The sequence below is a fragment of the Nycticebus coucang genome, chromosome 11, assembly GCF_027406575.1.
Source record: "Nycticebus coucang isolate mNycCou1 chromosome 11, mNycCou1.pri, whole genome shotgun sequence".
NCBI classification, from domain to species: Eukaryota; Metazoa; Chordata; class Mammalia; order Primates; family Lorisidae; genus Nycticebus; species Nycticebus coucang.
Window position 1 is genome coordinate 11,015,526 of NC_069790.1, and position 64,803 is coordinate 11,080,328.

General features: G+C 48.7%; 3 protein-coding genes and 1 pseudogene across 12 annotated transcripts; 1 reads left to right on the forward strand and 3 right to left on the reverse strand.

The window, feature by feature from the left end:
* Positions 1–16,876: 16,876 nt before the first annotated feature.
* On the forward strand, positions 16,877–16,973 carry LOC128560579 (uncharacterized; annotated as a pseudogene).
* Positions 16,974–18,311: 1,338 nt separating this feature from the next.
* Positions 18,312–22,407, reverse strand: PPIA (peptidylprolyl isomerase A). Of its 2 annotated transcripts, XM_053608944.1 has the most exons (6): positions 22,252–22,363; positions 20,663–20,723; positions 20,222–20,252; positions 19,971–20,059; positions 19,586–19,758; positions 18,312–18,640 (listed from the first exon to the last, which is right to left on the reverse strand). In XM_053608944.1, exons 4-6 carry the CDS (start codon positions 19,977–19,979, stop codon positions 18,508–18,510), a joined length of 315 nt encoding a protein of 104 aa, XP_053464919.1. In that variant the 5' UTR covers positions 19,980–20,059; positions 20,222–20,252; positions 20,663–20,723; positions 22,252–22,363; the 3' UTR covers positions 18,312–18,507. The 2 variants fall into 2 exon arrangements, with proteins under 2 accessions (XP_053464919.1, XP_053464918.1); XM_053608943.1 differs by lacking the exon at positions 20,663–20,723 and having other exon boundaries at positions 22,252–22,407.
* Positions 22,408–36,094: 13,687 nt separating this feature from the next.
* On the reverse strand, positions 36,095–36,455 carry LOC128598498 (cytochrome c oxidase subunit 7C, mitochondrial). The gene has a single exon (XM_053608945.1). It carries the CDS (start codon positions 36,412–36,414, stop codon positions 36,223–36,225), a length of 192 nt encoding a protein of 63 aa, XP_053464920.1. The 5' UTR covers positions 36,415–36,455; the 3' UTR covers positions 36,095–36,222.
* A 2,782-nt stretch (positions 36,456–39,237) lies between these two features.
* Positions 39,238–57,385, reverse strand: ZMIZ2 (zinc finger MIZ-type containing 2). 9 transcript variants are annotated; one of them, XM_053608950.1, is made up of 19 exons: positions 56,947–57,271; positions 49,983–50,094; positions 49,745–49,859; positions 49,164–49,366; positions 48,746–48,929; positions 48,200–48,460; positions 47,773–47,946; positions 47,180–47,257; positions 46,801–46,969; positions 46,178–46,355; positions 45,886–46,096; positions 44,677–44,782; positions 44,288–44,445; positions 43,248–43,315; positions 42,827–42,895; positions 42,319–42,563; positions 41,554–41,723; positions 41,225–41,467; positions 39,238–40,395 (listed from the first exon to the last, which is right to left on the reverse strand). In XM_053608950.1, the coding sequence occupies exons 2-19, from the start codon at positions 50,030–50,032 to the stop codon at positions 40,288–40,290; spliced, it is 2,790 nt and encodes a 929-aa protein (XP_053464925.1). In that variant the 5' UTR covers positions 50,033–50,094; positions 56,947–57,271; the 3' UTR covers positions 39,238–40,287. The 9 variants fall into 9 exon arrangements, 8 of the variants coding, with proteins under 8 accessions (XP_053464925.1, XP_053464926.1, XP_053464923.1 ...); XM_053608951.1 differs by having other exon boundaries at positions 46,178–46,322; positions 56,947–57,270; XM_053608948.1 differs by lacking the exon at positions 56,947–57,271 and adding an exon at positions 57,304–57,385 and having other exon boundaries at positions 46,801–47,257.
* Between the last annotated feature and the right edge of the window lie 7,418 nt (positions 57,386–64,803).

The window sequence follows — 64,803 nt, forward strand, 5'->3', positions numbered from 1 at the left end:
TGGATCTGGAAAAGAATTAGACAGTCCAAAAATAAAACATACAGGGCTGGGTGCAGATGAGGAAAGAGAGGCTTAACATAGATCACTGACTCAAGGTTACCCCGGTCGGAATGGCAAAAGCGAGCTCAAACCCAGTCTGACCAGACCGCATCTCAGAATGGAGACTGGCCCAAAGGCAGCACAACCAGCACTGGACTGGGCCCGTGGAGCCCCAGCTGGGCCTAAGGTGCTTGGAAACTATGAAGTCTCCTACCCTTGGATTCGTCCTCCCACTGTGGGGTATAGTTAGTTCTGGGGTTGACTGGTTTTAGTCAGAAATTTTGAGAAACCTGGCCAGATGCATTAGCTCATGCCCGTAATCCTAGCACTCTGGGAGGCCAAAGCTGGTGGATCTCCTGAACTCAGGAGTTCAAGACCAGCCTGAGCAAGAGCAAGACCCTATCTTTACTAAAAATAGAAAACTAGTCGGCTGTGGTGGCTAACACCTGTAGTCCCAGCTACTAGGGAGGCTGAACAGAAAAAGCCAGGAAGATGGCTCAAACCCAGGAGTTTGGGGTTGCTATGAGCTGTTATGTCATGGAACCTATACCGGCCAACAGAGAGAGATTCTCTCTCAAAAACAAAAAAGAAAATTTTTTTTTTCTTTAGAAACCTTAAATGCAGCTCGGTGCCTGTAGCTCAGCGGATAGGGCACCAGCCACATACACTGGAGCTGGTGGGTTCAAACCCAGCCCAGGCCTGCCAAACAACGACAACTACAACCAAAAAAAAAAAAAAAAATAGCCAGGCATTTTGGTGGGTGCCTATACTCCCAGCTACTTGAGAGGCAAGAAATCACTTAAGCCCAAGAGTTTGAGGTTGCTATGATCTGTGACGCCACAGCACTCTACCCAGGGTGACAGCTTGAGACTCTGTCTCAAAAAAAAAAAAAAAAAGAAAAAAGAAAAGGAACCTTAAATGCACACAACTTTTGGGATGAACAATATTAATGTTTGCTTCAAGTATTCCCCCCAAATGCTAAAATTCAGTGTATAGCTGAACAATAGTCATGTTTTGTATTTTATTTGTTTATTTATTTATTTTGAGACAGAGTTTCACTTTGCCGCCCTGAGTAGAGTGGTGTGGTATCATATAGCTCACAGTAACCTCAAACTCTTGGGCCTCAGTGATCCTCTTGCCTCAGCCACTCAAGTAGCGGGGACTACAGGTGCCCACCATAACACTTGGCTAGTTTTTCTATTTTTAGAGATGGGGTCTCAGTCTTGCTCAGGCTGGTCTCAGACTCCTGAGCTCCAGAAATTGGCCACGTTGGGCTTTCCAGAGTGCTAGGATTACAGGTGTAAGCCACCACAGCCAATAGTCATGTTTTTTAGGGCAAATTACAGATTGTGAGACTTCAGGCAGGTGAGAAACAACAGTTGCAGTTTCCCATTCATACTAAAAGCACACCTGCTGATGTCCCAGGCCACTGGACGCAGCAGGTGGGTCACGATGCAGGCCATGACGCAGATTGTCAATTAATTTTGGGGTTGCCAGCAACATGTTTGGGGGGATGTAGGGGTATGGGTGGGGGCTTATTTGGTTTTTCAAAAGAAATGAAATAGGAAATATCATGATGCAATTTAGAGTCAGGACACCGGTTTCAGTTCTCCGGGTGTGCACTGGACCAAGGTGTCACGCTCGGGCACTCCTGTTGCCTTCCACCCGCTCATGTCTTCATCAAGAATCAATTTTATTTCTTCCCAGATCTATTATGAGAACCGTATCTATTTTAAGTATGCAATTCAGTTAGCAATTATGTAAAACTATTATGAACTAAGTGTGAAAAAAGTTATTTCTATGAAAAGCAGGTTTGGAAAGAATAGATTAACACAAATTGCTTTCTTAAAAATGAGTTGCTGAGGCAACTGTGAAAGATTGGAGGAAGGCAATAGACATTTATACAGTTTCCACAGTATGAAGGACAACCTCGAACAGCCGGAACGTGGCTAGACAGGACAGCATGAGAAAATCAAAGAGCACTTTTTTAGGCATAAAGAATATGTCTGCTGGGCGTGGTGGAAAGTACCTGTAAACCCACTCACTCCAGAGGTTGAAACAGAAGGACTACGTGAAGCAAGGAGTTTAAAACCAACCTGAGCAACATAAAAAAATGTTAGGCCAAGCACCGTGGTGTGCACCTGTAATCCCTGCACTTTGGGAGGCCGCAGGAGGAAGTGAGTTAAGCCCAGGAGTTTGGGGTTGCAGCAAGCTATGATGACACCATGTACTACAGCCTGGGCAACAGAGCAAGACCCTGTCTCAAAGAAAAATACCAGTTTTAAACATTTTAAAGCTTCAAATAATAATACATAGTTAAGATGTATTATTCAAAACTTCAAAAATAATATATAGTTAAAGATATACCAGTGTCGGGCGGCCCCTGTGGTTCAGTGAGCAGGGCGCCGGCCCCATATACCGAGGGTGGCGGGTTCAAACCCAGCCCTGGCCAAACTGCAACAAAAAAATAGCCGGGCATTGTGGCAGGCGCCTGTAGTCCCAGCTACTCGGGAGGCTGAAGCAAGAGAATCGCCTAAGCCCAGGAGTTGGAGGTTGCTGTGAGCTGTGTGACGCCACGGCACTCTTCCGAGGGCAATAAAGTGAAACTCTGTCTCTACAAAAAAAAAAGATATACCAGTGTCAGTTTGGGTTTTTTTTAACCAATACTTTCCAACTTAACTTCCAGCTTCACTGCCAGGAAGAGGATGTCCCTTTTATTTACATATTTATATATATTTTTTGAGACAGTCTCACTCTGTTGCCCAGGCTAGAGTGCTGTGGCATTAGCTTAGCTCACAGCAACCTCGAATTCCTGGCTTCAAACAATCCTCCTGGCTCAGCCTCCTGAATAGTTGGGACTACAGGCACCCACCTTAATGCCCAGCTAAATTTTCTATTTTTTTTTTTTTTTTTTGTCTGGGGCTGGGTTTGAACCCACCACCTCCAGTATATGAGGTGAGTGCCCTACTCCTTTGAGCCACAGGCGCCACCCATAAATTTTCTATTTTTAAGTAGAAATGGGGTCTTGCTCTTGTTTAGGCTCTAAGCAAATCTTCCCACCTCAGCCTCTCAGAGTGCTAAGATTATAGGCTTGAGCCATCATATTTGGCCTATTTTTTTATTGATGCATAAAATATGTACATAGTTTTAGGGGACAAGTCTAATTTTTTTTGAGAGAGAGAGTCTAACTCTGTAACCCTGGATAGAGTGTCCATGGCATCATAGCTCACAGCAACTTCTTGCCTCAGCCTTCCAAGTAGCTGGTACTATAGGCACCCTCCACAGCACCCCCAGTTAGATTTTCTATTTTATTTTTATTTGTTTATTTATTTATTTTTATTTTATTTTATTTCATTTCATTTTATTGAGACAGAGTTTCAAGCTGTGGCCCTGGGTGGAGTGCCATGGTGTCACAGAAACCTCAAACTCTTGGACTTAAGCGATTCTCTTGCTCAGCCTCCCAAGTAGCTGGGACTACAAGTGCCTGCCACAACGCCCGGCTATTTTTTGGTTATAGTTGTCACTGTTGTTTTTAGCAGGCCCAGGCCAGGTTTGAACCCACCAGTCCCAGTGTACATGGCCAACCTCCTAGCAACTAAGCTATGGGCGCCAAGCCTGTTTATTTTTTGAGACAGAGTCTCACTTTGTCACCCTTGGTAGAGTGCTATGACATCATAACTCACAGCAACCTCAAATTCTTGTGCTTAAGTGATCCTCTTGCCTCAACCTCCCAAGTAGCTGGGACTACAGGCGCCTGCCACAATGCCCAGCTATTTTTAGAGATGGGCTCTTGCTTTGCTCAGGCTGGTCTCGAACACCTGATCTCAAGCAATCCACCCACCTCGGCCTCCCATAGTACTACTATTATAGGCATGAGCCAACGTGCCTGGCTAAAAAGTTCAATATTTCGACAGTATCTTTGTTTACATTAAGCATTTTTGTGAACCACCATGCCTGGCCTTATATTAAGCATTTTTAAGTGAACCAAATAAAATAAAATTTATTTTATTTTATTTTATTTATATATATATTTTTTGAGACAGAGTCTCAGTATGTCGCCCTTGGTAGAGTGCAGTGGCATCACAGCTCACAGCAACCTCCAACTCTTAGGCTTAAGCGATTCTCTTGCCTCAGCCTCCCAAGTAGCTGGGACTACAGGCACCCGCCACAACACCTGGCTATTTTTTTTGTTGTAGTTGTCGTTGTTTAGCAGGCCCAGGCCAGGTTCGAATCCACCAGCCCCAGTGTATGTGGCCGGCGCCCTAACCACTGAGCTATGGGCGCCAAGCCATGCTGATTTATTTTAGAATGTAAATTTTTTAAATTTTTCATATGTAATATAGGTTAAAATAAGTCCTCTCTGGCCATAGTCCTTGAGTCTGTATCAGCGGTTCTCAACCTTCCTAATGCTGCGGCCCTTTAATAGGTTGAAAACTGCTGCCTGAAGACGCCTCTGTGAAACATTCTAAACACATAAAAGCACAGTGGCTGGCGCATGTAATCCTAGCTACTCGGAAGGCTGAGGAGGGAAGATTGCTTCAGCCCAGAAGTTCAAGACCAGGCTGGGCAAAATAGTGAAATCTCGTCTCAAAAAAAAAAAAAAAAGTTAGCCAGTCACCATGGCTCATGCCTGTAATCCTAGCATTTAGGGAGGTCGAGGTAGTGGATCAACTGAGCTCAGGAGTTCAAGACCAGCCTGAGCAAGAGCAAGACCCCATCTCTAAAACTAGATGGGCGTTATAGCGAGTGCCTATAGTCCCAGCTACTTGGGAGGCTGAGGCAAGAGAATCTCCTGAGCCCAGGAGTTTAAGGTTGCTGTGAGCTATGATGCCATGGCACTCTACCAAGGGGGACAAAGTGAGACTTTGCCTCAAAATAAAAACACAAAAGATACATTTATTTTTACTTTTTACAATAACAGTGGTATCTTATTGTGTTATATTGCATTTTACTGTTCTTTGATTTTTTTTTCGCCTAACAGTCTATTTGAGGCAATTTTAGAGATTGTACTACCTTATTTCTTTGTTTTGTTTTTTGAGACAGAGTTTCACTTTGTCGCCCTTGGTAGAGTGTTTTTTTATTTTTGAAGACATTCTTGCTTTTCGTTGTTTGTTTTAAGAGATAGGGAACATTGGTTTTTTGTTTGTTTTTCGTGTTTTTGAGAACAGCATCTCAAGCTGTCACCCTGGCTATAGTGCTGTGGCAGCACAGCTCTCAGCAACCTCTAACTCTTGGGCTTCAGTGATCCTCTTGCCTGTTTTTCTATTTTTAGTATAGATAGGGGTCTCACTTTTATTTTCTTTCTGAGAGTCTCACTTTATTGCCCTCAGTAGAGTGCTGTGGTGCCACAGCTCACAGCAACCTCCAACTCCTGGGCTTACGTGATTCTCCTGCCTCAGCCTCCCAAGCAGGTGGGATGACAGGAGCCTGCCACCACACCCAGCTATTTTATTTTGTTGTTGCAGTTGTCATTGCTGTTTAGCTGGCCGGGGGCTGGGTTCGAAACCACCAGCCTCAATGTGAAACCTATGAGCTCAGTCAGTCCACCTGCCTCAACTTCCCAAGAGCTGGGATTACAGGTGTGAGCCACCACGCCCAGCCTCCCTCAGGCGGAGGGAGCGGAGGTCTTATTTTTGATCAGGCTGGTCTCAAACTCCTGAACTGAAGCAATCCACTCGCCTCAGTCTCCCAAAATGCTAGGATTACAGGCATGAGCCACCACACCCGGCCCTATTTATTTGTTTTAAGAGAGGGAGATGCTATCCTGTGACCTATGATGCCCCAGCCCTCTACCCAGTGTGACAAAGTGAGACTTACATCTCAAAAACAAAAAAATGTTTAACATCTCTAGTATTTTCTAGGCCTGAAACTGTTGTGTAACCAGAGTGAAGCATGAATTTTGTTGTTTGGAACTTTACTTTTTATTTTATTTTATTTTTTTGAGACAGCATCTCACTTTGTCATCCCTGGTAGAGTGCTACGGCATCACAGCTCACAGCAACCTCAAACTCTTGGGCTCAAGAGAGTCTCTTGCCTCAGCCTCCCAAGTAGCTGGGACTACAGGCACCCACCACAACACCCAGCTATTTTTACAGACGCGGTCTCGCTCTTGCTCAGGCTGGTCTTGAACCTGTGAGCTCAGGCAATCCACCTGCCTCGGCCTCCCAGAGTGCTAGGATTACAGGTGTGAGCCACCTTGACCTGCCCTGATGGGAAGTTTATTAAGAGGTGTTCATCATTTCTGTAAGTCGGGTGATGTTGCTTGAGATACATACTGCAGACATCCAAACTGCACCTGCAAACTGATCTGCAGTTACGGCAGGTACACCTGACACTGTCAGGTGGTTGCAGAGACTCAAGCATTTACAGAGTAGAACACATTATCAGGGATTTCCCTTTCCTTTCTCCCTTTACTGTTTATTTAGATATTACTGATCTGTAAAAATGAGTTATGTAAGAAAATCACACCTGTAGTTTGACTTCAGGATAGTAAAGAAATATTGTTACAAAAGGGAGTGTTGGAGCTACAAGGCTAATATAAATTACTAGGATACTGTAATTTATTTAGCCAGTCCCGTATGATGAATATTTCTTTCCAGTTTTTGAATGCTATTTATTTGCTTTACTTTCCCCAAAGTGCATTCATGCAGAACTAGGAATCAGTAGATTTAGGCAAAGCCAGAAAAACTTAAACATGGACTAGAAAAAATAGGTAATAATTCAGAGTTCAAGGTCATAAAGACAACCAATGTCATTTCCTCTTGCACTAAAAGCAATCCTGCCATTAAAGCAAATCTATGTTTCACCACAGACATTACTACTGAGCCAAGCCCCACCCCTCACTCCTGGATAGTGTAGGAGCATCTAGAGTCAACTCAGCTACATATTCTGTCCTCAACAGATTACAAAGTGACCTTTCAAAGATGTAGGCAAATGCTGTCACTTCTCTACTCAAACTTCTATAGATGTATGGATCATACTTGGACTTAAATTTAAATAAGCTAACTAGGAAAAAAAGCATTTATGAGGCAGTTGGGGAAATTGGAACAGTTAATCCAATAGTTAGTGTATTTTTTTTTTTTTGAGACAGAGTCTTACCATGTCACCCTCAGTAGAGTGTTGTGGCATCACAGCTCACAGCAACCTCAGACTCTTGGGATGATTCTCTTGCCTCAGCCTTCCAAGTAGCTGGGACTATAGGCGCCCACCACAGCGCCAAGCAATTTTTTTATTGCAGTTGTCACTGTTGTTTAGTCAGGCTGGGCTCGAACTCACCAAACTCACTATATGTGGCCAGCGCATTACTCACTGAGCTACAGGCACTGAGCCTAGTTAATGGTATTAAGAAATCATTATTTTAGAGCCATAGTGATATTGTAGTTATGTTAAGAAGAATTCATAGGCTGGGTGCAGTGCTCATGCCTGTAATCCCAGCACTCTGGGAGGCTGAGGCAGGTGGATTGCCTGAGCTCGGGAGTTTAAGATCAGCCTGAACAAGAGCAAGACGTCATGTCTAAAAAAATACCCAGTTAAGGGTGGCACCTGTGGCTCAAAAGAGTAGGGCGCCAGCCCCATATGCCAGAGGTGGCAGGTTCATACCCAGCCCTGCCTAAAAACTAAAAAAAAAAAAAAAAAATCCCAGTTGGCCGGGCACCTGTAGCTTAAGCGGCTAGGGTGCCAGCCACATACACCAGAGCTGGCTGGTTTGAATCCAGCCCGGGCCTGCCAAACAACAATTATAACTACAACCAAAAAACAGCCGGGCATTATGGCAGATGCCTGTAGTCCCAGCTACTTGGGAGGCTGAGGCAAGAGAATTGCTTAAGCCCGCGAGTTTGAGGTTGCTGCGAGCTGTGATACCCTGTACTCTACCTAGCTTGAGACTCTGTCTCAAAAAAAAAAAAAAAATACCCAGTTGCTGTGGCAGCTGCCTGTAGTCCCAGCTATTTGGAAGGCTGAGGCAGGAGAATCACTTGAGTCCAAGAGTGTGAGGTTGCTGTGTGCTAGGATACCACAACACTCACTGAGGGCAACAAAGTGAAACTCTGACTCAAAAATAAAGGCCAGTGCAGTGGCTCACACCTGCAATCCCAGCTCTCTGGAAGGGAGAGGCAGGTGGATTGCTTAAGCTCACTAAGTTTGAGACCAGCCTGAGCAAAAGCGAGACCCTGTTTCTACTAAAATAGAAAATCTAAAGCCAGAGGATCATTTAAGCCCAAGTTGGAGTTGCCTGTGAACTGTGATGCCATGGCACTCTACCCAGGGTGATAGCTTGAGACTCTATCTCAAAAAAAAAAGAACTCACATCTTGCAGAGTCAAACTATATACTAGAATTTTTTTTTCTTTTTTTTTTTTTTTTGTGGTTTTTGGCCGGGGCTGGATTTGAACCTGCCACCTCCGGCATATGGGACCAGCGCCCTACTCCTTGAGCCACAGGCGCCACCCGAATTTTTTTTCATTAAGAAACAATTTTTCGGTGGCTCCTGTAGCTCAGTGGGCAGGGCGCCGGCCACACACACCGAGTCTGGTGGGTTAGAACCCGGCCCAGACCAGCCAAACAACAATGACAACTGCAACAAAAAAATAGCCAGGCACTGTGGCGGGTGCCTATAGTCCCAGCTGCTTGGGAGGCTGAGGCCAGAGAATCGCTTAAGACCAAGAGTTTGAGGTTGCTGTAAGCTGTGACACCATGGCACTCTACCCAGGGTGACAGATTGAGGCTCTGTCTCAAAAGAAAGAAAGAAACAAACAATTTTTCAAGACAGGGTCTCATTCTGTTGCCCAGGTTGGAATACAGTGACACAATCATAGCACACTGTAGTCTCAAACTCCTGAGTTCAAGCAATCCTCCCCAGCCTCAGCCTCTCAAATAGCTGGGACTACAGGCATATACCAGTATTCCCAGCTAATATTTTAATTTTATTTAGTTTTGTTTTTTGAGACAGACTCTCTAGTCCCTTGGACTAGAGTGTCATTAAGAGGAGTTTGAGGTTGCCGTGAGCTATAATGACACTACAGCACTCTAGATAGTGTGACAGAGTGAGATTTGTCTCAAAAACTAATAAAAGAAGAAGAATATATACACCTCGGTCAAGATGGTAAATTGAACATATGAGGTCAGACAATTAAGTTCAAGAATTCATCTTAGAAAAGTGCTATATAGGGCGGCGCCTGTGGCTCAGTGGGTACGGCGCCGGCCCCATATACCGAGGGTGGCGGGTTCAAACCCGGCCCCGGCTGAACTGCAAACCAAAAAATAGCTGGGCGTTGTGGCGGGCACCTGTAGTCTCAGCTACTCGGGAGGCTGAGGCAAGAGAATCGCTTCAGCCCAGGAGTTGGAGGTTGCTGTGAGCTGTGTGAGGCCACGGCACTCTACCGAGGGCCATAAAGTGAGACTCTGTCTCTACAAAAAAAAAAAAAAAGAAAAGTGCTATATACCTTATTACTGAATATCACTGCAGTCACCAAATGGCCAAAGGGAAGACTTTGAAGCTGACCACCATAGTTGATATTCAGCAATGAGATACTTAGACTTTCTCTGAGTTCATTAGTTAATTGCCAGCCTCTCTTGCATATTGATTTCTATTTTTCCCTCTCCCAAATTCCAACTGAAACTGCAACAATGGAAGAAGGAGGGCTCAAACATCAATGAAATTATGTGAAAAAGATACAAGTCACTTCAAGAGCCTTGGTTTGGCCAAATTTGCAATGATTTTTTTTTTTTCTGAGACAGATTCTCACTCTGTAGCCCTGGCTAGAATGCTATGGCATTAGACTAGCCCACAGCAACCTCAGACTCCTGGGTTGGAGCCATCCTCCCGCTTTAGCCTCCAGAGTAGCTGGGACTATAGGCACCCACCACAATGCCTGGCTAATTTTTTCTGTTTTTTTTTTTTTTTTTTTGGCCGGGGCTGGGTTTGAACCTGCCACCTCCGGCATTTTTTCTGTTTTTAGTAGAGACAGGATCTCGCTCTTGCTTAGGCTGGTCTCAAACTCCTGAGCTCAAGCAATCCTCCCACAGTCCTAGGATTATAGATATGAGCCACCCCGCCCAGTCTAATTTATTTGGTTTATAGAGACAGGGTCTCGCTCTGTGACCCAAGCTGGAGTGCAGTGGCATGATCATAGATCACTGCAGCCGCAAACTCCTGGGCTTATACCTGTCTGAGCTTCTTGAGTATATGGGATTACAGCTGTGAACTACTGAGGCCAGCAAATTTGAGATGATTTGAACATAAAATCAAGTGAAATGTCTGGGAAGAGGGTTTTATACAAAGACAAAGTATCACCCCTTAGGTCACCTAATCTTCAGAAAAGGTAAAAGATACCTTTTCAGGGCAGCGCCTGTAGCTCAGTGGGTAGGGCGCCGGCCACATACACCAAGGCTGGTGGGTTCAAACCCAGCCTGGGGCAGCTAAAACAACAATGACAACTACAACGACACAAATAGCCAGGCATTATGGCGGGCACCTGTGGTTCTAGCTACTTGGGAGGCTGAGACAAGAGAATCCCTTAAGCCCAAGAGTTTGAGGTTGCTGTGAGCTATGATGCCACAGCACTCTACCCAGGGCTAAAACTTGAGATTCTGTCTCAAAAAAAAAAAAAAAAAACACCTTTCCAGTGGAGCAGTCCGGCAGGCGCCACCTTAACTGAAAGTTCAAATTTAGCATCACTGCTGAGTCAGTCTGAGATTTTGTGCCACATGATGTGAGGCAAAATTAAGTATAGATGGCATCACCTTTGAAATCTGGCTAAAGTTGGGAGGCTGAGGCAAGAGAATCGCATAAGCCCAAGACTTAGAGGTTGCTGTGAGCCGTGTGACGTCATGGCACTCTACCTGAGGGCGGTACAGTGAGACTCTGTCTCTACAAAAAAAAAAAAAAAGAAAGAAATCTGGCTAAAGATGTTGAATTTGAGTCCAGTCAAACTTCTAGACATACTAAAATTTCCAGTTTACAGAAAATACTGCAGATAGAGGAACAAGTAAATAATACAGAAAAAATCACCCCAGAATAAGGGACATTCTAAAAAAAAATAAATAAATAAGGGACATTCTACAAAGTCACTCTTTAGAAAGTCAGTTTCAAGTTCGCTACTTGGGAGGCTGAGGCAAGTGAATGGCTTGAGCCCAGGACTTTGAGGTTGCTGTGAGCTTGACGCCACGGCACTCTAAGATTTTCACGGCAGCAAAGTGAAAATCTTTCTCAAACAAGAAAAAGTCAGTTTCACTTAAAAATAAAGTGGAAAGACAAAGATCACATAGTATATGATTCAATTTAAATAAAATGTCCAGAAATGGCAAATCTGTAGAGAAAGAAAGCAGATTCAAGGCTGGGGACAGTGGCTCATGCCTATAATCCCAGCACTCTGGGAGGTCAAGGTGGGAGGATTGCTTCAGACCAGGAGTTCGAGACCAGCCTGAGCAACATAGCAAGACCTCATCTCTACAAAAAATAAAAGCAAGGCCAGGTGTAGTGGCTCACACTTGTAATCTTAGCACCCTAGCAGGCTGACCCAGGTAGATTGCCTGACCTCAGGTATTCGAGACCAGCTGGAGCTATAGCAAGACCCCCATCTCTAAAAACAGCTGGGCGTTATGGCCAGTGCCTATAGTCCTAGGTACTTGGGAGACTGAGGCAAGAGGATTGCTTGAGCTCAAGAGTTGGAGGTCCCTGTGAGCTATGACACCATGGCACTCTGAGGGCGAGGGTGACAAAATAAGACTCTGTGGGGGAGGGGGGAGGAAGGAGGGAGGGAAGAGAGAAAGGAAAGAAAACAAAAGAAAAAGAAAGAAGGAAGGAAGGAAGGAAATTAGACCAGCATTTGTGCACTTGCCTGTAGTCCCAGCTACTCGGGAGGCCGAGGCAGTAGGATTACGGGAGTCCAGGAGTTCAGGGTTACATGAGCTATGCTGACACCACTGCACTCTAGTCTGGGTAACAGAATCAGACCCTGTCTATAAATAAATAAATGGCGGTGCTCATAGCTCAGTGGGTAGGGCTTCAGCCACATACTATCAATGCAGGCGGGTTCGAACCCAGCCCAGGCCAGCTAAAATCAACAATGACAACTGAAACAAAAAATTAGCCCGGCCTTGTGGCAAAAAACTAAAAAAGAAATTAAAAAAAAGAAATAAAAATAAAAAGGCAGTTCCTAGTTGTCAGGGGCTGGAGTAGAAGCAAGATTGACCACAATACGCACAAGTCAGGGATCATATAAGAGTGATGGAAGTTTCTAAATCTGGATTATGGTGATAGTTGTACAATTTAGTAAATTTACTAAAAAATACTGAATTATATGTTTAAAGAGAAAATTTTATGATGTATAAATTATAACTGTAATAAAGATCTTTAAGCTAATGAACAGAAATTATAAAATGTAAAAAAAAAAATAGAAGGACTGCTCTAAATTAGAAGATTAAAGACACGTAACAGGCTCAGCGCCCATAGCACAGTGGTTACGGTGCCAGCCACATGCACCGAGGCTGGCGGGTTCAAGTCCAGGCCTGGCCAGCTAAACAACAATGACAACTGCAACAAAAAAATAGCCGGATGTTGGGCGGCGCCTGTGGCTCAGTGAGCAGGGCGCCGGCCCCATATACCGAGGGTGGCGGGTTCAAACCCAGCCCCGGCCAAACTGCAACAAAAAAAGAGCCAGGCGTTGTGGTGGGCGCCTGTAGTCCCAACTACTCAGGAGGCTGAGGCAGGAGAATCGCCTAAGCCCAGGAGTTGGAGGTTGCTGTGAGCTGTGTGACGCCACGGCACTCTACCGAGGGCAATAAAGTGAAACTCTGTCTCTACAAAAAAAAAAATAGCCCGATGTTGTGACAAGCACCTGTAGTCCCAGCTACTCAGAAGGCTGAGGCAAGAGAATCACTTAAGCCCACGAGTCTGAGGTTGCTGTGAGCTGTGACACCACCGCACTCTACTGAGGGCGATATAGTGAGACTCTATCTCAAAAAAATAAAATACAATAAAAAATAAAGACACATAAAAAATAAAGACACATCCAATCCTAAATTGGATCCTGAGCATGGTAGGGAAAGAAGCAACTGTTACAAAAAGATCTAATTATATGTAAATTTTTGCCTTAATACAGCTGATTTCTTTTTTTTCTTTTCTTTTCTTTGCAGTTTTTGGCCAGGGCTGGGATTGAACCCACCATCTCTGGCATATGGGGCCAATGCCCCACCCCTTTGAGCCGTAGGCGCCACCAATAAAGCTGATTTTAAAAACACATTCTAGGGCGGCACCTGTGGCTCAGTCGGTAAGGCGCCGGCCCCATATACCGAGGGTGGCGGGTTCAAACCCGGCCCCGGCCAAACTGCAACCAAAAATAGCCAGGCATTGTGGCGGGCGCCTGTAGTCCCAGCTACTTGGGAGGCTGAGGCAAGAGAATCGCTTAAGCCCAGAAATTGGAGGTTGCTGTGAGCTGTGTGAGGCCACGGCACTCTACCAAGGGCCATAAGTGAGACTCTGTCTCTACAAAAAAACACATTCTAAGGGCTGGGCATGGTGACTCATGCCTGTTATCTTAGCCCTCTGGGAGGCCAAGGTAGGTGAGTTTCTTGAACTTATGAGTTCGAGACCAGCCTGAGCAAAATCAAGACCCCCCCCAATCTCTACTAAAATAGAAAAAACTGAGACAAAAGAATCGCTTGAGCCCAAGAGTTGGAGATTGCTGTGAGTTGTGACACCATGGCACTCTCCCCAGGGCGACAGTTTGAGACTGTTCTCAAAAGAAAAAAGAAAACATTCTAGAAACAACAGGGGAAATATGGTATGAGCCAGATACTATAGATTTTTCAGATTTTGTAGATTTTCTGAGGTGGTTTAGGGCATTGGGTGAGCCCTGAGTTCTAAAACTCACCACTGGCCGACTTCCTCAGAAATGGCTCTCGTGCTCTTGGAGACCCTGAGGCCACACTGCTCGTCTTGCCTTCTCCCTGGGGCCTGCACCACACATAGCAGCACTTTACCCTTTCTTGGCACAATCACGCTTGTGCTTCTTTCTTTTTCAAAAGTTGGTAGGTTTTTAAGTAGGTGCTAGAGATTGATGTACACTAATATCAGAATCGTGGTTTCCTCAGGTGAGAGAAGAGAGTGAACGCACCCGGGAGGACTCGCCAAGGGCACTTCTAGTAGTGACGTGAAATACACTGGGGTTTCGTTTCTGGTCTTTGAGCTGTACGCTTTATAGACTGGTGAAGTGTACTACACACCCCCTATGTGATCTCCTTTCCCCTCTCCCCCAAGTATGAGGTGACCTAGTGACTTACTTCTACCAGAATACAGCAAAAGCAGTGGGTTGTCATTCATGATTCCTTACCAGACTCTGATGTATTTTGGTCTGCACACTTCCAGGAAGCAAGCTGCCATGTTGGCAAGGCCTTTGTGACAGCATCTGAGGATGACCTCCCATTGGACTCAGTTGGTAGGCACTGAGTCCTGCCATCACCCATGAGAGTAAGCTAGGATGCAGCTTTTTCACTTGGATTGTGAGACTGTGGAAACTCTGAGCAGAGCCTGTGAGAGATCTTGAAGCAGAGGACTCAGTTGAGACATGCCTCAGTTTCTGACCTACAGACACTGAGACGTTGCTTAAAGTCATCTATGTTTTGGGGTAATCTGTTATACAGCAATACAAAGCCAAAACGATATACTCTGTATGTTTGATTCACAGTAAAATTGAGTTCATAGCTCTAGAAAATACAAAAACAGGGCGGCGCCTCTGGCTCAAAGGGGTAGGGCGCCGGCCCTATATGCCGGAGGTGGTGGGTTCAAACCCAACCCTGGCAAAAAACTGCAAAAAAAAAAAAAAGAAAATATAAAAATAGGCTCAGTAGGAGGTCTGTATTCAAGTTTCACACACAGTTCACTATGACATTTCTTGTGAGGCTTCTCTGGACCAAGCACTGACCTAGGTACTAGAGTCTACTGGTAACCCGCCTGCTACACAACATCCGTTAGGAGTTTACAAGCTACTATAGATCTTATCTAATCCTTACAACTGTAGAAGCAAAGTATCTTCCTATTTACTGTAGAAGGCATGGTTATATTTGCATATATCAAACTCCCTCTCTCAGCTAGTAATTGTTTGCTATCCATATCCATGAGTCTCCAACTAGCAGAGAAGTGATGGGTTCACCTGGTTAACTTACCTTTTGTTTGAGAACTTCTTCCTCAGGGAAGCCATTTGGCATTTTTCTGAGCACATCAAATCTTACTACACATGATGTAGTAAGAGCTGATCTGCCTTACCCTCAAAAATTGTTAAGGACTTTGTCATCACAAGGGGGCCTGTTTCTTGTCTGTAGAAAACATGTCTTGCTCTGTAAACTTTTTATAATAAATTCTATTTCACGCTTTCAAAAAAATAGAAATGTCTGTTAAGGGAGGAACCTACTTTGGCTCCTTTTCACCTTCCCAGTGCCCTGAATGGTTCCTGACATGCAGTATAAAGAATAGTTGGGCCAGGTTCAGCACCCGTAGCACAGTGGTTACAGTGCCAGCCAGGTACACAGAGGCTGGTGGGTTCGAACCCGGCCCAGGCCTGCTAAACAACAATGACAACTCATTGACAACTACAACAAAAAATAGCTGGGCGTTCTGGAGGGTGCCTGTTGTCCTAGCTACCGGGAGGTTGAGGCAAGAGAATCGCTTAAGCCCAGGAGTTTGAGGTTACTGTGAACACTGACACTATGGCACTTTATCAAGGGCGACATAGTGAGGCTGTGTCTCAAAAGAACAACAACAAAAAGAATAGTTGGCCAGGCACAAACCTGTAATCCAAACACTGGAAGTCTGGGATGAGAGGATCATGAGGTCAGGAGTTCAACACCAGACTGGGCAAGAACAAGACCTTGACTCTACATAAAAACAGAAAAATTAGCCAAGACTGGGGGGTACACTCTTGTAATCTCAGCTAGTCAGGGGGCTAAAAATGCTAAAAAGTAGGAGGATCCCTTGAGTCCGGGAGTTTTGAGATTGCAGTGAACTACAATGATACCACCACAACACAGCAAGACTGCCTCAAATAAAATACTTGGATGGGATCACTTGTGGCCAGCCTGACCAACTTTAAGAACTCATGTCTACAAAAGTACAAAACTGACTGGGTGTGCTGACACACACCCATAGTCTGGCGTTTGCATCGAGCTATAACCCACAGCACTCTAGCCTGGGCGAAAGTTCTGGTCTTTTTTTTTTTTTTTAAGAGACAGAGTCTCACTTTGTCACCCTCAGTAGAGTGCGGTAGCGTCATAGCTCACAGCAATCTCCAACCCCTGGGCTTAGGCGATTCTCTTGCCTCAGCCTTCTGAATAGCTGGGACTACAGGTGCCCACCACAACGCCCGGCTATTTTTTGTTGTAGTTTGGCCGGGGTCGAGTTTGAACCCACCACCCTAGGTATATGGGGCCGGCATCCTACCCACTGAGCCCCAGGCACTGCCCTGAGAGTTCTGGTCTTAAAAAAATAAAATAAACCTTATTTTTATTTCAAATTAAAAATATTGCGATCAGAGAGGACTAGCTTTCCAGCTTGAACTCAGACCTAAACATCAACAGTACTCACTTCAGCAGCACATATACTAAAATCCGAATGATGCAGCGGTTCACACATGTAATCTAGCACTCTGGGAGGCTGAGGCAGGTGAACTGCCTGAGCTCAAGAGACCAGCTTGAGCCGAGAGCCAGATCCCATCTCTAAAAATAACTAGGGATTGTGTGGGGCACCCATAGTCTCAGCTACTAAGGAGGCTGAGGCAAGAGCATCGCTTGAGCCCAGGAGTTTCAGGTTGCTGTGAGACGTCATGTCACTCTACCAAGGGCAACAAAGAGATGCGGTCTCCAAAAAAAAATAATTGTAATGAGACAGTGATTACCATGGCCCCTGCCCAAGGATAACAGATTCATAAAGCATTCAATTTTTTTTTTTGTGACAGCCTCACTTTTGTTGCCCCTGGTCTTGATCTGCCAATCTGGGTCATAGCTCTCAGCAACCTCTGATTCTTGGAGCTCAAGCAATTCACCCATCTCAGCCTCCCATGCACTCTAGGATTACACACAAGCCACCGGTGGCGCAATCATTTACTTAAAAAAAAAAAAAAAACACTGCCAGCCCTTGTATGTCATCTATGTGTGCCATCAGAAAATGAGATTGAGGTTCAGTGCCTGTAAACTCAGCGGCTATGGTGCCAGCCACATTCAGGGGTTGGCGGGTTCAAACCCAGTCTGGGCCCGCCAAACAACTACAACAAAAAAATAGCCAGGCCTTGTGGAAGGCCCCTGTAGTCCCAGCTACTCAGGAGGCTAAGGCAAGAGAATTGCTTAAGCCCTGGAGTTTGAAGTTGCTGTGAGCTTTGACAGCACACCACTCTACCAAGGGCAACATAGACTATCTCAAAAAAAAAAAAAAAAATTGAAATCCACAAGTAGCTGGGGGCGTGCATCAGTGGAAGGCACCAGCCAGGTAGCAAGATGCAGAGCACCAAGTGCTCAGATTGTTTCCCACCTTTCAAACAAGATTGTTGGGTCAATGAGGAGCTCCCGTCAGGTAAGGTAAACTGCAAATGAGGAATGTATTCTTCACTTTTATTTCTAGGTTGTCTGAACAGGTTCCCTCAATCTATGTATCAAATTCTCAATATATATATATATATATATATTTTTTTTTAAAGAGTCTCACTTTATCGCCCGAAGTACTGTATCATCACAGCAACCAACTCCCGGACTTAGGTGATTCTCTTGCCTCAGCATTCCAAGTAGCTAGGACTACAGGCGCCCATCACAACGGCCCAGCTATTTTTTTTGTTGTTGCAGTTAGGTTTGAATCCAATACCCTGGGAATACGGCACCGCCCCACCTTTAAGTTTTCTAAAAAACCAAGTTCTTAAGGGCCCTGTCTTGACCTGATGTTGCAGCTTGGATTAGGCAGGTTTGCAGTATGGAGGGAACTGAGACCCTTAAATGATCACAACGGCTCCAAAGCCAGATCTAAACGTAGCTGGTCCTAGTAACCTAGCCTTTTTCATCCCAGGCCTTTTCTGACATTGTTACAAGTTATACAAATAACCTGCCTGTTTTCACTGTTCTGCTCAAAGCCTACCTTGGGAAATTCAGTGACACTTAGGACAGGGAAATCAAACTAGTATGTGGAATTAAGCAGATGTAACAAGCGTTATCTTTGAATTGAAGTAACCTGTTGCTGCTTAAAAGTGAGACCTCTGTTAGTACTGTAGCATCCCTAACCAAAATGAGGACAGACAATTATTATTTAGTTTTTATTTCATAATCATAAACTTAACTCTGCAATCCAGCTAGACACGGAGAGGATTAAGGAAAATATGCAACCCAAAGAACTGCAGTGAGAGCAGAGTACAGGATATTGCGAGCAAATGGGGTAGAAGGGTGCTCTCCTGAGCTACAGAAGGAATGGTTTGGTGGTTGAAACATTAAGTCAAATTTATTACAGCTGTCCACAGTCAGTAATGGTGATCTTCTTGCTGGTCTTGCCATTCTTGGACCCAAAGCGCTCCATTGCTTCCACAACATTCATGCCTTCTTTCACCTTGCCAAAGACCACATGCTTGCCATCCAACCTGAAAGCAGAACAACAATCACTACCTACTATCAGTAACTAAGACAAGCAACCAGTCTGCATTGTGTACGAAAATAAAAACAGCATTCCACAAAATACACTATAGCCAAGAGGATAAAATAAAGAGGCTTGGGCGGCACCTGTGGCTCAGTCGGTAAGGCGCCGGCCCCATATACCGAGGGTGGCGGGTTCAAACCCGGCCCCGGCCAAACTACAACCAAAAAATAGCTAGGTGTTGTGGCGGGCGCCTGTAGTCCCAGCTACTCGGGAGGCTGAGGCAAGATAATCGCTTAAGCCCAGGAGTTGGAGGTTGCTGTGAGCTGTGTGAGGCCATGGCACTCTACCGAGGGCCATAAAGTGAGACTCTGTCTCTACAAAAAAAAAAAAAAAAAGAGGCTTATTGAGCTTTTTGTACTAACTATTGGTCATTAACACCTTTCTAAGAAAAACTGCAATACCAGACCAGGTGTGGTGGCTCACACCTGTAATCCCAGCACTCTGTGAGGCTGAGGTGGGTAGAAGCCATATACACCAGAGCTGATGGATTTGAACCCAGTCCAGGCCTGCCAAACCATGACAACTACAACAAAAAAAATAGCTGCACATTATGGAGGGCACCTGTAGACCCACCGCTTAGGAGGCTGAGGCAAGAGAATAGCTTAAGCCCAAGAGTTTGAGGTTGCTGTGAGCTGTGAGACCATGGCAGGCGCTCTGAGGGCAAAAGAAATGGCAACACCCCAGTTTAATATAAGCCAATCTTAAAAAGGAAGCAGAAGTTCAATTACTGCTAAGAGTTTTGTACTTTTAAAATGGACGCAAAAAAACCACCCATCACATGCTCAATGCTCATTACACAAAAACAGCCCAGTATCTTACATTCTGTATCTTGTTAAATTTATATTGATCATTTAGTCTTTTGGTTGCATTTGCTGTGTTCTGCCCTTACCACTCAGTCTTGGTAGTGCAGATGAAAAACTGGGAACCATTTGTGTTTGGTCCAGCATTTGCCATGGACAAGATGCCAGGACCTGTATGCTTCAGGACAAAGTTTTCATCTTCAAATTTCTCCCCGTAGATAGACTTGCCACCAGTGCCATTATGGCGTGTGAAGTCACCACCCTGTGAACATATTACAAACCTATCATTTTTGGCAACATAACCAGAAAGTATGCCAAATCAGCAAGGTTCAAACTTTAAACCCAAGTTCAAAATGAGCAAAAGGCTTACGTGGAACCAAAATGGTAGAACAACTCGGATGTGAGCATCCTGAAATATTCTGCTCAACCCCAAATTACAGGAGCAACCCAAATAAAAATCACTAAATTTCATACCTGGCACATAAACCCTGGAATAATCCTGTGAAAGCAGGAACCCTTATAACCAAATCCTTTTTCTCCAGTGCTCAGAGCACGAAAGTTTTCTGTTAAAAAAAAAAAAAAGAAAAAAAAAGAGGGTGACACAGTACTCTAGCCTGGGCAACACTGTCTCAAAAAAATAAAAACATACACACATGCACTGTTACTACACATTCACACACACATACTAATTACTACACTGTTAGAAAAAAAAAAATGGAACCAACCTGCTGTCTTTGGAACTTTGTCTGCAAACAGCTGTAAGAGAAAATGACAGTTAATTAAGAACATCTGCTTATATATTTTGTTGCTTAGTACCCTTGCCTGTATTGACTTCTGAATCATAATTCATTTTCTCACTAGCAGAGAATGCTTCAATAATTACTTTGAATCCCAAATAAAAACTGCTCCTGACAGCCTTAAGGTCCAGGCTGGTTACAATGAAAACCAAAGATATGCCCAAAATACAGAAACCAGTAATGACTTAGTGAGAGACTTCTAAAAAGTGACTTAGAACTTTTTTCTATTATATATGCTGAACAGATATAAGCTATTCAATGTATATCACCACCCCCAATTGCAGTTGGAACCTAAGGACAAATTCTAAGGAATAGCAAGTACTGCTGCATAACTGTTGTTTTAGTCACTGGTAATGAAAATGCTACTACCTCCAATCTGTTAACATAGCTTTATGGATTAGATGAGCAGTCACTTCTTGGTTTCCAGGTCCTAGTAGTGGGGTAAAAAATAATAAAGATTGGTTTCTAGTGCAGCTGCTTGGAACCTTTCCTGGATGCATAATACATATGGTGTTTTTCAAGCATTCACTCTTCTCAGTGAATAGTCCATACTTCTACAATTCCAAGTGACTACGCTTCCCTAAGTAAACTGTCAAAGTAAGAGTTAAAAGTTCTCATTGGCAGTTCCACATACATTCTCACCAAAGAACCTCCAGGGAAGTCCTGCCTCATTTTCATTAAGCTCTCTACCTGAGACTAACCTGCCCAGCATCAGGCTCAGGCCAAGTTTCCACGAGAGTCCTTGTCAATTATCTGACTACAGATAAGTGCACTGTAGATAGATTAGGATGTAACTCTCCAAGTGACTAGATGCTTACCACGAACCAAGCAGTGTGGACAAAGTAGGCAACAAGGAAGCCCCCTTATGAGGACTGCAGCAGAGGGAAACCTATTTTTGGATTGAGATCGCTAACATTGGTGGCTTTTTGCTAAGTGGCTTAAGACATTACACTGTATTTCCCTACACCCTAAGACCTATAATACTGAGTTCACTGGAATGCAATTGCATATAACATTAAACCTCTTGGAAAAAATGGCAATTTTAGATAATTCTGCTGTAACTTTTTGTAACTACTCCTTCAACACCCTCAAAACTTATTAGGTAATCATTAGCAATCCACCTTGGTCAGAAGAGCCCTGCCCTGTGTGACCGGTCTCAACTTGCCTGCTACGTTCATAGGAACGGCGGGAGGGTCTCGAGAGCGCCCCCCGCCGGCGCCGCTTACTGCAGCAACGGTCCTGGGGCGGCCGCAAAGCAAGGCCCGTGTTCACATTTCCGCCTGTGGGTGGGGGACCTGGAAGGATGTTTGGGGCCTATTTCTAAATAAGATTTCCCATTCCAACAAACTGGAGGTACCCTCACGTCACAATCACATCCTCTTAACGACAAACCCTACATTTTTAGCGCGGCCTCCGGGATTCACAGGACTAACCAAGGGTGGGCTCTCACCGCGCCTTGGTCATGGTTAAAAAACCCGGGGAGGCAGCTCCCCAGGGAGCAAAGCGCCTCCGCGCCCCCTGACGCTTCCCGAGAGGGCGGTCGAAACGTTCACGGGCGCGTTTCTGGCCCCGGTCCGCAGTGCCCAGGACGAGCCAGGGCGCGGCCCAACGGCTCTCAGGGCGCGGGCGGGAGCGCGGCCGCCGAGCACGTGCGCCGGGCAGGGCGCGGCCACGTGGACCCGGCGGGCCGGCAGGCAGAGGGTACGGGCCCCCGGCCCCTGCGCCCGCGCCGTCACCCCACCCGCCTTTGTCCGCCGCCGCCCCAGCCTCGCGCCAGCCTCCCCCCAGCGACTCGCCACCTCCCAAAATGGCCCCTCGTCAGGAAATGGCGCCGCCACCCGCCCGCCCTTGCTTCTCAGGAAGGGTCGGTCCGGGCCCCAGCCCTCTGGGCGCCACCGCCCGCCTCTCCCTCCGCCCGCTCCCTGGGCCCAACCCCGGAATGCCGCCGTCCGCCCAACCTCGAAGGAGACGCGGCCCAAGGGCTCGCCGTCGGCGGCAACATCGAAGAACACGGTGGGATTGACCATGGCTGATACCAGACGACTATAAGAGGCGACAGCGTCTGCAAAGCGGCACGAGCCGGGTCGCCCGCACCTTTTATAGCAGGTTCGGCCCCACCTCCAACCGGTCTCGCGCCTCAACCCTGGCCAATTGTGACTGCACTTCGGCTGGAGTGACGATGACTCCGTCCTATGGGCAAAGGCCAGCGCCTGGAAGGCGGGACCGAAGGCGCGCGTGCGCGCTGACGTGCGGAGGCAGGTTCCCGCCCGTGGGCTCCGTCGTGGTGGCCGCAGCGCGGAGTTCTGGGCGGGACCGTGGCGCGGAGCGCGGAGAGAGGGGGATGGGATGGCACTGAACCTGGGAATGCGGGAGAACGCACGCGCGCGCGCAGACAAGTAACTGGAAGGCAGCGGCGCCTAGTTCCCTGCCCCGGGACGAGGCGTGTCTTCCCATTGCACAGAGAGGGCAACTGAGGCGATCGCAGGCCTCAGGGTCGCGCCGCCGGTCAAGGTCGAGCAGTGCCCTGCGCCTTAGTGGGCGGACATGGAGATGGTGCGTCCCTGGGACTCAAGAACAGTGCTGGGATCCGATCCTGCCGGGGCGACCTATCGTTTTCTAGCATCATCTGTTGGACTGGACTTCCTAACTGTAAAATAGCTGGCCAGGCCGTGTCAGGGAGGCGAGCTTGCCTTTGAGTATCATCATTTTCTCTAACGCAGGGATGGGACATGGGCAGTCTCTCCATCTGAGAGAGGTTATGAAATGCTTTCAAAATGCCCTACTTTCCGAAAATATCTTGCATACTCTGCTTGCGTTTTCTCCGGGAGGAAGCCATTAAATCAGGAGCCTGACCAGGCTCTTAACCTCTGGAGACATTGTGCACATTTTGCCCTTTTTTCTCCTTAAATTTTATGCACCCACCTACGCGAGCGCGCTCGCGCGCGCGCGCACACACGCCTTCAGGGCAGGATTGTACTCTGATTTGCGGGTGAAAGATAAGCCACGCTTTAAAAGTGAATTCCTACAGGCAAAAAATACTTTCATTAAAATGCACTTATATGACTTGTCTTTTGTTCAGAAAACCTTGAAAAGGGAATTTATATATCCTGGGCTGCCAGTTAGTTGCAATATTCAGAATGTTTTTAATGTCTCTAAAGCTCAATTTCTTCATCTGCAAAACCAGAATAGAGTGGAGAGACATGAGAATTCATCTGGTAGACAAGTCCAGTGTCCAACCTCTTTGCCATTGTTAATACCATCACGAAGCTAGGAAGTGCTGGAGCTTAAAGAATTTAAAGTGTGTTGGTTTGTCCTCACAACCACCCCATTTTACGGATTTGGAAATTAAGGCTTCAGCTTTTAAGTCGAGTCTTTTTGGACACTGCACATCACCCAGTGCTTTGCAATCTTGAGGAAGCTACTTGTCTTCATCTGACCCTGAAAAGATTACCTAAGGCTATCCGGCATAAATTCTCTCAATTTCTTCATTTCTCCATCCTGACACTCAGAGCAGTTATGAACTCCTCTTAAGAAATGAATGTATAGGCTCAGAGCCTGTGGCTCAAGCGGCTAAGGCGCCAGCCACATACACCAGAGCTGGCAGGTTGGAATCCAGCCCTGACCTACCAAACAATGACAATTGCAAACAAAAAATAGCAGGGCGTTGTGGCAGGGCCTGTGGTCCCAGCTACTTGGGAGGCTGAGGCAAGAGAATTGCTTAAGCCCAGGAGTTTGAGGTTGCTGTGAGTTGTGCTGCCACAGCACTCTACCCAGGGTGACAGTTTGAGGCTCTGTCTCAAAAAAAAGAAAAAAAAGAGGGTGGCGCCTGTGGCTCAAGGAGTAGGGCACTGGCCCCATAGGCCCCAGGCGGCAGATTCAAACCTGGCCCTGGCCAAAAACTGCAAATAAATAAATAAGAAAGAAAGAAAAAAGAAATTAATGTATAAATGAGTAATAAACACCTTACAACTTATTTTCACTCTTGAAACTGCTTGAAGCCCTGCTTTCTTGTCACATCAACATTGTCAAGGCAAGGTCCTAGGTCTCATTTCATCTACACAGGCATGGGGGGTATACACTCAAGAGTACAAATGTCCACATGTTTTGGTTGTTAAGTGGGAAGCTAATGTATTGTTTTCTAGAATTATCTGTTGAATTGGACCTCCTAGCACAAAATATCAGCAGACACATAACCTCAGGAATGTGGGGCTGTCCATGCCTTATTTGGATGAATCTGACCAAAAATGAATTCAACAGTGCTCCAATCTGGCTACATGGAGGTATTCTATCCCAGCAAGTGGAACTCCATAACTCACCTGTAGTTTTTATCCAGATAGCATCTTAAAAATGTGTCTGAGCAAAAGAAACTATAACAGTATTCAAAAATGATAAAAAGAGACTACTTTGGAAGAGGGTAACTTGTCTCCTGTGTACCTCTTGCCCAGAGGTAAGAGGGCCTAGCTCAGTATCTCTGCCCTCAAGATTGAAGGGAAACTGCTTCTGCTGAGACCATTAGAGACCTTGCAACCCACAAATCCAGGTGCTGTTTGCAGGCTGGACATGTTTCGTCACCTCATACTTGAAAAGCTTTGACTTTCCAAAGTGTTGATGGCTTTGACTTTTCTGTCCTGTTTTTTTTTTTGCATCTGACCATTTCCCCTTTAACTCTTTCACAAATTTCTCCTCTGTCAGAGTTGTACATTTGCTCTTGTTTTGTTCCCTTACACATCCAGCGAGATCAACCTCATCTGTTCTCATGGCTCAGATTCTCAGATAATTCTAAACCAAGCTGTCTACCCAAGCTCACTCTAGGTGGAGTCTCCCTGCCTCTCTTCTCATAGATCAGTGGTTCTCAACCTTCCTAATGCTTCCCTGTATTTTCATTGTTACAAAGGGGTCGTGACCCAGAGGTTAAGAACCATGGTCATAGATGAAACCCTTAAGACAGCATTTCTCATTTTCCCTTTCCCCAGGCCTCCTCCTTCTCTCTTTCTTTCGGGCCTCATCCACTCTCCTTTCCTTTTTCCCTCCTCTCCTGCCCTTTCCTTCCCAGGCTGCCTCTCCATCCCAGGCCTCCACTCCCCTTGCCACTACTACAACTCTTGCTTAGTCTTTCATAGCAGACTCCTAATCTATTACTGAGCCCAGTTTTTTCTGGTACTCCCTATTAGTCACTTACAAAACGATCTGATTTGTAATTCCCACACTCTGGAGAGGGCTCCTGAACACCCACAGTATAGAATCTAAGCCGCTCCTTCACAATCTGGTCCCAACTTGCTTTTCAGTCTCATGGGCTGAACTTTCACCCATGAGAATTCATCTGGCACATTGAATTTCTCACCCTCTCCTCCATATCACCACCAGTAGCAGCTTTTCTATGGTTCATGCCTTCCCTGAAATGTCTTCTTCCCCCTTCCACCAGGCAAAGTCCACCTATGTGGCCCCTCTGGGAAGCCTTCCTCCATTCTCCCAGAGTCATCCAGTCTGGTCAGCCAACAACACTTAGTTCATTTGTGTGTATCTGACTCCTGTGCCCTGCTGACATCAGAATTCAGTAAAAAATTGTTAAATGAATAAACGAGTGAACATTTGAATGGGATTAATAGCCCCCTGGCGGTGCCCGTAGCTCAGTTGCAAGGGCCAGCCACATACACCTAGGGTAGCGAGTTCGAACCCAACCTGGGTCTACTAAGCAACAATGACAACTGCAACCAAAAAATAGCCGGGGGTTGTGGCGGGCACCTGTAGTCCCAGCTACTTGGGAGGCTGAGGCAAGAGAATCGCTTAAGCCCAAGAGTTTGAGGTTGCTGTGAGCTTTGATGCCATACCCAGGGCAACAGCTTGAGACTCAGTCTCAAAAAAAAAAAAAAGCCCCTCATGTGTGAGTGGGGGGCAAACAAAAGCCTGGGCCCTGGAGTGTGTCTCCTCAGTGGGGTATGGGAATTAATTCACACACACTGCCTGCCTTTGAAGCCCTCCACAATTACCCACTTTTCATGGCATGCATGAAAACATTCCACCCCAACATCACACTTCTCCTGCTGGAATCCTCATCTCCCTCTTCCTGGGTCAGGACACCCATGTGCCCTACTGGAGCCAGTCCTTGCCCGGTCATACTCTTTCTGTCTCCCTTTTCTCTTCTTCCCTTTCTCTCCTTACCAGGAACATGTCCCCTAGCCTGCCAGGATCCTCACTCCATCTGCCATTCCTTCGAGCCATACACTATAGCCACCCTTCTCTTCACGATGGACTCATTAGAGAGAATAGTCCCCACTCCTCAATATGTTCAGTCAGATGGCTGCCCCAGCCAGGCCCCCAGGGACTTCTGATTTACAATCTAAAGGACTCATTCACTTGCTTTGTGGCCTGTTGGCATTTGACTCTACTGAGGATACCAGGTCTCAGCTCTAAGTGCAATCACCTGCTGTATCAGTTAAGCCTGTGTAGTGGGCTTGGCACCTGTAGCTCAGCGGCTAGAGCGCCAGCCACACACACCAGACCTGGCAGGTTTGAACCCAGCCCACACCTGCCAAACAACAACTACAACCAAAAAATAGCTGGGCATTGTGGCAGGCGCCTGTAGTTCCAGCTACTTGGGAGGCTGAGGCAAGAGAATCGCTTAAGCCCAAGAGTTTGAAGGTTGCTGTGAGCTGCGATGCCATAGCACTCTACCCAGGGTGACAGCTTGAGACTGTCTCCAAAATAAATAAATAAATAAATAAAAAAGAATGTGTTGTGGCAAGCAGCAGGAAATTCCATCAATAGTGACTTAGGCAGGAATTTATTTATCTCATACGATTAAAAAATCCAGAGGCAGAGAGCAACTCAAAAGTGCTCTTAGTAGAATGGATCTACTGAGTGGTGATCTGAAATCAGTAAAGCCGGGCAGCACCTGTGGCTCCGTGGGTCTGGTGCCGGCCCCATATACCAAGGGTGGTGGGTTTGAATGCAGCCCCGGCCAAACTGCAACAGAAAATAGTCAGGTATTGTGGTGAGCGGCTGTAGTCCCAGCTACTTGGGAGGCTGAGGCAAGAGAATCACCTAAGTCCAGGAGTTGGAGGTTGCTGTGAGCTGTGATGCCACAGCACTCTACCGAGGGCAATACAATAAGACTCTGTCTCAAAAAAAGAAAGAAATCAGTAAAGCCATGTGGAAGAACTAAATCCCCTGGAAGTATGTGCAAGAATTCAGAATGCCTGTTAGATGCAGAGATGGTCAGAGAAGGGCAGAAAATACATTTATGTAAATGAGGATTCCATCAAGTATGAAAGAGTTTAGAGGAAGAAGCAAAAGAGATCTACACACTCTATCCAGGGAGGACACGGGACAGAGCATAGGTGACTGGAAGAAAAGCAGGTCTGTGAAGCCCCCCAAAGTAGGGGTCTTTCCATGACAGGAACCCAAGAGTGGCCAAAAGGACCCTGTTGCAGCCACGTCAGTCTGGCTATCACACATCTCAGGTAGGTGTTCATGAGTTGCAATGCTTAAGAGAATTTGGCTTTTTAGAGCAATAGCTTATAATACCATTTTTGAATCTATATATAGTTATTATTTAATTGCAATTAAGGGCTGTGCCTGTAGCTCAGTGGGAAGGGTACCAGCCACATACGCCGGGACTGGTGGGTTTGAACCTGGCCCAGGTCTGCTAAAACAATGACAACTGCAGAAAAAAAAAAGATCGGGCGTTGTGGTGGGCGCTACTTGGGAGGCTGAGGCAAGCAAATCTCTTTTTTTTTCTTTCTTTCTTTTTTTTTTTTTTTGTAGAGACAGAGTCTTACTTTATGGCCCTGGGTAGAGTGCTGTGGCCTCACACAGCTCACAGCAACCTCCAACTCCTGGGCTTAAGCGATTCTCTTGCCTCAGCCTCCCAAGTAGCTGGGACTACAGGCGCCCGCCACAACGCCCGGCTATTGGCAAGCGAATCTCTTAAGCCCAAGAGTCTGAGGTTGCTGTGAGCTGTGACCCCACAGCACTCTACCTGGGGCGACAGTTTGCCTAGAAGTTTTTTTCTCATGTTGGAATATGTATGTATTTTCTTTTTTAACAGCTTTGTGAGATGGAATTTATATAATACAAAATTCACTTGTCTGAAAACATTCATTTCAGTAATTTTTAGAAAATTCAGAATTGTACAAACATCATTACAATCTAATATTAAAACATTTCTGTCCCTCTAAAGAGAAAGCTGTGCCCATTTTTAGGAACTTCCTAAAAAAAAAAAAAAAAAAAAGGAAATTCCTGTTCCCACTCAGTAACCTTATTTTAAAACAGGTAGGTAAACACTGATTCAGACTTGTTATTTCCAGTAAGTTCAACATATTTAAAAGTTTATCAGAGTTATTTGATACTTAGGGAGGTTTTCTTTGTTAATTTAAACATTAAGTACTTTAGGCTGGCTCACACCTGTAATCCTAGCACTCTGAGAGGCTAAGGTGGGCGGATCATCTCCTGAGCTCAGGAGTTCGAGACCAGTCTGAGCAAAAGCAAGATTCCCATCTCTACTAAAAAATAGAAAAACTGAGGCAAGAGGATGTCCTGAGCCCAAGAGTTGGAGGTTGCTGTGAGCTATGACGTCACTGCACCCTACCCAGGGTGACAGCTTGAGACTGTGTCTCAAAAAAAAAAAGGCCGGGTGCCGTGGCTCACACGTATAATCCTAGCACTTGGGAGGCTAAGGCAAGTGGATTGCCTGAGCTCACAGGTTCAAGACCAGCCTGAGCGAGAGCAAGATCTCATCTCTAAAAATAGCCAAGTGTTGTAGTGGGTGCCTGTAGTCCCAGCTACTTGGGAGGGAGAGGCAAGAGAATCTCTTGAGCCCAAAAGTTTGAGGTTGCTGTGAGCTATTATGTCACAACACTCTACCAAGGGTGACAAAGTGAGACTCTGCCTCAAAAAAAGAAAAAAAAAAAGGGCGGCACCTGTGGCTCAAAGGAGTAGGGTGCTGGCTCCATATGCTGGAGGTGGTGGGTTCAAACTCAGACCCGGCCAAAAACCGCAAAAAAAAAGAAAAAAAGAAAAAAAAATAAGTACTTTATCTAGCTCCCACCTAGAACTTTGGGAGGCTGAGGCAGGTGAATCGCTTGAGCTCCGCAGTTTTGAGACCAGCCTGAGGAAGAGTGAGACCCTTTCTCCATTAAAAATAGAAAAAAAGCCTATTTTTGGGAGGCTGAGGCAAGAGAATCACCTAAGCCCGGGAATTGGAGGTTGCTATGAGTTGTGTGACGCTATGGCACTCTACTGAGGCTGATGGAGTGAGACTGTCTCAAAAAAAAAAAAACTTTTTTTTTTTTGGGCTGGGTTTGAACCCGCCACCTCTGCTATATGGGGCCAGCATCCTACTCCTTGAGCCACAGGCACTGCTCTAAAAATAGAAAAATTAACTAGGTGTTGTAGCAGGACCTGTAGTCTCAGCTACACGCTAGGCTTAGGCAGGAGAATCACTTGAGCCCCAGAGTTTGAGGTTGCTGTGAGCTGTGTCACCACAGCACTCTACTGGGGATGACAAAGTGAGACTCTGTCTCCAAAAAAAAAAAAAGTACTTATTGGTTTTTTTTTGTTGTTGTTTTTTTAAAGGCCTTTATTTTATTTATTTATTTTTTGTGGTTTTTGGCCGGGGCTGGGTTTGAACCTGCCACCTCTGACATATGGGACCAGTGCCCTACTCCTTGAGCCACAGGCGCCACCCAACTTATTGGTTTTTTTTGAGACAGAGTTTAACTCTGTTGCCTTAGGCAGAGTGACATGGTGGGGGTCACTGCTCACAGCAACCTCAAACTCCTGGGCTCAAGGGATTCTCTTGCCTCAGCCTGCCAAGTAGCTGGGACTACAGGCACCCAACACAATGTGTGGCAAGTTCTAGTTTAGGCTGGCCTCAAACTCGTCAGCTCAGGCCATCCACCCACCTCAGCCTCCTGAAATGCTGGGATTACAGGACTGACCCACTGTGCCTGGCCTTATAATAAGTATTCTAAAGGTAGTCAAATGTATTGTATTGACAGATATTATTTATTTTTAATTTTTTTATTATTATTACTATTATTATATTTGAGACAGAGTCTCACTCTATGGCCTAGCCTAGAGTGCCTTGGGGTCACCCTAGCTCATTTTAACCTCAAACTTCTGGGCTGAAGTCAGCCTCCCAGAGTGCTACGATTATAGGCATGAGCACCATCTAAAAATATTTTTAAAGATGGATTCTCACTCTGTTCCCCAGGCTGTAGTGCAGTGGCATCACCATAGCTCACTGCAGCCTCAAACTGCTGGCCTCAAGAGATCATCCTGCCTTAGCTTCCTGAAGAGCTGGGACTACAGGTGTGCCCCGCCATGCCCAGATCTTCATTTCTCTTCAATGCCAAATAATATTCTATTGCTCGGGTAATCCGCAGTGCATATATCCACGCACAGCTCCTCATTCCTTTTTAGTGTGGACTAATATTCTGTTGCCCAGATAATCCACAGTGCATTTATACATTCACCTATCTCAGTTGTTCCAGGTTTGGGCAATTATGAATAAAGCTGCTATTAAACATCATGTGAAGGGTTTTGTGTGGACGTATGTTTTCAACTCATTTGGGTAAATACCAAGGAGTACAACTCCTGGATCATATGGTAAGAGTAGGCCAAGTTTTTTAAGAAACCACCAAATTGTCTTCCAAAGTTGCTATACAATTTTCCATTCCCTCCAGCAACAAAGGAGAGTTTCTTTCTTTTTTTTTTTTTTTTGAAACAGAGTCTTATGTCACCCTGGGTAGAGTACCATGACATCACAGCTCACAGCAAACTCAAACTCTTGAGCATAAGTGATTCTCTTACCTCAGCCTCCCAGGTAGGTGGAACTACAGGTGCCCGCCACAATGCCCAGGTATTTTATTTTGTTGCTGTTGTTGCTGATGTCATAGTTGGTCAGCTGGCCTGGCTGGGCTGGAACCCACCACCCTAGGTGTATGTGGCTGGCACCCTACCCACTGAGCTAGGGGCACTGCCTTAACTTTTCATTTATAATTTGCTTGGCTTATACCACAAGTGTGTATTTACTACACAGAAACAGCATTTCCACAGCTCAAGGTTGAATGTGACACTTCATTGCAAGGTCATGGCCTGGGCCCCCCAGTTAACTACAGGGCTAATGAGGATGGTCTGTTTTGGGCACAGGGCACAGCTGGGAAATGGAAAGGGAGAACACAAAAGAACAGGACGTGGTCCAGATCTCTCTGCAAAAAGAAACTGGAAGAGGGCGGCGCCTGTGGCTCAACGGGTAGGGCGCCGGTCCCATATGCCGGAGGTGGCGGGTTCAAGCCCAGCCCCGGCCAAAAAAAAAAAAAAAAAAAAAAAAAAAAAAAAAAAAAAAAAAAAAAAAAAAAAAAGAAACTGGAAGAGCAGGTCTGCTCGGGTGCTGTAAGCCAGGAGCACTCAGGAGCCTCCTGCTTCACCTCTAATCTCTGGCCCTGTGCAGCTTCGGTCAGACTGTTTTAGATTAAAAGAAATTAAAGAGACACAATCCGATGAAAAATGCGAACCTTGACTGGACTCTGGATTGAAAAAAGAAGTTACGATTGGGCCTTATGAATATAATAGATGATGTTGTAGAATTACGGTCAGCTCTTCATATCCACAGATGCTCTATCTACAGATTCAGGTGGAATTCACTTGATCCAACCTCATCTCAAAAATATTTCATAAAAGGGTGGAACCTGTGGCTCAAAGGAGTAGGGCACTGGCCCCATATACTGGAGGTGGCGGGTTCAAACCCGGCTCTGGCCAAAAACTGCAAAATATATATATATATATATATATATATATATATATATATACATTCCATTAAAACCTCAACATTAATACGACAATAAAAAATAACACAGGCCGGGCACAGTGGCTCATGCCTGTAATCCTAGCATTCTGGGAGGCTGAGGTGGATGGACAGCTTGAGCTCACGGGTTCAAGACCCCCCCGTCTCTACTATCAATAGAAAAAACTGAGTCAAGAGGATCGCTTGAGCCCAAGAGTTGGAGGTTGCTGTGAGCTATGATGCCACAGCACTCTACCCAGGGTGACAGCTTGAAACTCTGTCTCAAAAAAAAAAGTAAAAATACATAAAATTGAGGCGGCACCTGTGGCTCAAAGGTGTAGGGTGCTGGCCCCATATATCAGAGGTGGCAGGTTCAAACCCAGCCCCAGCCAAAAAACTGCAAAAAATAAATAAATAAATAAATATATATATATATTATAACAACTATTTACATTACATTAGGTATTATAAGTAATCTAGAGATGATTTAAAGTGCACAGGAGGGCTGGTGGGGAGAGATTTGTTAAAGGATACACAATTACTGCTAGACAGGAGGAATAAATTGTAGGGTTCTGTAGGATGACTGTAGTTAATAACCTGTTATATAGTGTCAAATAATGAAAAGGATGATAATGTTCACACAAATGGTAAATGTTCAAGATGATGGATATACCAATTATCATGATCTGATCAGTATACATGATAAGTATTATGACACCACTGTGTACCTCATGAATATGTACAATTACTATTATTATTTTTTTTTTTTGGAGTTTTTGGCCGGGGCTGAGTTTGAACCCCCACCTCTGGCATATGGGGCTGGCGCCCTACTCCTTTGAACCACAAGCGCCGCCCAATATGTACAATTATTATATATCAATTAAAAGGATAAAATAAATTTTTAAAATAAGGTATACAACTGGGCAAAGTGGCTCACACCTGTAATCCTAGCACTCTGGGAGGCCAAAGTGAGTGGGTTGCTGGAGCTCAGGAGTTTGAGACCAGCCAGAGGAAGAGGGAGATCCCGTCACTACTAAAAAAAGTAGCTGCATTGTGGCAGGCTTCTGTAGTGCCAGCTACTTGGGAGGTTGAGGCAGGACCATCTCTTGAGCCCAAGAGGTTGCTGTGAGCTAAGATGATGCTACAGCACTCAAACCCAGGGCAACAGAGTAAAGACTGTTCCAAAAAAAAAAGGCAAACAGACAAGAAAAAAGGTGTCAGTGGCCTGTGGGCTGATTAAACACTTCCTTCACGATGTCCAGAGATTTCTCTGATTGCATTAATACCCCTAGATTCTCTCTTTGAGCCAACCGGGTCAAGGCCATCTTGAACCAGTCCACAGGGCAGGAAGGATAGGCTGTCTTGGTGGCCAGAAGACTACAATGGGTGGAGTCTTCCACTAAGGTGGAAGCAAGCGCTCCCTGTGGGAAGGAATTAATTTATTTCTTAAGACAGAGTATTACTTTGTTACCCTTAGTAGAGTGCCATGGCCTCATAGCTCACACTCTTGGGCTCAAGAGATCCTCTTGCCTCAGCCTCCCAAGTAGCTGGCACTGCATGTACCTGCCACTATGTCCAGATAGTTGGATTTTTTTTCTTTTTTTTTTTAATCTAGAGTGAATATCTTTTTTTTTTTTTGTAGAGACAGAGTCTCACTTTATGGCCCTCGGTAGAGTGCCGTGGCATCACACAGCTCACAGCAACCTCCAACTCCTGGGCTTAAGCGATTCTCTTGCCTCAGCCTCCCGAGTAGCTGGGATTACAGGCGCCCGCCACAACGCCCGGCTATTTTTTGGTTGCAGTTTGGCCGGGGCTGGGCTTGAACCCGCCACCACTCGGTATATGGGGCCGGATTTGAACCCGCCACCCTCGGTATATGGGGCCAGCGCCTTACCAACTGAGCCACAGGTGCCGCCCTTTTTTTCTTTTTTAAGAGACGGGCTCTTGCTCTTTCTCAGGCTGGTCTTGAATTCCTGAGTTCAGACAATCTACCCACCTTGGCCTCCCAGAATGCTAGAATTATAGGCATGAGCCACTGTGTCTGGCCTTCAAGTGATTCTCTTGCCTCAGCCTCCTGAATAGCTGGGACTACAGGTGCCACAATGCCTAGCTATTTTTTTTTGAGACAGAGTCTTATTTTGTAGCCTTCGGTAGAGTACTGTGGTGTCACAGCTCACAGCAACCTCAAATTCCCGAGCTCAAGCGATTCTCTTGCCTCAGCCTCCCAAGTAGCTGGGACTACAGGCGTCCCCCACAACACCCAGCTATTTTTAGAGACAGGGTCTTGCTCTGTCTCAGGTGATCCACCCATCTTGGCCTCCCAAAGTGCAAGGATCACAGGCTGAGCCTTCACGCCTGGCCTATTTTTTTTTGTAGAGACAGAGTCTTACTTTATGGCCCTCGGTAGAGTGCCGTGGCCTCACATAGCTCACAGCAACCTCCAACTCCTGGGCCCAAGCGATTCTCTTGCCTCAGCCTCCCGAGTAGCTGGGATTACAGGCGCCCGCCACAACGCCCGGCTATTTTTTGGTTGCAGTTTGGCCGGGGCTGGGCTTGAACCCGCCACCACTCGGTATATGGGGCCGGATTTGAACCCGCCACCCTCGGTATATGGGGCCAGCGCCTTACCAACTGAGCCACAGGTGCCGCCCTTTTTTTCTTTTTTAAGAGACGGGCTCTTGCTCTTTCTCAGGCTGGTCTTGAATTCCTGAGTTCAGACAATCTACCCACCTTGGCCTCCCAGAATGCTAGAATTATAGGCATGAGCCACTGTGTCTGGCCTTCAAGTGATTCTCTTGCCTCAGCCTCCTGAATAGCTGGGACTACAGGTGCCACAATGCCTAGCTATTTTTTTTTGAGACAGTCTTATTTTGTAGCCCTCGGTAGAGTACTGTGGTGTCACAGCTCACAGCAACCTCAAATTCCCGAGCTCAAGCGATTCTCTTGCCTCAGCCTCCCAAGTAGCTGGGACTACAGGCGTCCCCCACAACACTCAGCTATTTTTAGAGACAGGGTCTTGCTCTGTCTCAGGTGATCCACCCATCTTGGCCTCCCAAAGTGCAAGGATCACAGGCTGAGCCTTCACGCCTGGCCTATTTTTTTTTGTAGAGACAGAGTCTTACTTTATGGCCCTCGGTAGAGTGCCGTGGCCTCACATAGCTCACAGCAACCTCCAACTCCTGGGCCCAAGCGATTCTCTTGCCTCAGCCTCCCGAGTAGCTGGGACTACAGGCGCCCGCCCCACGCCCGGCTATTTTTTGGTTGCAGTTTGGCTGGGGCCGGGTTTGAACCCGCCACCCTCGGTATATGGGGCCGGTGCCCCACCGACTGAGCCACAGGCGCTGCCCACGCCTGGCCTATTTTTTTTTTTTTTTTTTTATAGAGCTGGGGTCTCACTCTGGCTCAAGGCTGGTCTTGAACTCCTGAGCTCCAGCAATCCACTCTCCTCGTCCTCCCAGAGTGTTGGGATTACAGGCATAAGCTGCCACATCCAGCTTATTATTGTATGTTTATTTATTTGAGGCAGAGTAGCACTCTGTTGCTCTGGGTGGAATGAATGCCATGGCATGATAGTTCACAGCAACCTCAAGCTTTTCAGCTCAAGCAATTCTCTTACCTTGGCGTCCCAAGTAGCTGGCACTACAGGCATCTACTGCAACATCCAGTGAATTTTTCTATTTTTAGTAGAGATGGGTCTCATTCTTGCTCAGGCTGGTCTCGAACTCCTGAGCTCAGGTGACCCACCCCTCTCAGGCTCCCAGAGTGCTAGGATTATAGGTATGAACCACTACGTCAGGCCTTACTTTATTTTTAGAGACAGGCTCTCACTCTGTCATCCAGGCTGAAGTGCAGCGGCACAATCATAGCTCACTGTAACCTTGAACTCCTGGGCTCAAGTGATCCTCCTAATGCAGCCTCCCGAGTAGCTGGGACTTCAGGTATACCAGGTGTACACCACTGTGCCTAGCTAATTTTTATATTTTTGTACAGACAGGTCTTTTTTTTTTTTTTTTCAGTCACATCTTAAGTTTATTTACAAACTCAAATAGTATGCTATTGAGTTCAAGAGTTTGATCCATTTTTCAAATAGAATACACCTTTTAAATGCTCTTCATATCTGTTAAATGGATGAATGAAAACATCTTTACTTCTTAAGCAGTTGGTGTCTTACTATAAAGAAAGGTGCAGCAAATCCAGATCCAAAGTACAAAGTCATCATAACTAGTAACCGCCACTTATTTTCTACCGAAAATGGCAAATTCTTCCCAGGGCCCTCCTCGTAGTGGCTCCTACGGACCACAGAGGTTGTGAACCTCCGCACGCTCTGTGCCAACATGGCGCCTTTGGAGAGCTCTGCGAAAGGCCAGAGACCCAAGGTGGAAGCTACAGACAGGTCTTACTTCTTGTCCACACTGGTCTTGAACTCCTGGCCAATAGTGATCCTCCTGCCTTAGCCTCCCAAAGTGTGGAAATTTGGAGGCGTGAGCCACCATGCCCTAGCCTCTCCTTTTTAGGAAGGCATTTATAGCTACACATTTGCCTCTTAGCACTGCTTTTACTCAGATTTTGACTTGTGTTTTCATTCACTTCAAAGTATTTTCTAACTTTGTGATTTTGGTAGAGTATGTTAAGTTCCAGTTTGGTGGATTTTTTTGGTTTGTTTGTTTTTCTTCTACTATAGATATCTATTTTTATTCTATTGTGATCTCTGACTTATCGAGACTTGCTTTGTGGCCTAACATGTGGTCCATCCTGGAGACTGTTTCTGTGCACTTGGAAGAATGTGTGCTCCAAGGCTGTTGGGTAGAGTGTTCTGTTACATCCAGTCAACTTTTAATTTCTTTTCTTTACTTTTTTTTTTCCTGAGACTCCCTAGATAGAGTGCCCATCATATCATAACTCACAACAACATCAAACTTGGGGACTCAAATGATACTCTTGCCTCAGCCTACTAAGTAGCTGGGACTACAGGCGCCTGCCACAACATCCAGTTACTTCATCTAGAGATGGAGTCTTGCTCTAGCTCAGGGTTGTCTCCAACTCCTGAGCTCAGGGTATTTACCTGCCTTGGCCTCCCAGAGTGCTAGGATATGTAAGCCCCCGTGCCTGGCCTCAACTTTTAATTTCTTAAATCATATAATAATTGGCGAGTATACAGTAAGTGTGTAACATAAACAGCCTAACAGGCAGCACGAGGTGGCTCCTGCCTGTAATCCTAGAACTCTAGGCATGAGGATCACTTGAGCTCAGGAGTTTGAGACCAGCCTGAGCAATAGTGAACCCCCATCTCTACTAAAAACAGTAAAATTAGCCAACCATTGTGTTGGGTGCCTATAGTGCCAGCACTTGGGAGGCTGAAGCAGGATCACTTGACTCCAGGAGTTTGAGGTTGCTGAGCTAGGCTGACTGACACCATGGCACTCTAGCCTGGTAACAGGGTGCAACTGTCTCCAAAAAAAAAACCCCAGCAGCAACATAATAAAGTGAAACACTATTGACTTTGAGGACCGGAATCTCACCCTCATCTTAGCCCTTCCGTAAACACAGCCCTGTACTAGACGTACAGGTAAGCACGGTGCTGTGTGGATTCCCTTATCAATTTTAGCATACACATATGACCTCATACATGTTTGATTTTGAGTTTTATAAAAAATAGCATCAGCTAGGTATGGTGGCTCATGACTGTAATCTAAGCACTTTGGGAGACTAAGGTAGGAAGATCACAAGAGCCCAGGAGCTGGAGGCCGCAGTGAGCTATGACAATGCCACTGTACTCCAGCCTGGGTGACAAAGTACCTGTCTTTAAACAAAAACAGCATAATATTGTATTTTTTTTTTGTGGAGTGCCATGGTGTCATAGCTCACGGCAACCTCAAAGTCTTGGGCTTAAGCGATTCTCTTGCCTCAGCCTTCTAAGTAGCTGGAACTACAGGTGCCTGCCACAACACCCACATTTAGAGGCTGGTCTTGAGCTCAGGCAATCCACCCACCTCAGCCTCCCAGAGTGCTAGGATTATAGGTGTGAGCTACCGTGCTCAGCCTGAAATGAACTTTCATATCAAGTTTTTTCAGTTCCTGTTATTTCTGAGATGTACTCATGATGGGCCACAGGGCTGCAGTCCCCGTTCACTGCTTTATAATGTTCTGGAGTCTTCCCTCAATCACATATCCACCTGAGGATGGGCTTCTTGGTCGTTCACAGCATTTTGGTTGTCCCAGTCTCCTGGGTTCTCCATTCCTGGGACAGAGAAACATGATGCCCAGCACACCCATGACATATCAGAAACGGCCCCAGACAGACTGGCTGAGTGGGGCTGTACCCAGCCATCTCTGGCCCAGAGAGTGCCTGTGGCTGCTCCTTTCACTTTTCTCCACTTCTGTTCCTTCGGCAAAGAACAGAAAAGCTGGAAACAGAAGCTTTGTAAAAGGACAAGGGCACCCATCTGTGTGGTCTCAAATGTTTATGGCATTCAAGGCTCCTGCCCACACTGGACACCTCCCTCCCTCCCAGCCCTGTAGCGCTGAGCTGCCTTAGACCAACACCTGCCTCCAGCTCAGCATGGGGTGGGCCAAGGCCTTCACCATGGGCCTAAGGGTGTCAGGCACTCCCCACGGTCCCTATTTTCCCCAGTAGCTCTTGCCTCTCCCACCAGATGGGAAGGCCTTTAGGGCCCAGGACAGGAAGAGTAGAGGACCAAGCTGACAGGCAGATGGTGGCCAGGATACACCTCTTAACTCTGGAAGGGAAGCAAGCAGATAGCAGTTCCCCATGTTCAAAGCCCAGAGCTGGTGAGACCTTCAGCTGGGCTGGGGCCACCGGATAGTTGGTACTCTGTCCCAGGGTACCCTCAGGGAAGGTGACATGGTGGCAAATGTCTCTTCTAGGCAAGCCTGAGGCAGTTCACAAAACAGCACTCCAATTGAAGCCAATTTGGAAAATTCCAGGGAAAAGGAAATTTACCAAGGGGCGGGAATGGCTGAGCCTCGGCTTTCAACACTCAGATCTTGACCTGGGGCCTGAGAGCCATCCAAAGGTCACCTAAACCCCTAGAGCCAGCACAGGCCTTGTGGGCATAGAGGTTCGATCTCCAGACAAGCTGCTGGCTCCTGGGCACACCACAGCCCCTGGGGGTACAAAGGAGGGACTCGTCAGACCCACCAAGAGGGAGTCCTTTAATAGAGATCAGCACAGACAGGAGACACGACGGGGCCCAGGGCCCTGCTCACACGGGCTCGGGCCCTGAGCCAACAGATGCAGTGGCTTCTTCCTGCCCCACCCAGGTATGCCTGCAGGGTAGAGGCGAGAAGTGGCTTTAAAAAACACAGCTGTACTAATTCTTCACTTTCACAGAAAAGGGGGACTTGGGAGAGCAGCCCGTTGGAGAATTTTTACACAGAGCTGAGTCTGGAAGCCCACCCACCCCGAGTTGGGCCGAAGCTTGCTGTTCCTCCTCATGAGAGGTCCCTCCTGAGGGTCTGCGCACAGGAAGGAGCAGAACACACAGGGCAGGGCTGTACGACAGGAACATGCTGACTTAATAGCTTTTCCCTCCTTTTCCAGCTGTTCGTGTTTCTACACTATGTACATTGTTGTGCTTTATAGCTCCCTGCCTGCAGTCTCTGCCAGGCTGCTGGAGCTCAGGGGCGGTGGGAAACCTGATACCACACACGGCTGGGCTGCCAGAGCCCCAAGCCCCCAGGTGGCTGGCATCCAGGGGGTTCCAAGAGCTGGGCTGCTGGGCACAGGGGCTTTCAGTCCCTCGGACCTAGGGGACAGAGTCACCTCACCCCACCACATGGCCAGCTCTGTCTGGTTGAGGAATTGAAACAGAAGGGTCAATGCTGGACAATATGCAGGCTGGGTGGGAGCAGGCAGGGGTGAAGGAACGAGGTGCAAGGCCGTGAGATTGGGGCTGTGACGTGTGTATGGACGCGGCTGGGCAGGGGCATCCCAGCAAGAATGGTTCTGCAGCAGTGAGCCCGGTGGAAGAGGGTGGCAAGGGCTCTGCCCTGGGAGCCCCTCCCTCTAGGCAGAGGCTGCTTCTGGTTCATGGGCAGGGCTGGCAGTGGCGGGAGGCCCAGGCTCCAGGTGTGTGTTGGGGAGAGGTTCAGGGAGGACCACCAGGTGTCTCATGGGGCTGGGCATGAGGGGCAGGGCTGTGGTGATATCTGTGAGTATGGCCCCGCCAGGCCAGAGTTTAACACAGGATCAGTTATTCTCAAAGAGAGAGAGCAGGTCATCATTGCTGTTTGTAGGGAGGTCAGGTGGGCCCAAGTAGGACAGGAGCTCGTCCGGGTTGGTCAGTTCTGGGAGCAGCTGAGGACAAAGCAGACTATATTAAAAGCCATCCTGCCGTCGCCCTGCATTCTGGACCTGTCCCCAGGCCCAGTGGGGATGCTGAGCAGCTCCTCCCACCCCCAGGCTGAGAGCATGTGGCAGCCTGGGATCTCCCTGAAGAGGGCTGCTTTGGGACTAGGAATAACTCATGATATGCTGTTCGACACTACCAGGAATCAAGGTGCTCTCCTGGGGTGGCCCAGCTGCTCTGTATCCCCTACACACTGGGGGGTACACAGGCCTGCAAGGGGATCCCCAATGTGATTCCCCAAGGTGGCAGAATTCCAAGCCCCTAGAATTTTCTGCTTTGAGCTGCTCTAATTTTTTCCATGTTGAACTTCAGTGAATTTCTTTTATGGTCCAGGGACAGCCACCTGTCTTTCAGGCTATGAGTCTGGACTCCTACAGCACCTGTGAGTCAGGTGCTGAACAATCAGACAGGCCAGACTCTAGAGCAGCGGTTCTCAACCTTCCTAACACTACACCCCTTTAATACAGCTCCTGTGTGTCGTCACCCACAGGCTGAGAACTGCTGCCAACTGTGTTGGCAGCTTCCAGCCTGGTCTTTCCTGAGGACTCAGGCCCACTCCGGCATCTGGCTCCAGAGCCAGGCCACTCTCTCAACACACATGGCACATCCCCTTGTGCCCCCACCCCCACATTACTCCAGTGCCCAATTTGTGAACAAAGGAGCGGCTCTCCCAAAGGGATCATTGTCCTCTACAAGACTGTGGCCCCTGGGGACAATGGACACACCACCCCCAGCCCTATCTCCCACATGCTCCCCAGCTCAGGGCTCAATACTCACATCCAGAGCTGGTTCTGGGGCCTCCCCTGCCCCAGACATGCTGGGGGGCCCCATCACACCTGTGGCAGGACTGAAGGCCAGCTCGCCAGCTGGCCCTAAGCTTGCTTGGCCCAGGGGCTGCCGGGACGCTGGGGGAGGGTTTGGATGGTGCAGTTGGGGACCTGGAGGAGCCCCAAGGTTGGAGGTGTGCAGTCCTGGTGTCCCAGGATTATGGGTAGGGTCTAAGTGACCAGCTGGTGTCATCTGAAGACAGAGAGGGAACTTATTCAAATAGCCCCAGGGCTTCCTCGGGGGACACTGTCCCCTTTGCCCCTCAGGATGACACTGACCTGGCCTGGGAGGCAGGGAGCAGACTTCTCTGGAGTCAAGAGGCTGCTGGGAATGTCAGACTGGTAGGAGATGGAGGTTGGCCCCGGGGTGAATTCAGCAAGGGTTGGGGTGTTGGGCGTGGTGGGTGGGAAAGACTCAGGGAAGGTACCAGATCCCAGGAAGCTGGACCCTGCAAGAGAAGAGGCAGGGCCTGGGTGAGGGGTGGAGAAGGTCCTTGCTAGCAGAGGTGCCAGGAAGGAGGCTGGCTATGGTGGTGGGTGGTAGCAGTGCTCACCCACAAACAGCACCGGGAGTTTTGGAAGTTGCTACTTGAAAAGGGACTTTCCTCTCACTGCTGCCAGGGGGAACTGGCCTTGGAATATTCCTAGGAGTGAAGGCCTTGGAAGTTGCAGGAATGGGACCTGCCACAACCAAATATACCACACATGTGGGTAAGGCTCGGATGGAGTCCCCTCAAGGGGCCAGTGTGTGGCAATTTGCAGCCAAGAAAGTAAGGGTTTCCTTACTCCAAACTGGGGAAGGAAGTGAGGAAGGCCCTCTGCCTGTTTCCCAGAGTCATGGCCGAGAATGTGCCTGCACCACCACGTCCCTGAGGATTGCACGTGCAGGAATATGGGTACCCCGCAGCACACTCTGATTGGAACATTTAGACACTGGGTGCCTGGCCTGTGTGGCCATACTCTCAGGTGAGAAGACTGATCTGCAGAGGATGTATCATTCACCCAGAGTCATCTGAGGTTCAAGGCTGGGCCCTCTGTACTCACCCTGGCCGGGATAGTCGCTGGGGACAGGGGCTGAGGGGGACTGTAGGGGGGCAAAGGGGGCTGCACCAGGGCCCAGGGCTGCGATCATCTCCATCACGCTGGGCATGAGCACGTGGGCCGGGCTCACGGTGCGGCAGCGCTTCAGAGCCGGCCCGTCCGGCTCTTCTTTGATGTGCACGTCGGGCTTCACGGGCACCGGCTTCCAGCTGCACATGGGGTCAATGGTGATCTCCTCGTAGTCGGAGCTGGGCAGGGACACGGGGGCTGGTCACCTCCTGCCCTGCTGCCTGCCCCGAGCAAGCTTCCAGCCCCTCCACTCAAACACTCGCTGCCACCCAGGACCTTCTGTGCTCAGGTCGGACACGACATTGTCTCTGGCCTGGAATCGAGCACACTGAGTGGTGGAAAGAGACTGGACATTGGCACTCGGCAGGGGCATCCCCCACCCGGTCCTGGGGTTGCCCTCTGGTAGCCACAGATGCTGGGGGTACAGGAAGAGGACGCTTACTTCTGAATGTAAATCAGGATACCCAGCATGTACTGGTCCACCTCCAGGCCCTCCAGCAATGCTGTCTTGCTATAGAAAACACAGGGACACAGCTCAGAGGCCTTAGCCAACCTCACCTGGGCACCAGACCTGTCATTTCTCAGCCTCATCGACTGCTTGAGGTGACCCTGCACAAGGCAACCCTGCATGAGGCAATGGTACAAGATGACCCTGTGTGGATTGTATGAAGTGACCTTGCACAAGTGACAGGGTAAGATGGCCCTGGGTAAAGCCACCCTGTATGAGGTCTCTGCACTTCGCCGTCTGGCCTGTGCTATGACCTCTTCCACCAGCTTTGTGTGTTTGGTGACATGTTTAGAGGTTCACCCATGAAGCCTCTAAGGGCCCTTCCCTAATCACATGCCACGTCTCTGAGACTTACTTGCACACAGGGCACCTCCAGGTACCCCGCTCACAGTTGAGCTGTAGGTATGACTCCAGGTCAAAGCACTGCAAGACAAGGTAGAGAGAACATTTGTAACTATGGGATGGGGCGGGGAAGATCTGGCCACTCTGTGGTCTGTTTTCAGGGACAAGTGTCTTGTTCATATGCACAAGAGGCCTCTCAGCAGCTCAGCGCCGGTAGCTCAGTGGTTAGGGCGCTGGCCACATGCACTGGAGCTGGTGAGCTCAAACCTGGCCTAGGCCTGCTAAACAACAACAACAACAAAATAGCTGGGCATTGTGGCCGGCACCTGTAGTCCCAGCTACTTGGGAGGCTGAGGCAAGAGAATCGCTTAAGCCCAAAAGTTTTCAGTCATTGTGAGCTGTGACACCACCGCGATCCAATAAATAAAAAAGAAAAATACCAGCACAGAGCAGTTTGTGCAGAAGCTGCCAGTGTGTAACCAGAAATGGAGGGGTGGGTGGCCACCTGTAGAGGGAGGGCAGAAAGAAGACTGCACCCTGCACCCTATAACTTTAAAAACTGGAACCCCATGAATACAGCAGCTAGGAAAAAAAAGATCATATTTAGAAGAATAAACCACCCAGCCTCAGGGAAGTCAGGTTCACTTGCCCCCAGCCAGCCTTTCTGTCAGCCTGATGGTCGAGGCACACAGAATCTAAGCCTGCCCCAGAGAATGAGGCTCATGTATCAGCTCAAAATACTTTTTTTTTTTTTTTTTTGGTAGAGACAGAGTCTCACTTTATCACCCTCGGTAGAATGCCATGGAGTCACAGCTCACAACAACCTCCAACTCCTGGGCTTAAGCGATTCTCTTGCCTCAGCCTCCTGAGTAGCTGGGACCACAGGTGCCCGCCACAATGCCTGGCTATTTTTTTGTTGCAGTTTGGCCGGAGCTGGGATTGAACTTGCCACCCTCAGTATATGGGGCTGGCGCACTACTGAGCCACAGGCATCGCCGCTCAAAATACTTTAATGGTAACAAACTTTGGCAATGCTCTGCAATAGCCACACACCTGTATGTGGCGACAGTCGTGACCGCGGGCGGGAAGCTGGATCCTGCGGAAAGTGATGGGGCACTTCAGGGACACCTTGATAGCAGTCTGCTCTACCCCGTCCTCTCCGTTGGGCCCAGGGGTGCCAGGGATGGTGCCGCTGCTGAAGTTCCGCTTTACTGACATCAACAAGGGAAAGGACTTGAGTAAAAGTCCCCAGGATGGGGAGGCTGTCAACGGGAAGGCCAATCAGGGACCCAGTCACTGCTTGAGGTACAGCTCTGAAGGGCCACCTGAAGCTAACCGCTGCCCCCACTGCAGAGCCACCTGCCCGAAGAGATGTATGTGTGTGACATGGCGAGGTGCCTGGACAGGCTGTCCAGTGGCCAAGGGGTGGGAGGGACACTCACTCTTGGTGATGCAGTGCTCAGCCGGCAGGAGGCGCTTCTTAAGGAGGCCCTGCAGCACAGAGCGCACAGACGGGCGATGCACCAGCTGCAGCACGAAGAGGTGGGACTACAACAGAACAAAAGGATGTCATGAGGGTTGCAGGCAGGGGGACGCTGGCCAGGGAAGGTGTGTGTGGTCAAGGGGTGCTGGGGCAAGGGAGGGCCAAGGGGCTGAGGGCGGAGTAAGATGGGGCAATGGATGTAGGCCAGACCAGCCACATTCCTCAGTAGCTGGGTCCTGTCCTCCTCTGAGTGCTGACACTCAGGCTGGGCACCTGCTGCCTCTCCCCTGGGAGCCCAGTGAACCTGGCCTCAGTTAGGTAGCACAATGCTCCCACCCACTTCCACAGCCACCTCTACAGCTGTGCTGTGCTTCCTGCACTTGCTGTTCAACCACCACCTAGTCCTTACCTCACTGTCAGAACACTATCACCTGAAGTCTCCCTGTCTCCTGCTCACACAGCCACTGTAACTGACACTGGGTCTGTGTTCAACCCTCCCAAGTCCCACAGACCCACAGAACGCGGGATCTGAGCTGTCCCTCCAGGGCCCTCACAACTGGCTGGCTAAAACCAGGTGATGCCTGCCTGATGCACTGGGGACCCTGAGCTCCCTGAGCTTTTTGCACAGCTTGGTTTCTCTTACATCATTAATGTGAATATCAAATCTAGTAAATTTGTTCTAACTGGAAAACAGCTAGGTGTATTTAACTGGATCCCTTTTCTTTTTTTTGCAGTTTTTGGCCAGGGGTGGGTTTGAATCCACCACCTCCGGCATATGGGGCTGGTGCCCTACTCCTTTGAGCCACAGGCACCGCTTTGGATTCCTTTTCTTTTTCTTTTTTTTTTTTTGCAGTTTTTGGCTGGGGCTGGGTTTGAGCCCGCCACATATGCTGGAGGTGGCCGGTGCTCTACTCCTTTGAGTCACAGGCATCACAATGGATCCCTTTTCTTAAAGGGCAAGAACAGATTAAAATGGAAGCTACAAAGAACAAGGAGCATCCGTTTACTTAAAAAATAAAGCCCAGTCCTGCCCTGCCCCACACCCCCAACAGGGTATAGCAGGCAGCCATAAAGTAGGCAGTGGCAGGATCTGAGAGTGGGGGCCTGCTCTCCCCATTACACAGCCCTGCCCTCCATGCCACCCCCCAGCCCTGCTGGGAGCACGCACACAGCAGCAGGCAGTGACAGTGATCTGGATGGTATTGCGGCCCGGCTGGCACACATGCTTCAGATAGAGAGGCTTGTGTGAGGTCTTGTTGTCTCCGCGCTCGATGGTAAGTGGTGTGGCATTGACGCTGACCTGCACTGAGGCTGGCCAGTTGGTGTTCATCTGCCGGTCCTCATGATGGTAGCACTTGAACTGCAGCTCCAGGTCAGGTCTGCTCAGGAACATGGGACTGAGATTGTGCCAGGAGGCATGGAGGACATACGGGGGCCAGGCAGGTGCCAGAGGGGCTCACCTCAGCATCAGGGTCTTATAGACGGAGTCTCGGAGTTGGAAGACATGGTTGCTCACAGCCAGGTTATGTTGCAGGCGGAAGGGCTCCAGGACCACTCCATCCCGCACAGGGAAGGTTAGCCGCAGTTCGTCACAAGGCCCACTTCCTGGGAGCAGAGCCCAAGCTGGTCTCCCAGGCACTAGAGTAGGGTAGTTGACCCCCAGGTACCCTTGATGCAGGGATCCTGGTGCCAGGAACCCCTCCTGCTGGGCATTGCTTGGCAGGCCTGAGTTGCCCTGGTGTTGGGGCTGTGGTCTCTCTCCTAAGACCCTGGACTAATGGTCCAATATTCCATCCTGCCCCAGTCTCCAAGCCCAGTGGCCCCTAAACTACGACAGGGGAACATGACCCAACCCAGACAGAAGGTATTTCCATGCTTTCAGAGAGATGGGGAGGCCAAAATGTACACATGGGTACTTTTCTAGAGAGAAGATTCAAGAAGTGATTTGTCTTTAAGATGGAATCTTTGTCTTTTCTTAAGAATCTGGCAGCTATTCCTTCCTGCAGGACTTGCTGGAGTCCCAGGATTCCCCATGCCCCCTTGGCCTTGTCACCACTGTCATCCCAAGAATAGACAGACTCACCAGAGGGCGATGGGTGCAAGGAGCTGAGGCTGGGCTTGAGGTCGGGCAGGAAGGGAGACTTGACCTCCTGGCTTGGGGACATGTATGGGACGCTGCTGCTGGGGGTCATAGGTGGTGTGGGATTTCCCGGCAGAGGGGAACTGGGGTAGCCCGGGATGGAACGGGCAGGCTGTAGGTTTAAGCACAAATAGTCAAGGTAGAATGGCAGGGTGGGTGGGGGTGGAGTCTGCTCATGAGCAGCCTCTGAGAACCACAAGAACAAAGGTAGGTAGGAGGCAGCCCCACAGGTGCCTGGTTGGGCACCCACCCTTCCTCCTGCCTGGGTACCCTCTCTCCGTGTGCCCACCCCATGAGCCTCCCGGCCCATCTGGGCCCCTACCCCACTCAGGCTGGGCTGGCTGTAGCTGATGCTGCCCCCGTTGAAGCTGGTGCCCTGCCCGTTGAACTGCTCTGTGGGCTACGGGAGAGAAAACCGCATGCGCCTGGAGCTCCAGCCTGCTCCCCAATGGGCCCCCTGTCTTTATGTTCTTGTATATTCCAAATAATCAACAGGGAACATCAATGACTTCATAATGTAAAAACATCACCACTGAGGAGAAAGAAGTGACCCCACACACCTGGGAAGACCCAGGTGCACTCCACCCCCACTCCCACACCCAGACAGGGTTAATAGCTGGCAGTGAGAACCTGTCCCCTCACTGGGCTTCTCTACAGCGAGCAGAGGGAATGGGGACACTTTTCCATAAAGGTTTTTCAGATATATCGGGTGCCTGCCTGTTGCTCCCTGCATCAAATCTCCACCACAGGTTCTGGAACTGGACCTCCCATCTCAGGAGCAGCTCCTGCACTGGTTGGAAGCCCATCCCCCTCAGCCAGCCTGTTGCTCTTGAGGGCAAGACTGTCTCAAGGTCCCCTGTGTCCTAAAGCACTTGGCATGGGGCCCAGAACAGGGCCTGGTGGAGCCAGCCCTACCTTGTAGTGCAGTCCCACGGGGCCAGGCATGGACAGGGACTGGCCCATGCCCTGCTGCAGTGGCAGCCTATGCCCAGGGTAGGAGGGGGCAGGGGGCTGCCCAGGGCCAGGCGCAAACTGGGCAGTGCTGGGCGTATACTGGCCTCCTTGCAGGTACTGCTGCCCTGGATACACCTGAGGAAGAGGCAAAATGCCCAAGGGGAGAGAAGTATCAGAGGACCCAGTTCCAGAAGCAAAGCAGCATCTCCTGTGCCATGGGGTTTGGGGTGTGGGGGCTTCCTGGTCCTCTTAGGAACTCTGTTGTGGCACTGTCAGGAACAGGCCATTCTCTCTCACGTGCAGACGCCTCCTCTTACCACAGCTCTGAAGGTGCTTGGGTGAGAGAGTCAGCACCCAGGGCCCCAGGCATGGTGACCTTAACACTCACCTCGGAGTAGGCTCTCTTGACCCCCTGTCGGGGAAGTGGCTGAGCCTGGGGAGGCCCAGAGTACCCATGCTGGGGCAGGCGTTGCCCTGCATACAAGGGTGTCATTCCTGCTGCCCGGGTGGGGTTCATGGCCATGGGGGAGAGGCCAGAGGGACCCATCACCCCTCCCATGCCTGTAGGGTTTATGCCAGCGGGGACACTGGGCCCCCGGGGACCTCCATGCTGCAAAAACTGGTTGTTAAAAGACTGTCCAGCCCCCATCTGGGAAGAGAAAAAAGAAGATTGGTCCAGGCCCCACCCACAAAGATGGCACCCAAAAGATGGGCATACCACCCACTCACCACTGTGAGCACTACACTCTCTCACAGACCACCCCAGGGCCCTATCTACACATCTCCTTTCCTATCATCTCTCTTTCCCTGTCCTCATAAGTCCCTGGCACATTCTGTGCTTATCCCTGGACTCCCACTGCCATGCTGAGTCCCAACCCCCAGTCTCAAGCTGGCTGCTATGAGAGGGGAGCTGCTAGGAAGGATGTAGACTCACCGCTCCATACTGGCTCAGCTCCTGGCTCTGCTTTTCCTGGAGGGCAGCCACCGTGGCTGTGGCTGTGGCCGTGGCCGTGGCTGCAGCAGCAGCCACAGCAGCAGCAGCAGCTGCTTGTGTAAAGTCGGTGGAGGGTCGTGCAGCATGTGAGGGAAGGCCCAGGCCTCCTGGTCCACCTGCATACCTGTAAGAGACATTGGACTGCCACACTCTCTGCAGGGGCTCTTGAGGGCCAGGCCCAGCTTACCCTGGGGCATGCAGCACCCACAGAGAGCCCATCCTTCCTAGACTCTCACTGTAGCTGCTGGAGCCCGTGGAAAGCAGAAAGGCAACATCCAACTGGTCAGCATCATGGTTCTGAGGTATCTACCAGGTCAACTGCTCCTAGCACACCTGCCAGGTGGAGGGACCTGCTTACCCAGTGGTGAAGCTGGGGCCCGCAGGGTAGCCCCCACGGCCGTACACGCCTTGCTGCACGTATCCCTTGCTGGTGCTGCCTTCAGCAAATGCCTGCTGTCCTAGGCACTGCGGGGAAGTCAAGGCAGAGCTGCCACCTGCCACGCCAGGCATCATGGAGCCACCAGAGGGGCTCCCTGCAGGGCCCATGGGGTTCCCTAAAACCTACGAAGAATCAGGAATCACTAAAGGGAAGCAGCCAGACAACTCACTTTAAGTAGTGGCTCTAAAGTGATAAAAACTAAGAGGCCTGGCAAGTATGGAGCAGCGCAGGGGGCGGGAAGCTGCAGAAGGGGGAAGCAGCTGCCCACAGGTCAGGTCAGGGTGGTCTGTGGAGGCTGGGAGAACACAGAAGGATGCTCCACAGCAGGTATGAAAGGAGAACCAGTGTCCAAAGACTTGGGAGTCTCAGGAGGCCCTGTCCTCGTGCCTCGGCCTCCCCATCCTTACCTCTTAGCCTCCTTATGTCTTGGAGCTCTAAGAAAGTACTAGGCTCTGCCAAGGCTCTCGCTCCTGGAGGGTAGGACCTAGATGGCTGCCTACCTGGCTCTGTGTTGCGTTGCCGACTCCCCACACAGTAGTGACCACAGACAGCGATCCAGCTGGCTGAGTGGCGCTTTGTTGCCAAGGCACAGACTCATATGCGAATGAACCATCACTAAAGAGAGAGAGGCTGATGAGGCCTGGGTGAGGAGGCCATAGGTGCCAAAGAGCCCAGGACCTTCCAGAAACACTGCCCCACCCAGGGCCTGCGAAGGCGGGTAGAGCAGCCCACACTCACCCATGTGGTGTGGGGGGCAAGGCAGGTTTCATGGGGTTCATGGAGTTCATTGGCGACAGGGCAGCCTATAGGCCGGGTCTGTCAGTGCTTATCTGGGACTCAGCTGCTCTGGCTGCCAGACAGAAGGGAAGGGATATTAGTTGAGATGCAGCCAAGATACCTTTTCAGCAGCGAGGAGGAAGCCCAGAGCCCCAGGCCTCATCCATTCCTCTGGCAGGGACCTCTGGGCCCTGGAGGGCTGGGCAGTGGGCAGCTGACCTTGCAGACCAAGCCTGAAAGCCAGTATGAAACCTTTTTGACCTGGGCCCTGCCAGGCAGAGCTGCTGGGTCAACCCTGGAAACAGATTTCCTAATCCCAAATACTTCCCACACCCTCCATCCTACACCAAGGCCTAGATGTCCACACAAAGCCAGGGAGAATCCTGGCAGCCCCACAGCACCTGGGGGCTAGAGAGCACCTGGTTACCAGGAGCCCCTTAAAACATCCTAAGGTAGAGGACAGAGGGCCAGTGGAGGGGATGCCCTAGTCAAGGCCTTGCCTACTCTTAAACAGTCCAGGTAACCAGGGAGGAAGAGGCCTGTCTCTGGGGCCAGGAAAGCCAAGAGGGGGAATGCAGGGGCATGGTGACTGGCCTGTGGGGAGGGATGGAGGGGGCAGCAACTCAAGTCCAGATGCCAGCCCTTCCCATTGGGAGGGGCTCTCCCCAGAGCAGATGGGCTCCAGACCAGGGAGAAAGAAGAACTAGCCCAGATTTCACCATGGGGGTGGTGGTGGTGAGGGGCGGTGCTGCCTGGAGCTGATATGGGTACACCCAGGCCAGGCAAACAGACCCGGCCCCCATAGGCCCATTGGTGACACCCTCAGCGAGTTTCCAAAAGGCAGGCACATGAGCACACACACACACAAAGCACAATAGGTGGACGGGTGGGGACCCACAGACACAGCAAGGGGCCATGACATGGCCAGTATTTAAATGAGAGAGGGTCACTTGAACTACCTCTGAGAGCTGGGGCTAGGTGTACACTGGGGACTCAGAGACCAGGACAGGGCAGCAGAGGGCGGCAGATGAGCAGAGAATGCAGCCAGCTGATCCTGGTGGGACCAGCTGCTGACAACATGGGACTGCCCCCCACTGTGCTAGGTTTGTTCCCTCCATTTAGTAAACAGCTGCAGAAGTGACCACACCTCCAGGCTGGTTCTGGGCCGCGCCCTCCCACACTGCCACAGCAAGCTCATTATGGAAGTGGACCCAGACATTCCCTGGGGCTCTCATGGGCACTGCCTTGGTCCTGACACCCCAGGGCCACCTTCGGCGCCCACCTCGGCCTGCTGTAATCGGAGAGGTGCAGCACTGGGTGAGGCCATTTAAGCTGATTCTCAAGGAGGCCTTGGGGGAGGCCAGGGACTGTTCTGTCCTGGATATCCCTGCCTCTTAGGGGCCACCACGCTGACATACACGCAGACACACCACTTGGGCACGCTGACCTCTGGCATTTCCATTCTGCCACCCCAGCACTCACAAGGCCTCTGCACCTGGCACAGAAGAGAGAAGGTAGTCCCAGCACCCACCTAACCCTAAGGCTGACGCTCCTGTGTGCCAACCAGGAGCCTCACTCACAGCACAGCACCTACTGAGAAAGGAACAGCGTCACCTGCTCTTACAAATACAGACCCAGGGGCTCCACGGCGTGAGCCATGCCCAGAGCCAGTGAGAGGTAGAGGTCTTCCACTGCACCTGCCCACTGCACTTGTCCCATGAGCACTGGGACTGGGAGAGGAGGGATGATGGAAAGGAAGGAGGTCTGAGCTTCCTCACACCTCAGATGATGCTAGTCTAGTCTCCTCCCCCAGACCAAGTCCTGCCCAAGAAGCAGAGGCCAGAAAAAGCAGGAGCTCACGGCTCAGAGCTCCTGGATTCTGGGCAGTGACAGGACTGGGAGCCAGGATGGTCCAGCTGGGCAAGGGAGAGCTGACAACCCCAGTTCCACTGTCCTACTCTGCGATGGTGCTGCTGTGGGTAAGGGGTACCTGGCAACAGCCAGAAACTCTTCCCCAGACCTGCTGGGTGGGGTGTGAGGCAGCCAAGCATGGATGTATAAGGCAGATACAACAATCAAAAATGTGTGGTATTGACAAAGGAACAGGCCAAGGGAAGAGACTAGAGAACATGAAACAGACCCACACAAATACCCTCAACTGATGTTTGACAAAGGCACAAGAGCAATTCAGTGGAGGAAGGACTGCCTTTCCAACAAACGAACAAACAGGACTGGAACAACTGGACATCTGTAAGCTAACAACAACAACCAAAAAAACACTAAAACTTAATACTTTATACAGAAAGTAACTCAAAATGGCTTTACAAAATTAATGTAAAACATAAAACTATAAAATGTTTAGAAAGCTGGGCACAATGGCCCAGACCTGGAATCCCAGAACTTTGGGAGGCCAAGGTAGGAGGACTGCTTGAGGCCAGGAGTTGGAGACCAGCTTGAGCAACATAGCAAAACTGTCACTACAAAAAAGTTTTTTGTTTTTTTTTTGAGACAGAGTCTCACTATGTCATCCTCATTAGAGAGCTGTGGTGTCACAGCTCACAGCAACCTCAAACTCTTGGGCTTAAGCAATTCTTTTTCCTCAGCCTCCCAAGTAGCTGGGACTACAGGCACCTGCCACATGCCGGCTATTTTGGGTTTTTTTTTCATTGTTGTTATTGTTGATTGGCAGGCCAGGGCCAGGTTCAAACCCCCAAGTCGCTGGCTGGGGTCCTAGCCGCTGAGCTATAGGTGCAGAACCACTACAAAAAAGTTTTTAAAAATTGCCTAAGCATGGTGGCATGTGCCTGTAGTCCCAGCTATTCAGGATGCTGAAGTGGGAGGATCACTTGGGCCCAGGAATTTGAGGTTACAGTGAGCTATGATCATGCCATTGCAGTGCAACCTGGACAACACAGTAAGATGCCATCTCTTAAAAAACAAAAACAAAAATCTCTTGACCTAGCTGAGATACCAAAAATTTTTCTCTTATGCATTATCATAAACTTTTTTCAAAAAAGGGTCTCACTTTGTTGTCCAGGCTGGAGTGCAGTGAGGCAATCATAGCTCACAGCAGCCTCCAACTTCTAGGCTCAAGTGATGCTCTCACTTTTGCCCTCACAAAGTACTAGAATTACAAGCGTGAGCCACCTTGCTTGGCTTGCTCTGCAGGCAAAGAGTTTTACACTGGACACCAAAAACATGATCCATAAAAGAAAAAAGTTGATAAACGGGGCTTCCTCAAAATTAAAAAATTTTCCTGTATGAAAGACCCTGTTGAGATGAAAAGACAAACTACAGGCCAGGAGAAATATTTGCAAAGTGCATACCCAGCAAAGGACTAGTATTCAGAACAAATAAAAAATGCCCCAAATAAAAGAAAACAAAACAAAAAAACTAATGAGAAAATAAGCAAAGAAACACGAGACACTTCACCAAAGAGGATATACAGATGGCAAATAAGCATATGAAAAGATGTTCAGCATCACTCGGCAGTAGGGAAATGCAAATTAAAACCACAACGAGATATCACTACACATCTATCAGAATGGCTAAAATTAAAATAGTGACATCACTAAATGCTGGCAAGGAGAAACTGGATCTCTCACACATTGCTGGTGGGAATGCAAAATGCACAGCCACTCTGGAAAACAGGATGGCCATGTCTTACAGGATTAAGCATGCCACTACCACAGTCGCCCGCCAACTGCACTCTTGGGCACTTATCTGGAGAAATAAAAACATAGGTTCACATAAAAACCTGTACATGAATGTTTATGGCTGCTTTACTCGTAATAGCCAAAGAATGGAAAAAGCCCAGAGATCCTCCAGTGGATGAACAGTTAAACCAACTGTGGTACATCCACAGCCTGGATGCAATAAGCAGGAATAGACTACCAATACACACAACAAATTGAATGAATCTCCAGGGAATTATACTGAGTGGAAAAAGCCAATCCTAAAAGGCTGCGTGATTCTTTTTATTTGGTATTCTTAACACACATACACCCCCCAATTAGGGAAATGGAGAACAGATTAGTGATTGCAGAGGTTAAATGTGTGGAGAGGGGAGAAAGGTACTCATCTTTCCTCCCTTTCCATAACTTTGGTAGGGGAGAGGTGGGTGTGAATATGAGGAGGCAACAGGAGGAGCTCTTGACTGTATCAATGTAGTGTCCTGGTGTGACACTGTATTATAGTTTTGCAAGATGTTACCACTGGAGGAAACCGGGTAAAAGATACACGGGACCTGTGTTATTTCCTACAGCTGCATATAATCCCCAATTAGCCCAAAATAAAAAGTTTCAATACAAAACAGTTACTACCACCAGCCCTCTTTCTCCTCAGAAGTCTCCTGACAGTCTTTTCCCACCACAGAGCTGGTTGGGTTGGCCTGCTTGGCTTTGCTGCACCCAGAAACACAGGGAGGGAGAGGGAGAGGGAGGGAGGCAGGCAGGCAGGCAGACAAGCAGATGACCTCCCAGCCCCATGCACAACTGCCTTTCAGGTCACCTAGGGCAGCAGCTCCTCAACTTCAGTGCATCAGAATCAGCTAGTGGGCTAGTGACAACAGGCTGCCCAGACCCACCCCAAGTCAGCTGGTAGGGGCTGGGACTAAGCCTTGCATTTCTAACAAGTTTGCAGATGCTGTTGCTGCTAGTCCAGAGACCACAGTTTGAGAGCCTCAGATCTAGGAAATACAGAGAGCTGGGGAGAAGGGAGACAGGGCAGGCAGAGGGCGGAGAGCTCACAGCAGCCTCCTTTGTCACATGGGCCTGGGGAATTCCACCCTTGATGTTTCTCTGCTGTGGACAGAGACCACAAGCATTTCCAGTTCCCCCCAGCTTACTCCTCATCATACAGGGGAATTTCCTGCTGAGCTCCTGAACTCACACCTCTGGTCACCTCTCTGGGAAGCCTCCGCTCCCCAGATCTGATATCCTTGACCCTCTGCTCCTGGCCATAGGAAGGCACTCTGTGGGTACACACACTCCTCCCACCTTCTGCTCTGAGGCAGGGCTGGGAACAGACCTGGAGCCCAGATCCCAGATTGTGCACGGTCTATGCTCACCTTGAGGGCTTACTGCCTGAGGCTCTCCCTGAACCCCAACTCCAGTTGTAGCCAGGACGCCTTAACAAAGTAGCTCTAGATAGAAGTCAGTCTAGAAGGCCATACACCTTTATGGGGGTCAGGTCACATTCTCCCTCTAGAAACAGCTACAAAAAACTCACTACCCAGACCTCTCTCCCCTAGGTGCACCCCCAAAACTCGCTGGGTTGGCCTGGTTCACTGTGCTGTATCTGGTCAATCTGAGTTTCCCACCATTGCCACCTCTCTGCCTGCATGGTCACTAGGAGCAGGACTAGCAAGCGGGGCAGACTCCAGGAGGGCAACCTTGTGGCAGGCAACTCTTCCCAAAGGTCACCAATCAGAACTCACTATCTTCGAGAATGCAAGGTCAGGTTCCAGTTCAAGGGAAGCTGGGGTCAAAGAGTCTCAGAGAACTGATGGCTCTGGAGTGGGGAAGAAGCTGGGTCCTTGGCACCAAAAGGTGGGGTGCTCATATGCACACGTAGATAGAAGTCCTTGTCTCCTCTACCTGTGAGGCCACAACCACTGACCAGCCTAAGTGTGGGGCTAATTCAGGATGCCAGAGTTCATCAAGAAGTCCAGGAATAAGCAATGGCCAGAAGTGGGATATTACAGCTAAGAGATATTTCAGCTGGCCTCAGTTTACAATGTATAAAATGGGTATCTGGTGACACACAGGACTGAGAAACATGACCACCTTCATGTCGTTAGCCCTTGGAGATCAATCCCAATTATCGGGATGCTCCCTAAATATTGGGCTTGTCCTTCACAATTCTACACCTACAATTCTCTCACCTGCTGCTTCTCATTTATACTTCCAGACTGCAACCATTCCCTGGGTGTGACAAGGGCCTTGAGGTCAGTCAGTACAGCTGGGTGAAGTCAAAATTCCCTCACTTGTCCTGTTTCCACTCTCAAGGTTTAGAACTTGGTGTGAGTCTGTGTCTATTTTATTCATAACCATCATGGTCTTTGACCAAATCATATGTTCTGCGTGTATCTCTGTGAACTATTCTGTGATAACACAAATGACTTATCACTGACTATTACCTGGCAAGAGGGCAACCAGGGAGAAAGAGGAGGCAGAGCACTGCTGAACTGGGAAGGTCCAGGACAGTAAGGGAACAGGGATGGTGGTGGTAGTGTCAGGGCAGGTGGAGAGGTAAACAAGGCACCCGGTGTGTGTATGTGTGTGTGTGGAGGGGGTGGGGGGGTTGTCAGGACACCAGGGAAGACAAGGCACCCCAGCATCTGAGCTTCAGTATGTGCTGTTGGTAAAGGGGTGTCCCCATCAAACCCACAGCTGAAGACTGTCATGTCAGCGTTGTCCAGCCCAGGAGCGGCGCGGCTCCCAGGTCAGTGATGGCCTCCGCGGGCCCCCACATCGTCATGCTGGTGTGTAAGTGGGAGCAGAGGGGCATACTGTGAAGGTGAGACCACCTGGCTCCAGAGCGAGGAATGGCCAGGTTGGGGCGAAGGCCCGGTCAGACTCTACAGCTCAGAAGAACCTCGGGGGCCGCTTACACCCCTTGGTCGGCCCGCAACAAAGACTCAGGGAAGGGTGGGACGACCCTGACACCCACGGGGCCGTGTCTGCCAGAGATCACGACGCACGCGTGGCAGGTCCTGGCAGGTGGGTGACAGAGCCCCTCGTCCCAGCTCAGCCGTGAAGACCCCGTGGGCACCGCAGCGGGACGAGGGCACCCTGGGGGACCAGCCGCACCTGCCCGTCAGCCCACACCTGCTGGCTCGCACCTGCCGCACCTGCCCGCCCCCGCCGCCCCGCACCTGCCCGCAGGCGGCGTAGCCAGGCACCACCCCCAGGGCCCCGCTCACCTCCGCCCGGCCCAGCCCGGCCCCTTGCCGCGGCGGCCCTCGGCCCGCGCCGCTCCATGCGCTCAGCCCGCCCTCCGCGCCGCCCGCCGCCCCGGGGCCACCGCCGCCCGCGCCATCGCGCCGCCGCCCGTTCCGAGGGCACAATGGAGCCGCCGCCGCGCCGCTCATGCATATGCATGACGCCGCGCCGCCGGTCCCGCCTCCCAGGCCAGAGTAGCAGAGCCCCGAGCTCCAGCTCGGGGCAGGGGAAGCCGCGGGCCGGCACGACCAATGGTGGCGGGGTGGACCCAGGGCTGCAAGCCGGGCAGTCGGGAGGCGCGACCTGACCGTGACCTGCTCCCCCGAATCCCTCCACACCTTTCCGAACGCGAGGTTGGCGGAGCTACCGCGAGCTTCCTGCTAGCTGCCCGCCAGGGTGGGGCGGAGCCGGGCGGAGGGGGCGTGGCCGGGGAGGAGGTGGGGTCAATGTGTCGGGGAAGGGGAGGGAGAGAGGCGGGGCCAAGGGGCCGGGGCGGGGCCGAGCGGGGGCGGGGGTTAGGGCCAGGATAATGGTGCGAGGCCTGGCAGAGGTGGCCAGGGTCAGGACACTCGTGCTGGGCCGGGCAGAGGAGTCACCCTCCCTCACAATCGCCCCGCCCGGCCCTGCTTCACTCCCAGAGCCCTCTGGTGTAGTCTTCTCTGCCTCCTGAGGATCCTTTGCTACAGTCTGGCAGGCAGGGACACGGCAGGGAGGCGGAGACTGGGGGTTGCCACTTAGGTAATGGGGGTCTTGATAAGAGATTCAAGGGGTTCCTCGTTAAACAGAAAGCCAAACTTAAACTAATAAGCTCGCTTTCTTCACCTCTGAGTTCTCTTTTCCCATAGGTCCGCCTCCCTGAGGACTCTTAAAGCCTGTATTGAGCTCTTCCACCCAAATGAAGTAGCCTAGCCTCTCTGATCAGATCCTTCAAGTGCTATTATCACCCTTTAAATTATTCTCAACTTTTTCTTACCCTAAGTTTGGGAAGATCACATTCTCCCAATTACCCATATTTTTTTATCCTTAAGAGATGGATCTCCAGGGCTGCGCCTGTGGCTCAAAGGGGTAGGGCGCCGTCCCCATATGCCGGAGGTGGTGGGTTCAAACCCAGCCCAGCCCAAAAACTGCAAAAAAAAAAAAAAAAAAGGAGGTGAATCTCCTAGGCCTAGCGCGGTGGCTCACGCCTGTAATCCCAGCACTCCGGGAGACGGGTGGATTGCCTGAGTTCACAGGTTAGAGACCAGCCTGGGCAAGTGCTAGACCCCGTCTCTAAAAATAGCTGGGCATTGTGGTGGGCGCCTGTAGTCCCAGCTACTTGGGAGGCTGAGGCAAGGGGATCCCTTGAGCCCAAGAGTTTGAGGTTGCTGTGAGCTAGGACGCCATGACGCTGTACCGGGGCAACAAAGTGAGACTCCGTCTCAAAAATAAAAAAAAAGAGATGGGTCTTCTGTTGTCCAGGCTGGAGTGCAATGGCATGATCATAGGTCACTGCAGCTTCAACCTCCTAGGCCCAGGCAATCCTCCTGCCTCAGCCTTCCCAGTAGCAGAGACTAATTTTTTTATTGTGGTAAAATACACATAAAATTTACCATCTTTACCATTTTCTTTCTCTCTCTCTCTCTCTCTCTCTTTTTTTTTTTTTTTGAGATAGAGTTTCATTTTGGTTCCCAGACTAGAGTGCTGTGGCCTTGGCCTAGCTCATAGCAACCTCAAGCTCCTGGGTTTAAGAGATCCTCTTACCTTAGTCTCCCAAGTAGCTGGAATCACAAGTGTCCACCACAACACCTGGCTAATTTTTCTATTATTAATAGAGATGGGGGGGGGAAGTAGGGGGTGTCTAGATTTTGCTGGTCTTGAACTCCTGAGTTCAAGGGATCCTCCCACCTTAGCTTCCCAGAGTGCTAGGGTTACAGGTACGAGCCACCACACCCAGCCACCTTCACCATTTTCTTTTTCTTTCTTTTTTTTTTTTTTAGAAACAGAGTTTCACTTTGTCACCCTCCATAGAGTGCCATGGCATCATACCTCACAGCAACCTGAAGCTCCTTGGCTTAAGCAATTCTCTTGCCTCAGCCTCCTGAATAGCTGAGACTACAGGCACCGGCCACAATACCTGGCTGTTTTTTTTTTTTTTTGAGAAACAGGATCTCACTCTTGCTTAGGCTGGTCTCGAACTCAGATAATCCACCTGCCTCGGCCTCCCAGACATCTTTGTTTGCCATTTTCAAGAGTACAGTTCTGTGGTATTAAGTACATTCCCATTGTCCTGCAACCATCACTACCATCCAGCTCCAGAACTTTTTGTCTTCCCCATACACCCATTAAACACTAACACCTCAAGCTCCCTTCCCTCAGCCCCTGGCAAACACGATTCTACTTCCTGTCTCTATGAATTTGACTACTCTAGCAACCTCATATAAATGCAATCATATAGAATTTAAAAAACATTTTTTTTGTTTTTTTTTTTTAGTTTTGCTTTCAACTGGCTTTCAATCGTCTTAGTTTGAAGTTTTGTATTTTTTTTAAATTTATTTATTTTTTCTTTTCTTCCTTTAGTGATTCTCTTGCCCTTACCCTCCCAAGTAGCTGGGACTACAGATGCCTGCCACAACACCTGTCTTTTTTTGGTAGAGACAGGGTCTCACTCTGGCTCCCTGTGGCTCAGGATGGTCTCGAACCTCTGAGCTCAGGCCATCCACCCACCTTGGCCTCCCAGAGTGCTAGGATTACAGGCATGAGCCACCACGTCTGGCCTAGAATTTGGTTTTTGTATTGGGTTTATTTCAGTTAGCATAATGTCCTTAAGGTCATAGCTGTGTAAGGATTTTTCTCCTTGCTAAGGCTGGGTAATAGTCCATTGTATGCCTATACCACATTTACTTTATCCACCTCTAGCTGATGAACACTCCACAGTTTTTTACATTGCTGAAATTTCTTTCCTGAACGCTGCGTCTGACTTCTGTGCTCTGTTTCTTTGGGGGAAACATTAGTTCATTGAATGAATATGGCAGGCCTACTGCATGATAGTCACCAGTCTGGGCTCAGTGAACACTGGTCTGTGCCCAGGGACCACAATTGTGAGACCCCTCCACCCTTAGGACAAGCATGCTAGAGGGAACAAACAAAAGGAAATGACTCAACAGGTAACAATGTGTCCATCAGGGAGCATATTAGGGAGAAAATAATGCAAGACCAGAGGACCAGAGTGATGTGAACAAGGGAAAAATTCTCTGGGAACTGGTTCTAAAGAAGATACCTAAATGAGGGGGGAAGGAGGTCCCCAGGGGACCCTGACTTCTTTCTTTGTCTTAGAAGAGGCTGTGTGTTTGCAGGAAGGTTCACAGGGGAGGGCAGAAGTGGCCACACCAGGGTCCTGGGTACCCTTAGTGCCGGTAGCTCTGTCACCCCTACTTGCTTCAGCAACTTCTGCTCAACACCCCTGGGAGATGCTACCTGCTGTCCACTTTTCTAGAGAATGTTTTCATTTTTTACTATAGGAATTGTTAGGAAAGTCTTCCTTCTTTACTAGGGAAAAAATCTGTCCTTCAGAAACCTTCCTTCTAAAATTGCATAAAATAAGAATCATTACTTAGCTATCTGATAGCTCTTCAAATATTAAAAGAAACTTCTCATTCCCCACTAGTCATCTGTTGGAGAACAAATGTGCCCAGTTCCTTAAGTGTTAACAGTAACATGATTTCCAGACCCCATACCAACTGGCCGCTGTCCTTTAGACAAGCACCAGTTAGACAAGATCCCTTTTAAAATGTGACACCAGGAAGGGAACCTGATATCTTAAGTGTAGTCAACCTAGCACAGCCTACTGGGGTTCCTGCAAGTTCACACTCTCTAAAAGTCAATGTGGCCTAAATCTGAATTTGGTTTTTAAGCAGTACCCCTATGTATTACGATCGGCTGTGAAGCATGTAGAGTTGTACCTATTGTCCATTTGCAAAGTAACTTTAAAAGGAAACAGTGGGTCTGGTGCTGCAGTGGCTCACACTGTAATCCTAGTGTTCTGGGAGACTGAGGCAGGTGGATCGCCTGAGCTCAGGAGTTTGAGACCAGCCTGAGCAAGAGGAAGACCTCGTCTCTACTAAAAATAGAAAACTAGCCAGGTGTTATGACTGGTGTCTATAGTCCCAACTACTTGGGAGGCTGAAGGCAAGAGGATCCCTTGAACCCAAGAGTTTGAGGTTGCTGTGAGTTATGATGCTACAGAACTCCATTCAGGGTGACAGAGTGAGACGCTGTCTCAAAGAAATAAAATAAGGGCGGTTCCTGTGGCTCAGCGGGTAGGGCGCTGGCCCCATATGCCGAGGGTGGCGGGTTCAAACCCAGCCCCAGCCAAACTGCAACAAAAAAATAGCCGGGCATTGTGGCTGGCGCCTGTAGTCCTAGTCCCAGCTACTTGGGAGGCTGAGTCAAGAGAATCGCCTAAGCCCAAATCCTGTGAGCTGTGTGACGCCACAGCACTCTACCGAGGGCCATAAAGTGAGACTCTGTCTCTACAAAAAAATAAAATAATAAAATAAAATAAAAAAGAAACAGTTGCTGCTGCTGCTCTGCATATAAGTAACGTATTCTAATTGTAGAAAACACAAAGAAATATTCAAAATAAATTAAAACATTTGCTGGCCACGCTGGCTCACGCCTATAATCCTAGCACTCTGGGAGGCTGAGGCGGGCAGAAGGCTTGAGCTCACAAGTTTGAGACCAGCCTGAGCAACAGTGAGACCCTGTCTCTAAAACTAGTTGGGCATTGTGGCGGGTGCCTACTCGGGAATCTGAGACAAGAGGATCGCTTGAGCCCAGGTGTTTGAGTTTGCTGTGAGCAATAATGCCATGGTACTTAACCCCAGGGTGACTGAGTAAAACTCTGTCTCAAAACAAAACAAAATTTCACAGATAGTTCCTGTTAATTGTTTGCTCTATTTTCTTCCAGATGGTTCTCTCTACATGACTTTATACTGTAGAGATTATGGCATATAAATGATTTTTGCATTCTTATTTTTTTACATTACCAACATAAACATTTTCTTTCTTTCTTTCTTTTTTTTTTTTGTAGAGACAGAGTCTCACTTTATGGCCCTCGGTAGAGTGCCGTGGCCTCACACAGCTCACAGCAACCTCCAACTCCTGGGCTTAAGCAATTCTCTTGCCTCAGCCTCCCGAGTAGCTGGGACTACAGGTGCCCGCCACAACGCCTGGCTATTTTTTGGTTGCAGTTCAGCCGGGGCTGGGTTTGAACCCGCCACCCTCGGTATATGGGGCTGGCACCTTACCAACTGAGCCACAGGTGCCGCCCTCTTTTCTTTCTTGTTTTCTTTCTTTCTTTTTTTTTTTTTGAGACAGAGTCTCACTATGTCCTCTTTGGTAGAGTGCTGTGGCGTCACAGCTCACAGCAACTTGAGCCAACTCTTGGGCTTAAGCAATTCTCTTGCCTCAAACTCCTGAGTAGCTGGGACTATAGGTGTCTGCCACAACGCCTGCCTATTCTTTTGTTGCAGTTGTTGTCATTGTTGTTTAGCTGGTCCGGGCCGGGTTCGAACCCGCCAGCTTCCGTTTATGTGGCTGGCACCCTACCCACTTAGCTACGGGCGCCGCCCAACATTTCCTTTCTTATAAATGTCATCTGTAACCCTCATAAAATAAATACTTCAATGATTTATTTACAAGGATGTTTGTTGTGACATTATCTATGATTCCAAAATACTAGACACAAGCTATATTCATTCATTCAATGAATTTTTGTTGAACTTATATGCCAGACACTCTGTTCTCAGTGCTGGCTCACTATTATGGAGCTTATGTTAGTAAGTTATTAGTTAAATCTAACTAGGTAATAGTTAAGTAGAACACACCCAAAGAATGGAGTCTATGCAGCACCAAAAATCATGTTTTTATAGAATATTTAATGGTATTAGAAGACATTGATGATTTGCTAAATGAAAACAGGATGCAAAGTTGTATCATACCAACATGTTAATTTCTTTCTTTCTTTCTTTTTTTTTTTTTTAATTTTTTTTTGCCTTTTTTTTTTAATTGTTGAATTTTTTTTTTTGCAGTTTTTGGCCAGGGCTGGGTTTGAACCCACCACCTTTTGTATATGGGGCTGGCACTCTACTCCTTTGAGCCACAGGCACCGCCCAACATGTTAATTTCTAAAGAAGCATGTATGGGCGGCGCCTGTGGCTCAGTGAGTGGGGCGCCAGCCCCATATACCGAGGGTAGCCGGTTCAAACCCAGCCCCGGTTGAACTGCAACCAAAAAATAGCCGGGCGTTGTGGTGGGTGCCTGTAGTCACAGCTGCTCAGGAGGCTGAGGCGGGAGAATCGCTGAAGCCCAAGAGCTAGAGGTTGCTGTGAGTCCTGTGACATCATGGCACTCTACTGAAGGCGGTAAAGTGAGACTCCGTCTCTACAAAAAAAAAAAAAAAAGAAGCATGTATGGAGTACACAGTCTTCCCATAGGCCTCTAATTCATTACGAGGGGAGAAAGGAACCTTTATAATAATGGCATTGGTCAGACACACCTTAACCAAGTGACCAAAGAATGTGATGCTCAGAGAGGACAGAGAATCCCCCATGTGGACACTCCAGCTGGAAATGTTCAATCTGAATCTGATCATGAGAAAACAACCACACAAATCCGACAGAAGTTCAATCTCCAGAACTGGCCCAGAGAACGTCAAGCCAAGGGAAATAGTCTAGAATAGGGAGACTAGAAACCCAGGAGATAGAAGTGTCACGGCTAGACTGGATGGCAGGGTGTGGAGGACATTGCTGAGACAATCAGGACAATTGGAGAAATTTCATTATGGGGTAGAGATTGGATAATAACATTGAATAGATGTTAGATAACCACACTGGGGAAGTGAGAGAATGCCCTTGTTTTTAGATTACCAAAGGGAAGTATTTCCAGGTGGTGGCTCATGGGTTCACAATTAAGGCTCACAAAATTAAACCAAAACTACTAAAATCTAAAAACGTGGCTGGGCACGGTGGCTCATACCTGTAATCCTAGCACTTGGGGAGGCCAATATGGGCAGATTGCTTGAGCTCAGGAGTTTGAGACCAGCCTGAGCAAGAGCGAGACCCTGTCTATAAAAATAACTGGGCATTGTGCCAGGCACCCAGCTACTTGGGAAACTGAGACAAGAGGGTCTCTTGAGCTCAGGAGTTTGAGGTTACTGTGAGCTATGACACAACGGCACTCTACTGAGGGAAACAAAGTGAGACTCTGTGTCAAAAAAAAAAAATAAATAAATAAAAATAAAATCTAAAAATGTATTTTAGAAGACATAAAAAATGATAGCAATACAGGGTTCCCCCATTCAAGGCTGAACATGGGACCCTAGTTTTTCCAGGCCTGGGCAATTTCATGAGGGGAATACCCTGACCTTTTGCTTTGAGCTGGAGGGACCACATTCATTCATTTGGCAATAACACTCATTAATATTGAAAAAGTGCGGGAGGCTGAGGCAAGAGAATCGCATAAGCCCAAGAGTTGGAGGTTGCTGTGAGCGGTGTGACGCCACGGCACTCTACCCGAGGGTGGTACAGTGAGACTCTGTCTCTACAAAAAAAAAAAAGAAAAAGTGTTTCCAGGCAGAGTGTAGTCGCTCAGGTCTGTAATCCTAGCACTCTAGGAGGCAGGTGGATTGCTTGAACTTAGGAGTTTGGGACCAGCCTTAACCAGAGGGAGACCTCATCTCTAAAAATAGCTGGTCATTGTGGTAGGCGCTTGTAGTCCCAGCTACTCAGGAGGCTGAGGCAAGAAGGCTGCTTGAGCCCAAGAGTTTGAGGTTGCTGTGAGCTATGATGCCAGAGCACTCT

Coding starts and splice junctions, on each gene's coding strand:
- PPIA (XM_053608943.1), bottom strand. CDS start 22,320: ATGGTCAATCCCACCGTGTTCTTCGATGTTGCCGCCGACGGCGAGCCC. Junction 20,060..20,221: donor CAAAGTTCCAAAGACAGCAG/GTTGGTTCCATT, acceptor TTTTTTTAACAG/AAAACTTTCGTGCTCTGAGC. Junction 18,641..19,585: donor TGCACTACCAAGACTGAGTG/GTAAGGGCAGAA, acceptor TTCTGCTTTCAG/GTTGGATGGCAAGCATGTGG.
- ZMIZ2 (XM_053608948.1), bottom strand. CDS start 50,032: ATGAACTCCATGAACCCCATGAAACCTGCCTTGCCCCCCACACCACAT. Junction 46,097..46,177: donor TATAAGACCCTGATGCTGAG/GTGAGCCCCTCT, acceptor GTTCCTGAGCAG/ACCTGACCTGGAGCTGCAGT. Junction 41,724..42,318: donor CAGCGACTATCCCGGCCAGG/GTGAGTACAGAG, acceptor CTTCTCTTGCAG/GGTCCAGCTTCCTGGGATCT.
- LOC128598498 (XM_053608945.1), bottom strand. CDS start 36,414: ATGTTGGCACAGAGCGTGCGGAGGTTCACAACCTCTGTGGTCCGTAGG.